Raw genomic sequence first — 72,089 nt, forward strand, 5'->3', positions numbered from 1 at the left:
TGAGACAGGCGAAGAGCAAATAGCAAACACTTTGGAGTCAAACTTGTATAAAGGTTGGACTGTCTGAACTGTAACATCAGTGGACATGTTGTTTGTTTTGCTAGGGAAATGATAGTACCAACCTATAATTAGTATAGAAATAAATACCTTTTATAATGTCACTTGTCAAAAGTTAAATTTGGAATGTGGCCGAAAGTACTTGGGGTTAAGTATACATGTAAGGGGTTATTATAATTTCCCTTTCATAGGGTCTCCTGTCCCCCCAATATGAGACAGAACAAAAGAAAGCCAAAATTAATCTTTTCATAAGTGATGAAAATACATACGAATTCATTCTATATCCATTCATTAAAGCTTATTATGTGTAAAGCATTGTTGTGGACTAGAAAATTACTGTGCTATTATGTGGCTTTAACTTTCTTAAGCATTTTTATGTCTTTCACCTTTTTATGAAGACAAGGACGTATTAGTCACATTATATAAAAGATCTTTTTTATTTCTAGTAAAAATCCTACCCAGCTACCTGGTAAAATAAAGCAAACACCCTATCCTTCCATGTGCATGTGGCACGCATACTACTCATGCTTTTAAGCTTTTGGGGCCAGTGAATGGTAGCAGGTAGAGCTAGTTTTCTACCAAAGGCCATATTCCTCTTCCTTCTTGAAAGAACCCTAATTAACCAGGAAAGCAATGTTCCCAATGAGAAACATTTAAATATATTTTTATTGATTTCAGCGAGGAAGGGAGAGGGAGAGAGAGATAGAAACATCAATGATGGAAGAGAATCATTGATCAGCTGCCTCCTGCACACCCCACACTGGGGATCAAGCCTGCAGCCCAGGCATCTGCCCTAACTGGGAATTGACCGTGACTTCCTGGTTCATAGGTTGAGGAGCAGCCACTGTGCCATGCCAGTTGGGCGGCAGATATATTTGGAAAGAAGATATTTGCAAAGTGAAAACCAACCAGTGATAATTATATTAGATGCACACACAAGTGTATATATTAATTTCCTATAAATAAGCAAGAAAATCTGTAAAACCCAATAACGTATGGATAAAAATATATGAATAAATTCAGAAAAACATGGTGATCAAATAGTTAATAAGCAGCAGATATTTATCAATTTAAATAATCATGAGGTATCATTATCAGGCTGACAAAAATTAGAAAGCCTCATAATATCAAGTGCTCATATATCAACTGTTGGTAGAGGCAAGAAGATGTAGTCACTTGAGACAGTAATTTGCCAGTATTTAGTGAAATTAAATATTCATGTAACTATGATCCAACAATTGCATCCTGGTGTGCACTCCAGAGAAACTCCCCCCCCCCCCCCCCGCCCCCGCCCCTCCCCCCAACGTTCAGAGGAAGATCTGTTTATTACAGTGTTAGTTATGTTAGCACAAGAGTAGGGGGCAACTATGTGTATTTATCACCAGAGGATTATACAAGTATCATGTGTAAATGCAAACCATCAGACCTGGAGTTACCAAAGTTATTGGGGTCCCGCAGGCAGCCCCCGATAAAGAACGACCTTCTCCCTTACTTGGGTTCTGCAAAAATTGAGGAAAAAAACCAGGAACAGGTGAAGGTCTAACTATTGCTTTTTATTACTGATAGTACAGCACTGGAAGATATGGTTTAAGATGGGAGGAAAGGGGGCCCACTAGTTGAAAACCAGAGGAAGCAGTCTCCACATCTGAGCAGAAGTAAAGTGGACTCCTTATAGGTAGCCAGGACCCAGAAGGAAGCAGACAGAACAGAGCAAACATGCCAACTGAGCAAGAAGTTGCTTTACTCCCAAAGGCAGAGTGAAAAACAGAATAGAATGAATGACTGGGAAAGTGATAGCCTGTGTGAGGAAAATTAGCAATAGGAGTAGATCTAAAAGCAAATATTGGTGAAAAAGTTAGAATGATACATTTATAGTTTAATATAATATATATAGGTGTTTTTTTGTGTTTTTTTTTTTTTTTTTTAAAAAGAAAAAACTACACAAGGCTCAGCCAGTGTGGCTCAGTGGTTGAGCATTGACTTATGAATCTGGAGGTCATGCTTCAATTCCCAGTCAGGGCACATGCCTGGGTTATAGACTATCCCCAGTAGCAGAGAGAGGTACAGGAGAGAGCAGATTAGTGATTCTCTCTCATCATTGTTGTTTCCATTTCTCTCTCCCTCTCCCTTCCTTTCTGAAATCAATTTAAAACACACACACACAAATACCAAAATAAACAGCATATTTTTTAGGGATGCTCATCTAAGGAAATATATGGGAGGTAAAATAGAAAGGCAACGATTATGTTTTTGTGAATGTCAATGAGGGTTTAATACTAAAACTTGAAAACAATAATAAAGGATAAGAGTTGCACAGATAGAAGATAGTGCGACCTGAATTTAGGCATATGAACAACTTACTTCTGTATCTCTGGGATCAAAAAGAAAACATTACAGGTGCAGGAATGATATGGCATACTATTAGTATGCTTTCTTTTGTGCTCATATATATGGTAAAAAAAAAATCTAACAACAAAAATAAAAATAGTTACTGAATGACTGCAGTGGTTCCTGGACTCCATGATGAACAAGGTCTTGAGCCTTCTGTAGAGCTCAGAGTGACAGCTTTCATTTGAACAGAACTTTTGGGTCTAACGCGAGTTCATTATAACTCTGCTGACATGATGTTTACGAGAGAGAAGGGAAAGCAAACATGGAATCATTTCAACGTTGGAGGTATCCTTTTCACTTCTGGGCCGTGCTCTGCTATGATATCACTCACTAGTGATGGAGACATGTTAATTCAGTTCATCTCGTTCCCTTTTCAGAATCTGAAAAGATAAACAGAGCCAGTTTTGCTATTTCTGTTACATAAATATCTTATGCGAAATCTGCTAACAAACTGGCCCTGCCTGGAGCCAGTTTGGGGGCCAGGCCGGGCAGGGGAGGAGGAAAAAGGTTGCCAGTTGGGGTGGACTTGCTCGGCTCAGGGCTTCCAGAGCCTGGATGCCATCTTGAGGCAGCTCATGTTTGGGCTGCTTGTGCAAAGCAGGGCTGCTAAGCGGCGCGACTACAGGGACTTGGAAAGTACCACTCAGCTCCACAGTCGACAGATGGTATTTCTTCTGCGTCTGTGTGGAGGGGTGGGGGAGTGGTGGGAACAATAAGCAGCAGTAGCCACTTGACAGGCTCCCTGCTGCCAAGAATTTGCATGACGTGTGCTTGCTGCCATCTGGAGAACTTCAGCTCATTGAGGAAGAGGCAGCGCTCAGCTTCACCACCCTGGGCCCCCAGTCAGGGCTGAGAAGCTCCCTTCCCAGGGGAAGCAGAGAGCAAAAGGCAAATGAATCAGATGAGCCTGGCCTGGGGGAGGCAGACGGCAGCGCCCCTCAGAGCGAGGCGGGGTGAGGCGGACCCGCTGGTCTAACCCAGAGGAGGTGTGGACAGGTCTGGCACTTCAGAGTGGATTAGGTCAGCGGTGTCCGTCACCTTTTGAACACGAGTTTGTTTATATGCCGGTCGTTAGTGGGGGAAATGTGGAACTGGGAAGGAGAAAACTCAAACAAGTACCCCCTTTCCCATGACCTCCAGAGTAGGGTTCAGTGAGGCCAGAGGTTGACCATACACCCTGGGGATCCATTCACGGGCCACAGCCCTGTGCACTATAAACACGTGTGGTCCGTGTAATTAAACACACAACAGGTTTTCAGCTGCGGAGATTTTGGTGTTTAAAGCAAAATGTCTTTTCCAAGTGTGAAAATGTTTCATTTCAATCTTAGTGTTACACGTTGGATGCTTTTCTTCCTTTCTTGTTAAACTATGCGGGAAACGTATGGTATGGTATTTTATTTCAAAATTTTGCTCTAACAGTTTTTTCCCTAAAAATATTTTTTTCTTCTAAATGTTGCTAATTGATATTTAAATTTTACTAGGATCAAATACTATCTTAAGTGAAACTACATATAGTTAAGACCTATATTTAATACGCAGAATCACAGAGCTTTATATACACCTGTCTTCCCAGTATGTTTAGCATCAAGCAACATCAAGGAAAGCCCCCATAGGAAAAACAAAAACAAAACATGGAGCCATTAATATAGACAAATCAAATAAGTGCTCGTTACACCACATTTGCCACTGATGCTCTGTGGGATTTGCATCTGTGAAAATTATACATGTCCTCATTCTCCTAGCATTTAGCACAATTCCTGCCATGAAGGAGAGAGTCCAATCTGCTTCAGCTTTGGAAGGTACACTGAACGGAAGTCAATGGCAAACTTCAACCCAAAAGGGGATTTATTGAAAAGGTGCTGAGTCATCATATAGACTCTAAATGAAGAACAAACAAGACTAGAAACAAAGGGTCAGCAACTCAACTTCAGGGGTGTGTGGCAGACTTCCAATCTCTGACTTTAGTCTCTGAATCTAGATTTCAAATTCTCTAAAGCAGGAGTGAAGAATCTTTTAAGGTATTTATAGCATCATTCAGGGGCCATACAAAATTATCAACTTAAAAATTAGCCTGCTATTTTTGATCAAGCATTTAATTAGCCCACCCCTGATGCCTTGGCAGGGCCAGACCAAATGATTTTGTGGGCCTTATACAGCCCATAGGTCAGACGTTCCCCACCCCTGCTCTAAAGGTAGGTGACCACACTGGACAAATCAGAGATCTGAAGATGGTACGGTGTAAGTAGTACAGCAGCAATGGTGAAGCCTAACCCCAGGTATCACAGGCAGTTTCCAGAAGAGAGGAAAGCCATGTCTATATGTAATATGTTAACATTGATGGGCAGAAATGAGGCATTCTGGTAGACTGAATATTTTAAAAGAATTTGAGCTTAATGTTCTGTTTACCAAAACTTAAATTTTAAATTATTTAAACTTTAAAAAATATATATTTTATTGATATTTTATAGAGAGGAAAGGAGAGAGATATAGAGTTAGAAATGGTGAGAGAGAAACATTGATCAGCTGCCTCCCGAACAACCCCCACTGGGGATGTGCCTGCAACCAAGGTACATTGCCTTGCCTGGAATCAAACCTAGGACCTTTCAGACCAAAGGTCGATGCTCTGTCCCCCGCGCCAAACCAGTTAGGGCTAAATTATTTAAAACTTTAAAGTGTATTGTTAGATAGAATGATTTAAGTAGCTTAGTATTTCAATTATTCAGAATAATAATTATGCACATTAATTATTATACAGTATTGTAACATAAGCCAGTCAAGAACCACTGAGGGATGTGAGAGGTAGGCCTGGGAGCAGGGTGAGGAGAAGGAGGCCCTAGGATATAACATTTAAGGAGACAGTCTGTTGTGAGAGTAAGCTAAGAATATTTCTTTACATGTCACATCCTAGGGACCTCACTTGCCTTACCTACAGTGGGGCCTGATGAGAGGGCTATTTATTCTTATACAAAAAAGGCTCCCTATTATCCTTCTGGGTAGTTTGTCAGCTGTCCCTTCCCAAGAAACCCATGTTTTTTGCCCTCATTACAATCATTCTCACTTACCTACCCATTAAACTGTTGTTAATCCTCACCAGAGGATATTTTTTCCATTGCTTTTCTTTCTTTCTTTCTTTCTTTCTTTCTTTCTTTCTTTCTTTCTTTCTTTCTTTTCTTCTTCTTTTTTTTTAATATATGTATTTTATTGATTTTTTTTTTAAAGAGAGGAAGGGAGAGGAATAGAGAGTTAGAAACATTGATGAGAGAGTATCATCGATCAGCTGCCTCCTGTACACCCCCTACTGGGGATGTGCCCGCAACCAAGGTACACACCCTTGACCAGAATTGAACCTGGGACCCTGCAGGCCGACGCTCTTATCCACTGAGCCAAACCAGTTTCAGCTCCCATTGCTTTTCAGTGAGAATGGAAGGAAGGGAGGGAAGGTCAGAGAGAGAGATAGAAACATCCATGTGAGAGGCAGATCGACTGGTTGCCTCACCCATGCCCCCCAATCAGGGAATGGGGAGCAAACCTGCAACCCAAGCATGTGCCCTTGACGTGGAACCAAACTCAAGACCCTTTGGTGTGTGGGCCAGCACTCTAATCACTGAGCATCCCGGCCAGGGTACTCATACAAACTTTTCTAGTTTTTTGTTTGCCATATAACTATGGTGTCCTAATAGCCCTTTTCTTTGACCCCACTACCAAACTAGAGCAATCTGATGTTAAATATTCCACCCTATGGATTCACTGCTATATGACCACAAATGTCAATGTGATATTCATATGTACATGAGGATCCTAAACAAGTTGAGACTTTGAGAAAAGGATCATTTTGAAACAAATACAAAATGAGTAACCATTATCTGCAAACACATTGAGATAGACTCATTTCCTGTTAGAGCATATGTCCCAAGTCTTAGATTTGAAATGTTGGCAGTTAAGACCATAATTTAGGAAGAACTAAAGTTTAAAGGAGAAATCAGACAACTACACTTGGAAAATTATATACTACATCCTAATGTATATAAAGAGCTAGGTGGCATCACGACTGAATGGGTGACTGGTCACCATGAAGTGCATGAAGCACCTCTGGGCCCCCCTCTTCCCCAGCCCCCAAGCCGCTAACCATGATGGGGGCTGGTGGCAGGGCAGGACTGGGGTCTGTTGAGCAGTGGTGGCAGCTGCTTCGCGGGGGTGGCTGTGAGCTTAGCTGAGCAATCACCCAGGCTGCAGTGAGTTTTGTGAAGTAGTCGCAGGGTGAAGAAGTTTTGAGGAACAGTTGTGGGGTTGAGGGAGCCTCAAGGAGCAGTTGAGGGACTGCAAGCATCCTGGAGCATCCCAGGGTGGGGAGCTTCATGTATCATCTCAGGGCGGCAAAAGCCATGTGACAGAGACCAGGCTAGGCCTAGGGACTCTAACCACAATTTCGTGCACACTGGGCCTCTGGTTTTTAATAAAGCTCTAAAATAACACAGATTTTGTGCGAATCTCTGAAGGTGATTATAGTTCTGGCCTGTGAAAAACAGTGCATGGCCTTTGTAACAGATTCTAAACTAATTTCTAGGCTCCCTGTGGCCATTGGGGGCCTAATTCTGAGCATCAGGGCTGATTCCCTGACAAGGGTGATATGATGGTGATATGATCACAAGAGTGATATGATAGTGATATGATGGTGATACAGTAGCAGAACATTCTTAACCTGGAGGGGAAGCCAAGTCTCAGGTTATCTTCCTTGCTCTTCTCCAACTTGCTAGACCACTGTGGATAAGTCACTTATTCTCTCAGATATATAATTTTCAGGTCCATAATTGGACTACACAATTTTGAAGTCTCCTTTCAGTTGTAATTTTTTTGTATTTGCATATCAAAATAAGTTGACTACTTTAATACACAACCTGAAAATAATTTCCGCTGTTTCAAGAAGTGTCCGAGGTGATCTATACATGTCAGATAAAGAAATCATCAATTTTAAGGGTTTTCTTTTTGGTGCCCACTTGCTGTTCATGGTAAGGACAAACTATTGTGGCTCTGTGATATGTGATTATAGCTCTGAGCCATCCCAGTGACATAGCAGTGTTAGTTTTTGCTGTGTCTACAAAATGTCTGTTCAACTTCTTATGAAAATTGAATTAAAAAAAAATTAACCAATGGCTTATTTGCCTCCCAAACACTAGGCAATGAGCTAGCTCAGGCTGAGGACTGAATTAAATTGTCCATGTGTCCTGGTATTATGGAGAACAAGTCTTGGCATAGTAAATAAAGTGATATAGGCTTATAGTCTGGTTAAATATACTTGCTTTTGTATCTTCTGCTCTACATTGTTATTATTCTTTTAGGGGATATACTATTGGTTCGATCGTGCCCCCTCTCCACTCCCCACCCAGAAAGATATGTAACCTTATTTACATATCTTTCTGGATGGGAAGAGGAGAGGGGTCTTTACTAAGGTAATCAAAATAAAATGAGGTTTTTAGGGTGGACCCTCATCCAGTATGACTGACACCCTTATAAAGAGGGGACATTTGAACAGAGACATGCACTCAGGGAGAACACCATGTGAAGATGAAGACAGATCTAGATGGAGGTGATGCTTCTCCAAACCAAGGAATGCCAGCAATTAATTGCCAACCAACTACTAGAAGCTAGGCGCGAGGCACGGAACAGATTCCTTCTCTCAGCCCCAGAAGGAACCACCCTGTCGATGCCTTGATTGCGGATTTCTAACCTCCAGAACTGTGAGACAAGAAATTACTGTTGTTTAAGCCACCTGGTTTCTGGTACTTTATTACTACTGCCCTAGCAAACTAATCCAAGTACTTATTGGAACAGTGTCTAGATGAAAATTCCTTATTACTTTCAACACTGGTTTTGAACACACACATTCCAAAATTACACATCCTTTTAGATATCATAATGAAACAGAAAATTGGCTTTTAAGAGGGCCGCATTAGATTTGTACTTTATACACATGCTTACCATCGTCTTGGAAACATAACTTCATTTTATTAGTTGAGTGGTTACTATTGAAATGATTTTCAGAATCATCTTGCTATGCAAAAAACACAGATAATTAGGAATGTAGTCTAGAGTATTTGTGAACCATTACTAGATAAATATCTTCTGTAACAAAGAATGGTCTGCCCACCCCATAAAAAAAAAATGGTCACATGTCATTAGCAAATTTATGGGATATAAGAGTTTTCATATCCTTCTTTAGGAAATATAACTGACAGACTGTTCTTAAAAAGTGTTAGTTTCTTCTTTATAATTTAACTTTAAAATTCTATAACCTTCCTGGTTTCCTATTTTAGCATTTCAGAGTCCTCTAAAAGAAGATAATTTACTCCTAATATCTACATAAAATCCCCCCTTTTCAGGATTTATGTTTTTTTTTTTTTTTACATTCATTAATAAATAAGAAGGTCTTTATTGCAACTACCATATATTACATGCCTTTACATGAAGGTAGTGAGTATGGAAATCAAGGATATAATATTTTTAGGCACTTCTATATGCTTTGCCAGTTTTAGAGTAAGATTATGTACTTATAGAAATGTTGTATTCCTTTTTAGATCACTAAGCTGCATTTCCCTTCCTTCTTCAGATATAGGGAGCAGAAGTAGGGCAATTTAATATATCTTTTGAGCCAAGGAATCTAGCAAAAAAATAATAATTTGAAGGAAAAATGAGGAACGATGACAGTGTTTAAGATTACATTGTGTTGAGATTCTGTTAATTATTGCTACCAGTTCACAAGCTTTAGCAAAGATCCCCTGGAGATTGTCTCCAATCTATTTATGGAACTTTTAGAGGCGAATCTATGAGAATGTCTTTTTATGATATTCTCTTTAGCCTTTCATTTTCAGTAGCTCCCAATTAGTTGCTTGGAATGAGGATGTGTATTAGGCTAAATATGCAGGGGTCATAATTCTCTGACCCACTTCCTTCTTCATGTCTAAATACATTTGGAAGGAATTCTTCCCCAGATTCTGTTTGTCTGTTTTATTAACTTACAGTGACATCTTTTTAACTGCCTTGACTTTAAAAGTGTCCTGTAGCTTTAAAGTAGCAATTTCCTATTTGAAGGGATCCATTATCATGCCTCCAAGAATGTGACTGGATTGGAAAAGCTACTCCACAATAGACAGTAATTTGTGGAAAAATCATAGAACTGAGATGAACAGATTAGAGACGGTAGAAAATGAGTGCTGAAAAAGGAGGTGGATGGGAAAGAGCAGCCGGGTGTAGCCATCTTGTAGGATGGGCTCATTAAGGCAGGTTTTTTTTTTCTCCTTATTAAAATGGAATTTTTTTCTGCTTTACTAGATAATCAGAGTTGATAATCCCACTTATTTACAATTCCTCTAGAAGTAAGAAAGAAATATTTGATTTTGTTCATCAGCTTCCATAGAGTAGAATTTTATACCTTCCTTTTTGGCACCATATGTCCATTTGAACATGCAGGGCTTCCTTAATTCCCTGAAATGGGCTTTGTGTATGCCAAGGGGCAGCATGTGACACTCTCCCATCTGGCATGCAAGTTGCCACTTGGCTGCCACGTGTGCTGCCACCCCAGGACCCTTGCCACTCCTTCCCCATTTAGAGCCATAGATGCTAAGTCTCCCCAGCCCCTTCCTGGCTGCTATCTCTTCTCCTGTGGCAGATGTTGGGATGGAAAACACTTTAAGGGCCAAACATTTGCTCTAACCAGCCTGGCATAGACTCAAATCCTACTCTACTGGCAAAATATAACGTAAGATTTTTGACTATGTTTACCTCTAAAGTATGTGATCACTTCCCTCCTTTCCATCCTAACCCCAACTCCTTCTTTGTGAATGAACCCAGTTTAATTTGACACCTGCTCTAACTGGGAGTGTACTGGATTGGACTGACATTGCCTGCTGTGTATGCAACCGCCAGTCCTCAGGAAGAGATCTGTGAGTCCTTCATTGCATGATGAGGAGAATTGATTTATGTTGTCTTTGATTAGCTGAGCTTAGTCCCTTTTTAAAGCGCTCCTGATCCTTGGACATGCAAATCCCAGACTAGCAAGTGTCTGCACTCTGAATATGATTACTGAACTACTGGAAGTGCCACAGAGGCCAAGAGGTGTGAACGGACTTGATGCCTTTATGATAAAAAAAAAAGCCCTAGGATCATAACTCGTTATTTTTAGAGCTGAAAGTAATCTTAGAATCATTCATTTAACTTATTTTTATAAGTTACAGAAATAAAAGTGTTCTGTAACTTGGTCATGTGTTGTTTATTCATTGCTGCTATTCCCATTAATTGATATTCTATAAAACCATATGTCATGAAATTCATTTGTTATAAGAATTTGAAATTTATACTTATTTCTTATGCATATACCCTTTGAACCTGGGAAACCTTAGGAACAAAGAATTTCACTTGAATGAGACCTTCTGAGTATTAAGATTCCCTCCTGGGCATGGGTTTAGGACATTTTATACACCAAGAAAATGTTTTCCTTTCATTACTTGAAAGTCAATGGGACTATCTTTAGAAAAACACACACATTATTCAAATCCATAACTACTCATTCATTCAACATGCACTTATTGAATATTTATTGGAAAATGTCAGGCACTGTTTATTGAAAACTTAAGTGCTGGGGATATAATGAGGAACAAAATAAGATTCCAGATGCTAAAAATGAATGACTTATATATTTATTTAATGGGCTAGTGAATATGGTCTTGAGAATATAAGCCTAGTTTTTATTTGGTTGTGTGTTTTTTCCTCCCTTTTCTTTAATGTCACCATCATTGCAAAGTGTTTGTTAGGTACCCAAGTGCATTGGGCTGTGAGTGAAGGAAAAGTCAATTAAATTCAAACTGGCTTAAATAATAAAGAGAATTTATTGGCTCAGTAGCTTAAAAGTCCAGCTGGAAGGTAGGCTTCCAGCATGGTTTAATCAGGACTCCAGGTCAATTGCTCTGGGACTATTCTAGCCCTGTCCAACTCCATGCATGAATCATGTTAGTCCCTGCCAGGTGTCTCTTGTGATTGCAAGATGAATACCAGGAGAAAAAATGGTTTGGTGCTTTCTCATTGAGATATAAAGGGAAAGATAGTATTCATATGTTAGGGTCCAAAGAAAGATCTTGAGATTATTCTTACTGAGTTTGATTAGATCATGTGTGTACTGATTATTGTGGCCAGGGGAATGAAATGTATCCTATGATTTAAACCAATCCAGGGCCTAAAACTGGGATTAGAGGTGGGATCTGTTTCCATTAAAGCAATTGAGTTGGAGGGAAAATAGCAAATACTTGAATCAAATCTGAATGTTTTAAGAAGTAGGAAGTGGATAATGGAAACGAGGTATAAAATCATCAAGTATTTACAAGATAAGTTTTGGAGTATTACATCAGATTCTATGATCTTGTTAATCACCACTAATGGACACTTATTTAACAATTTCAAAATGAATTTACATTAAAGGTGGTGTCTAAATCAATGAAGAAAGTAAACATTAAATATTGAATTTTGTGAGAAAAACTTAATAAAGATAAAAGCCAAAGTTAACTAGTGATAAAAGAGAATGAAAAATTTCCTTTTGTGGGCATGGCAGACTACTTACTGTTAAACCCACACTGCATACTGAGAAAATCTAAGTAAGCTGAGCAACAACAATAAAATCTGAATCCACTGAAGAGCTACCAAAGTGACAAGGACTTGAGGGCTAAGATTCTGGAGAGAGGAACACAGATAAATGACCTTTATTTATTATTATGATTATGTATTTACCATTATTTTTATAATTTGTTTCAATAGCCACTATCTTGGACAGTACTGATATAGAATATGTCTGTCATCATTGAGAGTTCTATTAGAAAGCTTTGCTCTAGAAAGAACAGGAAGGCCAGTATTATTGGGGTAGGTTGAGCAAGGGTGAGAGTAATAGATGAGGTCACAGAGTTTAAAGAAGCACAGTTGTGTAGAAGCTGGATGGTCATTGTAGAAACTTTGGCTCTTATTCTGACTGAAACAGGAAATTAGGAGGATTTTGCCAGAGGAGTAACTTGATCTGACTTGACATTTACAAGAATCACGTTAGGTTAGTATTTGTGTAATAATCCAAATGAAAAAATGACCGGAGGTGGACAAGGTTGGCAGCTGTGGAGGTGGTGAAAAGTGCTCGGATTCTGTGTGAGTTTAGAAGCTGCTGATCTCTATTTCTGGCACCACTTGCATCTTAAGGCATTGCTAATTAGAAGCATGGGTAAAGGCGAGAGGCTTGAAGTTTTGCAGGATGTGGTATGTGAGAGGCCATGAAGCTGAGCAGAGAGGTCTTATGGGGCTAAGGTGACCCAAACTAGAGTCGAGGGACCACTAATGAAGTGTGGCCCACTAAAGCCAAGTACCTACAGGTTTTAACTGGAACTTCCAAAGGGTTACACCCTAGGGATATGGGTTAGCTGGCCAGCTCTCATAAGGAAAGAAAATCCAGATACTGGAATTATCAGGCATAAATAGTAAAATATCTCTGATTCACTTACATGTACATGTTTAGTATAAAAATAACATGGCATTTCAATTAAAAAATGGAGTAATCAAATGGTACTGAAAATGGTTCTAATGTGGAATATCATTAAATTAGATTCCTATCTTAAATAAAGCCATAAAATCAATTACAGTTGGATCTTTTAAATATAAACAAAGAATCAATTGCTCTTCTCCCCCACAAAAAAGAACTTGAAGAAATGGAAGAAAAATAGATGTAAATGTAAGAGAATCATTTTTTAAAAAATAATAAAGCATGAGAAATCTTAAAAATAGCAATGAAATATTTAATTACCTACAAATTTAAAATATCTACAGATCAATAACAAATAAATAAACATTATAAACTAAACCTAAAGACATATGATCAGTTGGGTATCCTTATTCAAAACAACTATGACAGTTTTTATAATCTGAATTTGTCTATGGCATTTATAATACTATAAACAAACTATGATTATTCAAATAAAATATAGACAAAGGACATAAACTGGAAACTCACAAAAAAAAACCAACAAATAACCAGACATGTTCAACAAATAACAGAAACATGTTCAACATTGCTAGCAATCAAATGAATAGGAAATAACTAAATCGTCGCATCAGTGAAGTTATGTGGCTGCCATATATTTGATTAGGCATGACTCTCATCATTGTGCCTAAGACATTGGCATCATTAAGCCACCTTCATTATACTTAATGTGACATTCACCTGCTAAAAGAGTATTTTAAAGTATGACAGGTTGGTGCTGTTTGTCTGCCAACATTCCAGGTTCAGCAATCTTTATTTTTGTCAATATGGCATTGTTTATGAAACGATTTAAATATTTTATCACATTTTTATTTTTAAAAATGAGTGGAAATAAAAATATCAGAGTTATGTTATTGGTAAGAAATATATAGCTCAAAATTAAGACAATGGAAACAAAGATGGAGATCGTCTGGCGTTTTGAAAGCATTTAGTATTCAGTCTCCATTAGTTGCTTATTCAGCTTCAGTCAAACTATCCAATTCAGTGTACACTTGTGAAGGACATTATAAAGAAAAGATATAGCATGGAGAGGAGTTTCTGAAAAAGTAAAGGATAATTAGAAAAACTAAGGAAAATTTGTCTTCTCTAGAACCTGCAATGATGTGTGCATTATTATTCAATTTTTGCACATTTGAATTCCACACTTGTTGGAAGAAATGCATCATGTGTGCAAATAATGCAGAGAATACATTATAACTCATCAAATGAGTAGACATGAAATATTTACTCTATTCTATTATAATAAAGTTTTTGGCCACAAGCCCTTTAACAGTTGCTATTCATGGTATAAAATTGGTAAATTCTTGGAGGGCAACATGGCTGGATGTTTCAAAAGTTTTAAAAATATTAATTCCCTCTGCCCTACCAATTCCATTTAAGGTATTAATGTCCAAGAAATAACTATGGTGTACAAAATGATTTATGGGTCAGGATATTCTTTTCATTGTAGCGAAAAATTGGAAACCACCTAAATGTCAACAATAAAAGACTGATTTAAGTAGATTATGATGTAGCCATGATTGTATACAGTATCTTTAATATTTTAATGACATAAAAATATTAGTTATGTATTGATAAAAAAATCAGCTCACAACTTTTAAGCAGCAAAAATGTATATTATACATATAAAGGCAGAAAGGATATAAACCAAAATTATAACAGGGCTTATTTCTCTTTGTAGTGTAGTTGCAGGTGATTTTCATTTCTTCCTTTGGGGTTTTCTGTAATTCCACATTCCCAAAATTTCCCACAATAAATATGTCCTGTTTTTGGAATCAGAGAAATATTATTTTAAAAATTGTGCTTAAAGTATATAAGGCAAAAAGCTGAGGTTATATTTTGGGGGAAGAGCTGGAAACTTTTTAATAGTTTCCAATATTACCTCTATGATTGGGAAAAGCATATTATTACCTTTTCCTTCTCAAATTAAGCACTGTTTACATACTATTTTTTCTTCTTACTATCTAACATTTAAAAGTTGAGAAGAGCCCTGGCTGGTTTGGCTCAGTGGATAGAATGTCACCTATGGACCTAGGGGTCTCAGGTTTGGTTCTGGTCAAGGGCATGCACATGCTCAGGTTACGGGCTCAATCAGTAGGGGGCATGCAGGAGGCAACTGATCAGTTATTCTCTCTCATCATTGATGTTTCTATCTATCTATCTATCTATCTATCTATCTATCTATCTATCTATCATCTATCTAACATCTATCTATCTATCTCCCTCCCTTCCTGTCTGAAATAAATTAAAAAAAATATATATTTTTAAAAAATGTTGAGAAGAGATCAAACAAAGCACTTACAAATATATACTTATTAGAGACCTGGTGCATGGATTTATGCACCCGTGGGGTCCCATAGCCTGGCCCGTACCTTCTTGCAATCTGGGATCCCAAAGGAATGTCGGATAGCTGGTTTGGGCCCCATCCCTACAGGCCTTATCCAGATAGGAGGGAGCCTGATCCTGTGCATTGAGCATTTATTCCCTGGTGGTCAGTGTGCATCATGGTGACCAGCTGACTGATCATTTGGTCATTCAAAAAAAAATATATATATATATCTCCCATGGACACAGGCAGTAGGGTAGTGAAGACATGGCAGGGGAGAGGGGGGTACAGGAGAGGAAAATGGGAGATATTTGTAATACAACAATAAAAAATATATTTAAAAAAATAAAATTTATTCTTATTCTTATTCAGAGTGGTACCTCCTGATAAATATTTATAGCAGAATGACTCTTTGAAAAGATGTCTGTCATAAATGAAAACCTTTTTTGGAGATCTCTTTTTAAAGGCTAGGTCAGGTAGCCATATTTTTTTCTTTCTTTTTTTAAATTTTTATCTGAGGATTTGTTTTTATTGATGAGAGAGAAAGAGAGAGAGAGAGAGAGAGAGAGAGAGAGAGAGAGAGAGAGAGAGAGAGAGAGAAAGGAGAGAGAGAGAGGGAGGGAGAAAGGGAAAGGGGACAGGGGGAAACGTTGATGTGAGAGAGAAACATCAGTTGATTGCCACTTATATGTGCCCCGACTGGGATTGAACCCACAACCTTTTGGTGCATGGGATGATGCTCCAACCAACTGAGCCACGCAGCCAGGGCAGAGAGCCCCATTTCTTAAAAATCACAAGTGAGAATCTAGTATGACTGGATCCTGTATCTTTTAATTACACGAGAATCAATTAAAAAATCTCAGTCACTCATACTGTGGTCCTGTGATCCTAAGTGCATCAGATGATATTGTGAGATAAGCAGAGAAGATAAACTGAAAAGCAGGATAAAGTGACATGCAAAATGATTTAATGAGAAGAGGTTTGCTTGGGTAATGGTTGCAAATTTAGGAGTTCTGTGGGAACATATTTAATAAGAAAACTTCTAAAGAAACTATAAAAGTTTTAATTTAATTTTATAAAAAATATTATAATGTTTGGTGAGATGAGCAAACATATTATATGCCTAAAAGAAGAATAGGATGGAATAAAAAGAAGCAATTAGAGGCTAGCAAAGAACTTCTAGATATCGAAAATATGATAGTAAAAAAAATTAACAGGAGATTTAGACTATGCTTGTGGCAATTAACCAGAAGGCAGAATTAAAGACAAAAAGGTATATAACAGAATGAAATGAATTTATGTGATTAGTCAAGGATATTTCACATTCAGAGGCCCAGAATATAAAAAGAAAGTAATTGAAGTACTTTCAAAGAAATGATGTGATATTCCTATAATGAAAGAATCTGAGTCTATAGTTGAAAGGGCTTGCAACCTAGCCCAAAGCAGAGACACACCAAAGCCCACACTAAACTGTTGCAAATTGTCTCCCAAGGGTAATGAGGCAAAATGAAAAAGCAGAGATAAACAGACACACACACACACACACACACACACACACACACACCCCAGTTCTGTTCACTTTTCTGTTGTGGAGAACTATTCACATGCTCTTACCTGGATGTAAGGGGCCCTGAGACTTGAAGTCCCTGGCTAGGCAGTATGGGCAGTGACAGCCCCAAATTATGGAAAGGGGTGAACCAATTTTGGTGGACAAGTAGTTGTTATCAAAGCTTTACTTCCTATTTATTTATTTATTTATTTATTTATTTATTTATTTTTAGTGGGGGAGCTACTGAGAGATGTGTACCATCAAAATCAAGGGGAAAAAAATATGAAAATGTAGGATTGTGAAAACAGGGAAATCACCAGAGAGTTCCAGCATGACAGTGATGCAGCTATGCAGCCAGCCTGGTAGAGCAGACAGTACAGACTGGAGAGAGAGTGAGAGAGGGCTTGGAGGGAGAGGCCCAGAACATAAGAGATTTCAGGAAAAAATATGGAACTATTAGACTATCTGATGCATTTGACCATGTGGAAAATAATACTGTGAAATATTTTATTTTATTTTTGTTAAGCCTCACCTGAAGATATTTTTCCATTCATTTCAGAGAGAGTGGAAGGAAGAGGAAGAGACAGAGAAACATTGATGTGAGACAGAGACATTGATTGGTTGCCTCCCGCTCACGCTTCGATAGAGCCTGAAACTGAGATCTGTGCCCTTAATGGGAATCAAACTCAGGACCCTTCAGTCATATGCTCTATCCAGTGAGCCAAACTGGCTAGGGCATGTGAAATATGTTATATGTGTAGTTTGAGGGAGGAAGAAAGTTTCCTTTGCTCTCTGAGGGTTTTTGGCTGGTCTAATAATTAAATGTATATGAAACAAATTAACAAGAGAAAATACATAATTACATGCATATATATGGGAATCCCACATATATGTGAGACCCAGAGACCCTGCATATATGGGAGTCTCAGAGACAGAAAGGCAAAATGAAGTATTTATAATAGGGCATTCTGAGGTAAGGCCCCGGGGGCTTCAGAGGGGAGAAAGGTCATTTGCAGGGTGATAAAAGCAAATGTTCAGAAGTTTGCCCTGCCCTAAAGATAGGGCACAAAAAGTAGGTGATAATACTTATTATGGGCAAGGTCCCTACTTTAAATTCTGTAAGGGAGAGGTGAAAGTTTCTCATAAACCAGCAGAGTCTTGGTTGCCTGAAGCTCAAAACAATTCTCACCTCAAAGCGGCGCATTCCCAGAGGGTGGAGCTGGGGGGAGAGTACCTGGAACCCCTTCAGTGCTATGATGAAACATCTGAGAAAAATGAGACATAGGTATATAGAAACTGAAAGAAAAAAAAGACAATTATTAACCTCAAGAAAAATGAAAACTAATGCAGAAATGGAAACATGATCCTATTATACTGCTTGGCTCAGAAACAAAAAATTATAATGAAGTATCTCTAAATAGGAATTTAACCAAAAGTTGCTGTGTATACACATATCAGGAGGACGGTGAGATAGGAAGTGATTGTTAGTATATGGGAGGAATAGGACTTGATGTGGAGGTGTGCAGCAGGGGATGCTGGTTTTCATTGTAAGTTTTATGAGACTATTTGACTTTTTGAAACCATGTACTCAAAGTTCTTTGATAAAATTGAAAATCAATGACTTTCAAGAGACCATATAGCTAGAGAGGGGCAAGGGTCTGGGACTGCAAAAAACAAAACAAAACAAAACAAAACAAAAACAACAAACAAATGACTAAGACCATCCACTTGTATTTTTAAGCTTATCTTTAGAAGTAGAAAATTCAGTGTACCCCAAGTTCTTTTTACATCAAAACTTTTGTGGTCTCTGCCTTGGACTTAGACTGTGGTCTTCAAATTCTATGAACTGGTCATCCGAAAACTCACTTGGCACCTTGGTCGATGTGAAAACAACCTGACTCCAGTTATTCTACAAAATAGAATTTTTCTTCTCTGATCTTGGAAATGAAGACTGGACTCCGGATTTCTCCCAGAGCTGACTTGGTGTTACACAGTCTCCCCAATCAATAACCTTACAAATAAAGTATTTTTATGTCCTTTGTGCTCAAAGACCTCGTCTTTGCTCTGGCAGGGTGTTTATGCTGCACCAGTGGACTGTTAACTCTTGGTGTAAGGCTTTGATTCTGGCAAAATCTAGGAGGAATAACTCCATGTGATTATCAGCCATTGACACAGAACATTTTAATAAAGATTCGAAAAGCACATTTGGAGTACGTTTGATTGGCATGGAGGATAGAGTGGGAGGAAAATAATTTGAGGGAATATGTGGACTAGAGGATTTAGGACACAAATGTGTGAGCTTTGTGGCATTCAGTGTTTTGCCTGACAGGCAGAGACTAATTCTTTTGACTCGTGATAATGAGAAAGTTGAAAGAAAAGCATATCTTTGTTTTTGACGTTGATTCTTATCCACAGTGGAGAATGTGATAGCTCCTTTGCAAATCATTTGTTCTCAGCGAAATGGGCTCCCATTGTTAATGGCTTCCGGAGCTGAAACTGAACACTCGGGGACTGTCCCTAAAACCACATGCCCTGCTGCTGTGAGAGAAGCCCAGGCCTCCCATTGGAGCCCAAGCAGATATTCTAGGGAGACTGTTTAGTTGCATTTTAAAAACCTCTTACTTAGCCGGGATCAGTTTGGCTCAGTGGATAGAGCGTCGGCCTGCGGACTGAAAGGTCCCGGGTTTGATTCCGGGCAAGGGCATGTACCGTGGTTGCGGGCACATCCCCAGTAGGGGGTGTGCAAGAGGCAGCTGATTGATGACTCTCTCTCATTGATGTTTCTAACTCTCTATCCCTCTCTCTTTCTCTCTGTAAAAAAAAGTCAATAAATATATATATAACAAAAACAAAAACAAAAACCCCTCTTACTTAGCACTTCTCTTTTTCCTCAACCCTTCCTGGTGGAATTCAGAACAGGTCAGATTTGCTGCATGTCGTTGAAGTGCAGCTACAGGTAAAATGACTAGGAAAGTACTCGCCACAGCCAAATTCCCCCAACTCCATCAACAACAAGAAAGAAATGGCAAGGCATTTAACGGCTGAGTAGTCCAGCTTTGCTCCGGTCAGCTTCGGGCAGGAACTGAGTCATCTCACATAGGACTTCTCCTGGCCAGTGAGAACTTAAGGAAACTCAATAATCAAGTGACATGATTTAATTTGTGACCTTCGTGAATTTTTTTTTTTTTTATAATCTGTGTTGCATCCAGTCACCCACGAATTTGATTTTTAAGAGTTAACATTCCACTGAATTAAGTTTTCTTTTGGCTCTTATTTGTATACCCATGACAAGCCATGAAGTGGATAGGCTTAGTTGGGGAATATTAAAAAAAACTTGTATGATTATGTGTTTTGTTTTTCTCTTGTGTTGGTGGCACAATATTTCTAGCCTTCTAAGCTTACATCAACTAAGAATAGCCAATAACATGTTCCAGTCTCCACTTATTTTCTTAATAGCCACAGACTACTCTACATCACCACTCAGAGTTCTCCTCCTAGTACACATGGCATTTGCTACCTAATGATCTGTGACACTAGAGCTGAGTTAATAACTATGAGGTGCAAGGCATTGGTCATAGGTACTACAAAAGCAAGTGTTCTTTGTTTTAAGCTCATTTTCCCTTAACTGTTAGAGTTTTCATGTCTATTTCAAGTTTAAAAATGACATTGAATATTGTTACACCAGTATATAAGCCTCAAGGATACAAATAACTTTTTCCCAATTCCTTTTAATATCTGATTGATACTGTAGTCAAACTTGGTAGCATACTCCTTTGCTTTCTATAAGCATTCAAAAATGGTGGGGGTGGAAGGGTGAATGGGTTTCAGCCCTGAAAGGATTAATGGAAAGGCATTTTAAATTGGGGCTGTGCAAAACTTATTTTACTCTTTCCTTTTCTGTTGCTTTCTTTCTCTTTCTTCTTACATGTACATGTGCATGTGCACAATAGAGCGAATGGACGTGTGTGCATATGCAACACACAAGTCCATTCCCTCCATTATGTCTTAAACCAGGTAAGTCTGATAGAATGCAGAGAGAAAGAATGCCAGGAATCTATAGGGTCAAAGACTAGAATGACCAACAATACCTTCTTTTTTTATCAGAACATTGTCAACCATTTTTCTGCTAAGGCAAATTCATTTTGGTTTTCCTTAAAGTAAAAATAAATGGTTATATATAACTTTTAAAAATATATATATATTGGACTTCCCTCCTTGGCCTTATCTGGTTCCAACTGTTCTTTAGAATTATTTTCTTTTTTTTTTTTTAAATATATTTTATTGATTTTGTACAGAGAGGAAGGGAGAGAGACAGAGAGTCAGAAACATCGATGAGAGAGAGTCATCGATCAGCTGCCTCCTGCACACCCCCCACCGGGGATATGCTGGCAACCAAGGTACATGTCCCCGACCGGAATCAAACCCGGGACCTTTCAGTCCCCAAGCCGACTCTCTATCCACTGAGCCAAACCGGTCTCGGCTAGAATTATTTTCTTAGTCCCCAAATACAGACAAAGCTCCTACTCTTCTGATTTGCCCAAGGGCAATTCAGTCTGAGTCTCAGAGCCATGCTGTAATGTATTTGTATGAATAAGAGCATCCTTGGGTGAGTCACCCCACCTCCCACAGACCCCTGTGCAAGCACATCTAGTTTCAGAGCTCTGGTCAAAGAGGAGAGGCCAAATCTAGCCCTGTCTGAGCTCACTGTGAACCCTGCACACAACATCAGTGCCTGGGGTTACTGCAGTGTAAACTAAAGCATTTTAGCATCTGACTATTCTTTTTCGCTGCTATGAGTAATTTAATGAGGGTAAGTTTTAACAAACTAAAATATTAAAGAGTCTTTTGTCTTTATGAAATGAGTTATTTAAAATACACTTGATCTTTAAAGCAAGCAATTTTATTCTTTTTCTAAAGATAATTTCCAAAGTCAGAGATTTTAATGTACATTTTAACCTTTGAACTCTATTATTATGAGTACCATTTAGGAAACAAATAATTATTTCCAAAAGAAAAAAAGAAGCAAATAAAAAATTGTCATTTCTATTATAGTTATTTTTTATTTATTCCTTTGTTAAAAGTTCCTTCCATAGAGTATTTACACTCTTAATGAATGAAGTATTAAATCCAGCTTTCAGTTTTAGGGTATCTCTAAAATATATATTTGGTTTAAAAAGCTATTACCACTTATTTCTAACAATAATTACATTATTTTATTAAAAATTATGCATCATTGCGATTTGTCATTAATACAAATTGAACAAATTTGTTAATCCTCCCCAAGGATATTTTTCCATTGAATTTTAGAGAGAGTGGAAGAGAGGGAAAGAGACAGAGAGAGAAACATCAAAAAGCAAATACTGCCCTAACTGGTTTAACTCAGTGGATAGAGCATCGGCCTGTGGACTGAAGGGTTCCAGGTTTGATTCCAGTACAGGGCACAGGCCCGAGTTGTGAGCTCGATCCCCAGTAGGGGATGTGCAAGAGGCAGCCAATCAATGATTCTCTCTTTCATAGATGCTTCTATCTCTCTCTTCCTCTCTGAAATCAATGCAAATATATATTTAAAAAAAGGAAATACCATTATCCCAGTATATTGGCATTATAAAATAATAAACAAGGTCCTAGCTCTTAAGGACCAGTAGTCTAGTTTGCTACCATAAGAATCCAGATAAATACTATTAGGAGCCAATTGTATTTGGCCTTGAAAAATGGAAAGAATCCAGGTTAAACAAGGAAACGTATTTCAGGAAGTAGTAATGAAGTGAGAAAAAATATGGAAGCAAGAAGTAGGAAGAGAGCTGTAATGAAGGGACCACAGGTATTAAGTGTCAGCCCCGAAGCATGAAATGAGTCCTCCGGCATAAGCCAGCACCAAACGTTAAGACAGAACAAAACTCAAAGCACTGCTTTAAAACTTTCTTGGATTATAATTGTTATTTTATAAAAAGTGGCCCTCAGGACAGCACTGATTACTTCTTCCAGTTTCTAAGTATCCGAATAGTTGAACAGAACTGAGTGTCTGAAGAACAGTGCTCTTTTGCTTAGGGGTTAGGATAGAAATAATTTTGTCCAAGTAATATTTTAATAACAGCAGCACCATGTCTCTGGAACAAAGAGGTATATTTGTGAAGCATATCAGACTTTTTCTTCTTCATTGCTCCATCTCTTCAGTACAAATCCAATGAGAGGCTTTGGGAATCTATATGGCATAAAGATCCGGGGAGAAACGTAAAAAAACCTAGTCGAGCAATTTTGTCTGCGAGCTTCAAAGGGAAGCCAAGCATGAGGGACATTTGTGAAGACTCAGCAGGTAGGAGGCTTTAAGATGTCTTATGACAGTTTGCTTGTGCCTGTGGGATTTTTAAGTATCAGGAGCATCTAATAAAGCCAGAAGGTGCCTTGGGGGGGAAAATAAGTACTACCTGAATGTAATTACTCAAGAGGGTCAGGTATGTTAGTAATCACATCAGGTTGACAGATTATCTGAGAACGCTACGTGAAGTGTGTGATATTCAAAACAATGATCTGATTATGTCTTCATTTGCGAGAACCAATCAATCACTGTCTCATTACTGTAGATCAATAGGTTGAGGGATTTGGTGGCAAAGACCAGAGACAGAAGATGAAAGGCTTGTGGGAACACTATGCATTTGAATTGCAGTGCAGGTGTCTCATACTTAATCTTGCTTTTAGTCAGAATCAGTTCATATCTAACTCACAATAGATGCTCCAACCATTATTGTCAGTGGCTTCAGGTTTTTTACATGTGCACAATCTAAAGCCCTGGAAGGTAAAGTGCTTGCCTTGGCCACCGGCCTGGACCTTGGACCCAGATCTTTAATAGTTTGTTCACCATTTCAAGGTTCTTAGTTTACAACCCAGTTCATGGAAGTTGACTTTAAAAAGAAAAAAAAAAGAAGAAGTTATTAAAACGATCACATATACCTTTCAATATTTCACTAGCATGTAGTCATTGATCTTTAGCCATAAAATTCTGCAACTTCTCTAAAATTTGATGCTGCAAGACTTAATTATTGACTAAAGTATATGTAGAAATCCTTAGATGAAAGGTGCTGCATGAAATTATAATATCTTATTAGAGAGTACCTGTATGAAGCTGATATGCATTTGGATTGGATGCACAGTCACCTGGTTAGCCAGCAGCCAGGCTATTTTGGGAGGTTATGTATTCTTGCTGCAATCATAGGAACAGAGAGAAGGCAATGCTGACACTCAGTTTTCTTAGAAGCCTCAGAGTAAGCCCAATCCAAACCCTCCTTCTTATTAATTATAAGTAATATTACTTTTTTGGCCTTGTATTAAATATCTTTATATTTCAAGGTTTGTAGCATCTTATCTGGTCACGACCCTTTGAGTTGACAAAATATCCATATAGATTATCTCTTGCAATTCTCAAGGTGTGAGGGAGGCAGGTGGGTATCACCGCCCTCTTTTTGTGCATAAGTACAGCCCATTGTTGGGAATATGATGTCAGAGAGTGAAATTCCTTACCGGAACAAGGCTGCTGCCCGAACTAAGGTGCCACCCTCGGCAGAGGTAACATTGATGTCATCCTCCCGAGGGCATGCTGGGGCGTCACCGCTGAGTGGGGTTGGCAGCTCTGGAGGATTCCTGAGAGGGATTCCGGTTATCCTGGTTATAGATGCCAGGAAGTTAGGTCACCCTCTTTGGTGTTACCACCACATGTTACAAAGTTTTGTGGGAGAATTGACTCAATCTTTTGGGTCTCAGGTCCATATCTTACTTAACTTGGATGGCTCCGTATTTTGGAGCAGAGGGGAAAGGCACCAGGGACAACTCCCTGGGCAGGTGTCTATGGCTTTACACTACACAACTTTAGGGGATCCATCACATCAAAGGTGTTATAGATATTGACATTTATTATGATACTAGAGACCAGATGAATGAAATTTGTGCAAGGGTAGGCCTTCCTTCCCCTGGCTGCTGGCTTTTCAGCCCCGCCTTTGTGGCCTTGCCCACACCTGCCTTGGCCTGGCACTTCATGTAACTGCCACCACATATCCCTGGTTCCCCGGTTCTGCAGAGCCGCCTGATTGACTGCCCCACAGAGGGTGGCCTGGACATCCCTCTTTGGGTGATCACGGAGCCCCCAATCGATTGCCCTGCTGCCGTGGCCTGAGCATCCCTCTGCCCCCCAACCAATCGCATCGCACCTGCCTTAGCTGGCCTGGCACCAGTGCACGTCATAACATGATCATCCAGATGGTCATTCTGCTGTGGGCCATTTGGTCCATTTACATATTATGCTTTTATTATTATAGATTATTATAGATTGTTCCAACAGGTTGAAAGTTAAGTATTGAGGTGATTTTCCCCCCCTAATTTATACAAAAGTTCAGGGCAAGTAGTGACCCTGAATCAGAACAAATTTATTATTATTATTATTATTGTTACTTTTTAATCCTCACCTGAATATATTTTTCCAATGATTTTTTTTAAAGTGAAAAGGAGAGAGAAGGGCTGGGAAGAGAGAAACATCCATGTGAGACACATCAATTGATTGCCTCCTGCATGTGCCCTGACCCCTGAGCCAGTGATCAAACCTGTGACCCTTAGGTCTGCTGGCCAATGCTCTACCCATTGAGCAAACCCAGCTAGAGCAAGACAAATTTATTTTTTTATTGTTTGAATAATCTATGAGTGTTTATTCCAAGAGTGCTGGCAGTAGGAAGAGCAGCAGGTCATCCACAAAAAAACCTGCTCTGCAGCCCATCATAAGCCAGCTGCTTATATAGGGTAAAACAAAGATTACACAGGAAATATGGATTATAGGTATGGGGCAGTAGGGATTACATGCATGGGGAAGTAGGAGGCTCAGGTGGGACTCTATTGTTTGGACAACAAGGTTGTTAATCTTTCCATGAGAATGGATTGCATTCCAAGATTGACTTCCTGGTCCAAAGTTGACTTCCAGGTCTCAGGGATACACAACTCCCAGCCAGGACAGAAAGGACAAATTTATTTTTTAAAAAGTGAGAACTAAGCCAAAAGAAGGGTTATTAGTCTTTATATCTTTTTTAATTGGAATTTATTGGGGTGACATTAGTTAATAAAACCATACTAGTTTCAAGTGTACAACTCTGTAACACATCATCTGCATACTGCCTTGTGTATTTATAATCCAGGGTTAAGTTTCTTCCTGCCACCATTTACCCACACCCCCCTTTGCCCTCTTCTACCTGCCTCCTTCCCCCTTTCTTTAGTCAATCACCATACTATTGTATTTTTATTTGTTTGTTTTATTTCATAGGATTATTTAGTTCATGGTCAATTCCTTTAGAAGGCAATTAATGAGAACATAATCCCATTTATATTTAAGGACAAAAAGACAGTCAGTAAATCCTGTCATATTATACATGGTTCATCAGAGAACACGGAAGACAAAAATTTCAGTCAGGCCCAAGTTTAAAAAGTGTTAGAATTAATTAGAAAATAAGTTTACACAGCTTCAGTTCTCAAGCAACTTAGGAAAAGAGTTCTTTCCCATGAAAATTTCACAGGTGACTGAAGGACCAATTTCTAAATTTCCTAGGTCATTGTAAGAACTTGTCCAAAGGATATTTTCATTTTTTTCATCATTGCAATCTCCTTAAGAGAAACTTTTTCCAATTCTTCCCAATACTTCCTCAAACTATGTCACAGTGAAAAATGGATCTATTCATAAAGGAGTAATGGTTTAAAATATTTTAGTTAGCTTGAATGCAATTTAATTGAACTGAAGCTTGACTAATAGGAGTTTGGAGCCAAAATTGAGTGTAAAGTTATAAATCACTAAAGCAAAGAGAACTCAAAGTTACCAAGAACGAGTGTCAAAATAGGTGAAATGTAAAAAGGTTTTACATGTTGAATGCAACACTGAATAAATGCAACAAAAGAGTAGCCATCAAGCAATTTTCTTCAAAATTTTATAAAATTCCTACTTCAAATTCTATTTTCAATCAATTCCTTACATCATGTGCAAAGGATGGTAGGTATTTCTCAAAGCACTGAAAGATCTCTCATTTTTCTTAACCACATCTACAAAAAATTGATTGATCCCTTGCCTTGATTTCTCAATGAAACCTCTTTTCAATGTCTCTCAAACCGAATCTACTATCTTTTCTCCTTCTCAGCCTTGACACTGTTCTATCACCACTGACCACCTTCTCTTTTTGGATGCTCTTGATTTCAAAGTTACTGTGCTCTTTTAGCTATCCTCAGACCTCTCATCTCGCTTTCAATTACATTCTCCTGGTTGCCTCTACCTCCCTATCTTGTAGTCTCTCCTACTTCCCATATTTTTCTTTTTCTTTTTTTTTTTATTATTAAATTATCTGTGTACATATTTTAACATTGCCCCCCCCCCCCATACATACCCTACCTCTCCAGAGTTTTGTGTCCATTGGTTGTACTTATATGCATGTATACAAGTACCTGCCTATATTTTTCATATGTACTTCCTGAGCATCTTTATCTGCGTTGATATTTCTCTAGATTTCTTTTTTAAAGCTCTTTTCCCACCCCTACATTGTATTGTCTTACCTGATTGGCCTGCATTCAGTACACCATTTATCCTGTATTTCTTTTCCTCAGATGTTTCCTAAGTCTCTTCTTGGCATCTTTTTATTCTATAGTAACAGCCTTGAGTGTGCCAATTTTCCTGCCTTTAGTCTATCTTCGTCTGATAAACTGCATTTACACAACAAATATTTTCTTCAACTTATGGGATGTCTTTTGCAGTAGTTTTCAGTAACCTCTCATATCAAATTGAAGCAATTTCTCAAGAACTTCTGTTCTTCCCATTGCCCTTTTCCTTTTCACCTCATTACCCTCTGCTCTCAATAAGGAATATATATATCCTGGTTGCTCCAGGATAGTCCTGGCTTCTGCCCATTGCTCTACGGTGGTTATTAACTATGCCCTTTTACTCTCAATAGTGTCCTGTGTGGATAATAAATTATAGGGGCATTCTCTCTATGTGAAACCATGGTCATGACTGTGCCTGCTACACAAATCTCCTTTGCAATTCTTTGTATTTGAGTTGTACTCATGCTTGTCAGTAATGATACATACCATTTGTGTGTGTGTGTGTGTGTGTGTGTGTGTGTGTAAATTTTTTTTTTCATTTTCATTTTGAGATCATAATTTTTATTCTTTTTTATTCTTTCCTCTAGTCACCAGATTCTCTTCAGAAACTTCAGTATATTTCTAATTCATCCATGTTGCTCCACACACAACAGTGAGGGCCTGGAAATTATACTCTCTATTTTTACTAATGTCACAATATACTGTAGAACCAGCATTCATTGGGGTTATAATCATTACCTGTTTATGGCTCACTATTAAATTACTACTTATAAAACACTTAAATAAAAATTCTGAATAGAAATAACATAAACAAAATAAAAAATAAGGTTTTCATCTTATTCAGCACACTTACGATCTAACTGTACTACTACTAGTATTCAGGATCCCTTTTTGACCTCTGTGCTAATCAATTTGTAATGTGACCTCATATATTTCTGTGTAAAATAATGTAGACCCGAGCTCTATTATTTTATTTTCTCTGAAAAAAAAAAAAAAAAGAGTCCTTTATCTTCTATAGTTAAAGAGCATCCAGGATAAGGATTTAAAAAATGAAGCTGCATTTTTATCTTTTCTAATAAATACATAAATAAAGTTAGAGATTTTTCTTATACAAAACTTTGTTATTTTAGCACCTTTAGTTTTTTGCACGTTGGCTGAACGTTAAACATGATCTGGAAGTGCTCTTGCTTCTCTCTTGGGCTCTTGCCTTTGTAAAATAACAAGATCGCCAAGTGTTTGGTAGGATCCTACAGACTTATCATTATCTACAAAGTACTTCAGTTAGTTAGCTAGGGAGGAGCAGATGACTGAAATCAACAATTTCTGTCTCCTTTCTTATTCCCAAAAGAATTCTGCTGGGCTTTCTCAGAGTTGCTGGAAGAAAACAGCTGAAGACTGAATAGAGTGAACCAATTTCCTCACATCCTTCAATAAACAGTAGTTGGTGGAAAGGAATGTAAGCATTCTTATGGAAAAAAGAGTTTTAAAGGCCCTAAATCCTTAAAATTAATAAACCAATAAACCAAAACATAAAACTGTACAACTGTTTGCATGGCTGATAAGAAAAAGGAAAAGATTTTCTGATATCTTTTTGAAGGAAAAAAATAAATAAAACAAGCATATTAAAAAATCAAACATTAAATGCTATTCAATGGAAAAAATGTAAAGGCACCAAGTCAGAGGAAGTTAAGAAGCTTTTGTTAACAGAGAATGACTTTAAGAGTTATGATTCAATTTGTTAACTTCTTTTTAAAAGGAAGTTCCATTGCACAGAATTCTAAATTTTCCTTTTTAAAAAACTTCTCCTGTACCCTTTACCTTTCCATGATCATCAGGACATTTCAGAAAGCTTCATTTTTGAGTTACCTGTTAGTACTTGCACTGAACTCTTAGCAGTGCACCATATAAATGCACTGCTAAGAGTATATGTATATTTACTAAGGGCTCAGTACACAAATTCATGAACCTTGAAAAGAACTGTGGGCCACAAGGCTGCTGTGGGCTCAGGGGCAGGTCTTGGCCCATCCTCTGGCCCCAACCTGGTCCCTCCTGCTTCGGCCCCTGACCCCACTCTGCCAACAACCCTGCTCCCGCCACTGCCTCTCCATGCACTGATGGCACTGGTCCCACTTGCACCCGCTGATGGTGCAGAGCGATTGGGACTGGTGCCAGCAGCGGGTGTGAGCGGCGATTCTGGCGCCAGTGGCAGGTGCAAGTGGGGCTGGGGCTGGGGCTGGCGCTGGCAGTGGATACGAGCAGGGCCATTGCCAGCAGCAGGTGTGAGAAGCGGCTGCCGATCCTGATCGCCTCTCAGGAGCAGGGGGAGGTGGAGGTCTAAGAGGTTTTTGTTTGATTCTATAGAATTTTCTGTGTAGAAATCATGTTATCTTTGAATAAAGACAGTTTTATTTATTTCATCCCAATATTGACTTCTTTTGCCTAATTTTTCTTATCTTATTATACTTGCAAGAATCTCCAGTACAATGTTGAACAGCAGTTAGGAGAGTGCACATCCTTGTATTGTTTCTAATCTTACGGGAAAGCTTTTGTCTTTTACCATTTAAGTATTATATTAACTGTATATTTTGTTTGTTTGTTTGTTTGTTTGTTTGTTTTATAAATGCTCTTATCAGGTTGAGGAAGTTCCTTTCTATTCCTAGCTTGTTGAGACTTTTTATTAGGGATAGATGCTGATTTTTGTCAAATGACTTTTCTGCACATGTTGAAATGATTATTGGTTTTCCTGTAATATGATGAATTACACTGATTGATTTTCAAATCTTAAGTCAACCTTGTATTCTTGAGATAAAGCCTATTTGGCTATGTTGCATCATTCTTTTGACATATTATTGGCTTCAGTTTGCTAAAATTTTGCTAAAATTCAATTTGCTAAAATTTACACATTGTTGAATTTAATTTGCTAACATTTGTAAACTTTTTGCATTTGTAGTTACAACTAATATTGGTCCATATTTTTATTTTTTATTGAATTTATTGGGGTGACATTGGTTAATAAACTTATATAGTTCTAAGGTTATTTTTTATAACATTTTTGTCTTATTTTGGTATCAGGGTAATGCTAGACAAATAGAATAAGTTGTAAAATAGTCTTTCCTTTTCAGTCTTTCTGTTAGAGTTTGTATAGAATGTATAGTATTTCCTCCTTGAATGTATGGTAGAAGACATCATAGTCCGGAGTTTTCTTAGTGAGAGAAGAGAATTTTTAACTTCAAATTAAAGTTCTTTCATAGTTTAGGATTAGACCCACAAAATTTAGAAATATAATAATTCTGCATTATGATGTTTTAAAGTGTGGCCAAGTTTATCTATGGTAGAGAAGAGATACCCTTGAATTGAGAAGTTTATAGAAGTATGAAAACAGTTTATATCAACAACATGTATATTGAAAGGACAAAGACCATTATGTCTTCAGATAGACTGAGGAAGCGCATTATGGGTCAGGTTCAAGATTACCTAGCAGGAGATTTCAATAATGAGTACAAATTAGAATCACCTGAGAGCTTTAAAAAAATGATTCATATGTTTATACTAGCATGAGTAAATAAATTAATAGTTAAACAAATGGGAGAAGGAGGGACAGTATTCCCTTACAGATGCACTTAATTAATATAATAAGTGCGGATCCTTCTTAATTGCTACTAGAACACCACAGTAAGAATTGTTACAGACAAAAATTCATAGTTTCAGTGTTTAAAGAAAATTTTGGTTTCCCCAAGAAATGTTTTGTTACAAAAGTGAACCTAGTAGCAATTCACCAGTTAGGATTAATACAGTCTGCAAAAATTGGTTTACTGTACTGGCCAATTTTTGTCTAATTTAATTGTATATTCTTGATTTTATATGCATTTATCTAAAAGCAGTCACTGATTAATTGTATTGTTAAATGGGAGAAAGTCACAGTTTAAATGCTCACAGAAGGGCAGCCACTTCCAGAGAGGAAACTTGTTTCAATGGGCTGGAGACGTAGGCCCACGTTTTTCTGGCTCCAGCCACCTGTTTCAACTGAGCTAAACAAATAGCCGGTATGCACACATTTTCAATGTAGACGTTAGGAAAGAAAAGAAACTACACTCATTTTGAAAACACAATTTTATGGAGAGAAAAAATTTGAAGGCTCAATTTAGTGTACAGTTATGAATGTAATTTGCAACTGATTTAGGAATTCTTACTGGGGAGCTCTATATTCAAATGGTAAAACATTTGGCACTGCTGATTGCAGCTAGAATCTGAGGCCATGGCAAGAAAGGAGTTCGAAGAGGGCTGACTTCATGAATCTGCATTGTTGAAAAATGATGTAATCTGAGTAAAGTCACTGTGCAAATATGGCACATAAACCTTCTGTTCTCCGGGAGTGTGTCCTGCATGCTGGGCTCAGGATGTGGTGCCACATATAAAACGGAATGAGTTCACTGTTACATGAGAATGTCTCCACGACCCAGCTATTAGAATGACTTGACCTGATGAATTTGGAAATTGTACTGATTTCCTGAAACTTACAAACTTCCTTGTCTTTATTGTTTGTCTCCTTTTTCTTTTATTCTAATTAAATTAATTTTAAAAAGTAAAAATGGGAGAATCTGGGAAAGGAGGAGGAAGAGGTAGGGTCAATCATTTACCTGAGAGAAAAAAATGAAGGTGTGAGATAACATCAATTAACATTTTTTTTCTATCTATACTTTATTCCTTTTAAAAAATATTTTTCCATCACCGTTTATTCCCCGTATACCCTCTTCCACCTCCCCCAAACCCACCCCCATCAACTTAATTCTTAATTAACATATCTTGTAACTGTTGTGAAGAGAATGTAGGTACTTTATAGTATTAGGTACCCCAGGGTTGTTGTTTGTATGTGTGACATTTCTACTTTTTGTCTTTCACTTTGAATAAGAATACTTAGTTATTCAAATGATTTATTCAATGAGCTGGTCCTGAGAGGGTATAAAATCAGGAAGAACTCCCCCCCCCCCCCATGATCTTTTAGATTTCCCTTCCCAGGAACTAGAGATCTGCAAAAATTGGTTTACTGTACTGGCCAATTTTTGGTTTACTTTTATAGGTATTAGTACTTTTAGGTATTAGATAAATCTTTTCACCGAAGCTGGTTTGGCTCAGTGGTAGAGCGTCAGTCTGCGGACTGAAAGGTCCCGGGTTTGATTCCGGTCAAGGGCATGTACATTGGTTGCGGGCACATACCCAGTAGGGGGTGTGAAGGAGGCAGCTGGTCGATGTTTCTCTCTCATCGATATTTCTAACTCTCTCTCTCCCTTCCTCTCTGTGAGAAATCAATAAAATATATTTAAAAAAAGATAAATCTTTTCTTTTCCCAGCTATAAAAATGTTGAATTAAAATAAAAAAGTAGATTAAGCTGGCACTCAAGTCAAAGGTACTCCTTCTCTCTAAGGCTGGATCCAGACATGGCTCTGCTCTCCAAGGCATTAGAATCAGAGGAGCAAAGCCTCTCTGCCCCCCCACCCCCAACACACACACATCTGGCTCTTAGCCTCTTTGTGGCAGGTGCCCAATGCTTGCCAGGTGCATTAGTGGGTTCACTGGGGAGGCCCCTCTGAGGATGTCCATGCTGCAGTTCCCTTACACAGGTGAGGCTTCCTCTGGGTTTACCTCTCTTAACCCCACTCCTCTCCTGATACAAAGGCACACCCCTGGGATTTCCTCCACCCGGTGGCTGGTCTTCTCCATTGGGACCCTTTGAAGATGGCTAGAGCCTGGCTGCTTACTGGCACTTCCACTTGTTCCTAAAAAAACCTGCTCTGGAAATGCAGGTCACCCAACTGCCGCCTCCTCTCCTCACACTCTGTTACAGGTTCCTCCCCAGCCTCTCATCCTCAGGGTTTCTAAGGAGAGGCAGCCTCCATGTCTGTCTTCATGGAGAGCCCCGTATCTTGTTACATTGAAATGTGAACACAATTAAGTAGCAATAGACAGTCAACAATGCAGTTGGTGAGCAAACCTCAAATGTTTGCTTCTATGTAATTCACATCTATGGTAATGTAAATGCTACTTCCCTTTCTATGACCTTTTACTATTTGAATTTGGCTCACCAAATTCAGGAGAAATTTCAGTTTATAAACAATATGGCCCCTTCTCTTTCTTGCCTTATATATATTTTTTTATTTTTCATTTCCTCCCTCCTTTCCTTTCCTCCTTTCCTTCCTTCCTTCCTTCCTTCCTTCCTTCCTTCCTTCCTTCCTTCCTTCCTTCTTCCTTCCTTCCTTCCCTCCTTCCTTCCTTCCCTCCCTCCCTCCCTCCTCCTTCCTTCCTTCCTTCCTTCCTTCCTTCCTTCCTTCCTTCCTTCCTTCCTTCCTTCCTTCCTCCTTCCTTCCTCTTTCTTTCTTTTTTTTTCTCTTCTCCCCTGATCTGTGTCCCATCTCTTCTTTCCTCATTTTCTCTTTACCTTACATTTTCTTCGAGTAACAACTGAGGTATTTTACAACAAGGTATAATAAAGTATAAATAGTTGAGAAAAGAGAAAGCAAGGGCTATAGCATGGAGCTAAGAACAAACCAAACATAAAAACACAGTTCACAGAAGCCAGCTCAGTTGGTACAAAAGGACCGTGAGTCTGGTACTAATTGGCATCCTAGCAGCCAAGAAGAAAGAAAAAGCTGTTTGATCACTTATACAACTTACAGCGTCCATGACATAAAAAGAGACTAATTGGACAGGAAAATGCTTAACTATTGCTTGTAATAAGGACAGACAGGAATTTCTCCTGAGGGTGTAGCATTATGAACAACAAGCCCAATAAACTACCTCTTAGCAGACACAAGAATGAGTTCTGTGGGTCTGTGTCAGAGGGAAGCCCTTGGTGTAAGCAGATGGCATCCTGCCAAAACTCAGTCCAGTCACAACAATTCGATGAGCCTTAGCCGCTACTCTGCCTCTTCTTATCTATTAGGCAGACAAGAATGTGACTCAGAAAGCTCAGGAGTGGAAGTAAAGGCAACCGGGCTAAGCACTGGAATTTGACATCTAGATCTCCCTCTACATGAAATGTAGGCTAAGAGGCATCTTCCACTCAGAGAGGAAGCAAGTACAGTCTATAAAATTATGGAGTTTCAGAGAAAATAAATTGTGGTAGCCTGTTCTCATGTGCCATCTTTAATTAGGATTGGCACACTGGGCAGTACATAATGCCAGAGTGTGGTTGGGCCCTCCTGAGGTGTGAAAGGCCAGGTCCAGCCTAGAGCCAACCACTTGCTAACCATTCATTCTGGACTTGGAAATGGTAGGAACTATAAAACTTTTGTTGCCCTGCATTTGAGTCCAAAGAATATGCTTTTCATTCAATAACATTGAAAAGACTTTCCAAAAAATAAAATGTTTTCTATGAAGCTATTAGGCAAGAGAGAGTTTCTGAAGTGTTGTAGGCATTTTGTTTATTTTGTTAGTCTCTTTAAGATACCTCATGTCCCAGAGCCCCAAGCTCTAAAGGGCAGCATCTCACTCTGACATTTCATTTGTGATCAATGTTTTCTTGCTATTCTTGACCTATTTCTTAGTCTTGGTTAAAAAATAAATTCTGGCTTTTGGGCAGTGCTTTTCAAAAACAGAATCGTATTATTTCTTCCTCTTCCCATATGTCATGGACTTACATTTTTATAAATTTCAATGAAAATGAATGACTAGAAAAATGCTCATGCATATGGATATTGTGGCAATGTCAAATTGTTAAAAGAACAAACCACAATTAGAAAGCTCCTTGTTTTTCTATTTGTCTCTTTTAGGATTGGTGACTGTTTTCAGATGGGCTAGCAGTAGCTGCAGGAGCATGGTTCCAAGACCCCTAATGTCATTCAAAGTCAAATTCCAATTGGCATGTGATCAATCTGAGGTGCTGCTTGGCTTAACATCTTCCAACAGTTTTAGCTCACTTTCCTGTTCATGTGGGGGGGGGGGGGGGGGGGGGCAGCATTGGCTCTATCACATGCAGATCTCAATGCAAAATGAAAATACAAGGCTCCTTATTTGGAAATCATTAAAATTTCAAGAGAGAAATGGCAGAACATGAAAACAAGTCTGGGCTCTTCTGAGGGTAGGGCTCTGTGTAATTGCAAGGTCACATGCCTATGATATGACTGGGGTCCTCGAGTTGCTCCCACTGAACTTAATACCTTAGCTCAGTGGTGGGCAAACTCATTAGTTAGTCAACAGAGCCAAATATCAACAGTACAACGATTGAAATTTCTTTTGAGAGCCAAAAACCCACTTCTGCACATGGGCCGTGAAGTCTCAATCGCGCTGTACATGCGCGCCTGCACGTAGTATTTTATGAAAGAGCCACACTCAAGGGGCCAAAGAGACACATGCGGCTCGCGAGCCGCAGTTTGCCGACCACTGCCTTAGCCAGAGGCCATGTGCTGTTTAAGTTCAAGGCTGCTGCCACTGCTGCCGCTGCCAGTATGTTCCTTGACATGTTTGCATGACCTAAAAAGGATGTGAACCACAGTCCTTTTCACATGGAAGCCAGGTATGTGTTAGAGACTATTGTTAATGAATTCTAGTTCTGTAGCCCTTTGGAGGATGTTTACTTAAATTGGCTTTTGACTGTCTCTGGTTCCTGAATGCTAGGGCAACAGGGGTAAGTGAAAATGATTATCTTGGTAGCAAGGGCCAGAATTATTTTTAGGGGACAAAATTGTTGTTGTTTTCCTTTCTTTATGAACTAAGTTAAATAGAGCAATAGGGTGAAAAAAGATGCCCCAGGTTCCTTTGAGAGGCTTGGTCTGGAAGGAGAGGACAGGAAAAAGGAAGGCCTTTTAGGTTCATTGGTGTTTATAATTCAATTTTAAGTTGTTTTAATTGCTGTAAGGCAGAAGTGCTCCATCCATTTCTCAAACCTTAATAAAGTGTGCTACACAAATAAATGCTTTGTGTAATATTTCTTCTTCCTCCTCCTCTTTTTCCTCCTTTTCCTTGTAAATCAAGTAGAGTATTTTATTTAAGGTAGGGTCTATGAGGTACGGAATAGAGACAGCACATGTCAGACAGGGCAACATTAGGGCTGCAAAACTCAATGGATAAGAACTTGGGCTCCGGAGCCAAACTGCCTGGCTTTGAAAATCAGTGTCAACACTTATCAGCTGCGTTATCTTGGGACGTTATTATTCCTTTGTGCTTTGGTTTCGAGTAATATAGCTGAGTTGACCTTTGAACAACTCGGGGGTTAGGGGTGTCAACCCCATGCACTTGAAAATCCATGTGTAATTTTTGACTCTCTCAAAGCCTAATTTCAGTCAGCCCTTTGCATCTGTCCATTTGAGAAGGTTGGGAATGAGAAAACACAGTTTTCAATCAGCAGTTTGTTGAATCTGCGAGTACAAAACCTGTGACTAGAAAGCACTGACTGTATTTATTGGAAGGGAAAAAAAGCTGCTATAGAAATGGACCTGCGCAGTTCAAACCTGTGTTGTTGAAAGGCTGACCACTAATAGTCCCCTCTAAGATGGTTAGAATAACAAACAAGTTGCTGTCTGCGAAGCTTAGAGAACAGTGCCTGGTTCGGTGAGTATGTTTGCTCTCATTACTAAAACAAAAATTACATTAATTTGACAAGAACCCTAACAACTCAAGTCCACTGGAAAGTCACAGCATCTCAGGAGGTGAGTGAGCCATGGGGGTTTATATCAACAGGCTCTGAATCTTCGGAGTGCAGGTGACAGAAGTGGCCATTGTGAATTCTTCCTTACACTTTCCTTCTGGGGCCCATGTCTTAGGGTGACCACTTTCGTAGGCTATTTTGAAGAGGTTGTTTTGCCAAAGGGTAAAACAAATAATTGAATTTCCCCATTTTTGAAAAAGTACTGAAGTGATGGGACCATGTTTTATCCCTGTCGTTCAGCCTGACATCCATGATCCTCTCTATTTCTTCCTTACTCCTTCAGCTGTAGAAAATATTCTGTTTGGGTCTCCACATCAGGCTACATGGCTTAACTTGATTTCCCTACACCAGTGGTCAGCAGACTGCAGCTCGCGAGCCACATGCAGCTCTTTGACCCCTTGAATGTGGCTCATTGAAACTTCATGGCCCATGTGCAGAAGTTGGTTTTCGGCCTGGGCGAGTCTATTTTGAAGAAGTGGTGTTAGAAGAAGTTTAAGTTTAAAAAATGTGGCTCTTAAAAGAAATTTCAGTTGTTGTACTGTTGATATTTGGCTCTGTTGACTAATGAGTTTGCCGAACACTGCGCTAGGTGATGCTGATTCTGGGCTGAGCCCAGTAATGGGAGGTTGTGATGTCTCTCAGGACAGAGGGGGACCTAATGCAGAAATCTCTGGCTATGGGATCACTTCTCATATAAATATGTAGGCTACAAGGCCAATGAGATATATGTATATAAAATAGCCATTCAGACACCTCAAAAAGAAAAAGCCACATAAAACCTATAGCTCTTTCCACCATAACTGTCTATCTGAGTGCTGTCTATTACACTGGAATGAATATAATGTGTGTTTGTGTATACTTAGTATATTAAGTATATTAAGTATATTTATATATGCATTTATATTTATGTTTATTCCACTGGAATGAGAAAAACATCTTTAACTTTTTTTGTGAAACCTAGAGAGTACATTTTTGTGTGTGTGTGTGTCATGCCAATCTGCCTTTTTTCAATAGACTATTTTTTGAGCAATTTTAGGTTCATAGCAAAATTAAGCAGAAAGTACAGAGTTCACATACTCTTGCTGCTCCCAAACATGCACAGCCTCCCTCTCCATCAACATCCCAACCAGAGTGGTAAGTTGTTATAATCCATAAACCTATATGAAGATACCATCAGCTACGGTCCAAAATTTAAATTAGGGTTCACTCTTGGTGTTGTGCATTCTATAGATTTTGACAAATGTATAATGGTGTGTATCCAAAATCCAGCTTAAAAATTATTTTTAGCTAATATTAAGTAATCAAAGTTTCACATTTTTCTTTGCTTTTATGGAACATGTTGTCATTTCTCTCAGAGGTAAAATAATCCTCATTTTGCTGAAAGAATCTTTCTGCTCCCCACCTTCCTCCCTGCCCTTCCAACCACACACATACTTACACACTCTTCTTTTTGAAAGTTAAGGAAGGGGCAATAAAAAGATCTTACTGGCTAATTTAAATTTTTTTTCAAAGTTAGGGCATTTCTGGTAAAAGACGTTGTGCTTCAGATTTCAATGGCAATTCAGCCATGGGATTAACTGGATTAACGTAAAAGGCTTTCTCTAAGAGAAAAAGCAATCCCACTCTTCTTTTCCTCAGAGGGAATGTCTGGGATTTCAGCCCTGACAGTACCAACTCAAAAAAGCCGCGATGCGAATGGCTGGGAACAGCTGCACCGCCTCACCAGGGGGGTCAGGGCTTGGGCGCGGAGTGCCAGCTCTGAAAGGCCGCTTGTCTTCCTATGAGTCCCTTTATTGTGGGTGGTGGGGAAGTCCTTTCAACAAAGCTTTGCTTCAGTATATTAACAATATTCGAAAAGCAGTGCGTTATGGTGGAAAGAGCTATAGGTTTTATGTGGCTTTTTCTTTTTGAGGTGTCGGGATGGCTATTTTATATATAAGTGCAGAAAATGTATACCAAGGCATGTCTAACGTATACATACTCATTTCACTGGGAGAAGATGGCGTCTAGGATGTTCACAGCTGGAGCAGAGGAGTCATGCTGGCTTCAAAGCTTCCATGAACAGGCTGGCTAACAAAGGGACTGCTATCAGTTTTTGTTTTTGTTTTTAAATATAGTTTTTAATTGATTTTTAGAGAGTAAGGGAGAGCAAGATAGAAACAATGATGAGAGAGAATCATTGATCAACTGCCTCCTGCACATCCCCTACTGAGGATTGAGCCTGCAATCCTGGCATGTACCCTGACTGGGAATTTAACTTGTGACTTCCTGGTTTATAAGTCAATACTCAGCCACTGAGCTATGTGAGCCAGACTGCTATAGGTTTTTTTGATTCAGTCAGATCTGGGTTTGAATTTTGGCTTCATAGCTTGGGCAAGTTTTTCATTCCGTCAGGGACTGCTGAAATCAACATAGTTGACAAAACTTATCTCTTCAGGTTACTGTGAAGCTCAGCAATGAGTTATAAAAACACACACACACAAAAATACACACACACACACACACACATACACAAAGACCCCAGTGATTACTGTTATCATTTTTTTTGCCAAAAGCAATTTCTTAATCCATTCAACTTTCCACAAACATAATTATTTATAAATTTATTTGTTCATTCATTCATTTTTATTGAGTACTTACATAAGTACTAGAAAGTATCAATAGCTCTTCTTTATACTTTGTCATAATGATTTCACTAGGGAACATAGCAAGAAGCATTGTAAATGGTTATAAAATATAAGTATAGTATGATACTTCATTTTTAATGTTTAAAAGTTAGAGATAAGGACCATCTCTAAACGTTAATAGTGATTTTTTAGGGAAGTGACTTATATGTTTTATATTTTCTTTGTATTTACTTACATATTAAAATATTTCTACAATGAGTTTAGATGATTTTGGAATAAAAAAATTTTACTAAAATTTTAAAAAGTATTAGGCTAATTCTGATCATCGTCATTAATAATAATTATTGGTTACTGCTATGTATAGGACTTTGTGTTATACATTATGAGACAGAGGGAAGCATAAAGAATAAAACCTGTGCTTAAGAGCCCTAGCTGGTTTGCCTCAGTGATAGTGTTAATCTGGCTGAAGGGTCCCAGGTTCGATACTGGTCAAGGGCACATGATCAGGTTGTAGGCTCAATCCTTAGTAGGGAGCATGCAGGAGGCAGGTGATCAATGATTGTCTCTCATCACTGATGTTTCTCTCCCTTTCTTTCTGAAATCAATAAAAAAATTTTTTTTTTACTTTTTTTTTTTTAAACAAAGTTGTAAAGGGAGATGCTTCACATAAGTTTTCAATATGGTTACAGAACCTGGATGTTATGTTGTAAATCAGTTATGTTGTTGGTTGTCACATATAATTTGATAAATGATATCCCATCTTTTTAATTTTTAAAAGACAAAGGAGAAAGCACAACGTTTAGAAGTATCAAAACAATGAGAGGTAATAAACAAATACCTTGCCTAGGAAAAAAGAAATCCACATTTATAAAAAAAATTTGAAAAACCTTCCTCATGCTCCAAAGTTAAATATTATACATGTTAGCTCTCTTAGGATAAGGAATGTAAACAATTTAGTTTCACTTCAGTTCTTTCCAATTATGACCCAGCTGTCCCTCCCACTGCCTCTAATTGCCAGCTTAATGTGAGCATTGATATAGGCTTGCCCACTCTTAAGAATATTTACCATGTCACTGATAAGGTCATTTACTATGTCCTAGTGATCATGGGAAGAAAGACAGAGCAGACAGACATGAAGTCTTGTCCCAGCTCTTTACGGAGGCTGAAAATGCGAGTGTGTCCTCTATGTAAAATGCCTTTGCTGTTTTCTACAAGATGTCAAATGTTAATTGCTCTGAAATTATAAACATAAAAACAACCTCAATTTAACAAAAATATTTTTTTAAAGGTCTAAACTAATTCAATAGCCAAACTCATGGAATATAAGCCCTGGCAGAGTTGTGGATTCTGGAGATAAAATATATAGTTGTGGTTTTTACCTATAGCTGGGATACTCCTACCTATTCATGATATTAGAGACCTGAATCACCTGCTTTGTGAGTACTGCACAGGCCTCAGAATTTATATTTGTAGTTTGAGACTTGATGAGGCCTGATAGCTCATACTCTCCCTTCTCCTCCCCCAACATGAAACCAAAGTGTACTTCAAGGACCTATAATAGAAAAAAAAAAAATCTCTTCTTTTTCAAACTTGATTCAAATCATTGTCAGGTGTGAAATGTAAAAATAAGGTATTATTATGATTTTAAAAGGAAAACAAAATGTAATGATTACTATTTACTCCCCAATTCCCTATCTTGAAGTGAAGAGAAATTTTATATGATTCTTATCAACTTAAAGTGGTTTTATCATGGTTTGATTAATGAATTTTAAAAAAGAAAAAGAGGAAAATGTATCCTATTTAATGCATATATGCTTGTGGTTGGTAAAAGGAGTTTTATGTAAAACAGCCAGCAGCTGATCAGTTAAGTCTTTCAAGGTGGTCAAATGTTGGCTATGGGGTGGCCATCCATGCCCTGGGCTCAGGGATGCAGCTGACAAGGGAGCAGTGATGGTTCTAATATTGGGGACAGGAAAAGCTGGAGGCCCACCTATCACGACACAATTCATTCCACAAACATCTTTTGGGCCCTCTGGGCCAGGCACCGCATTTTATTGGTAAATAGAGCCAGGAGGCACATCTCTATCCTTAGGGAGCTCCCAGCACAGTGGGACAGTCAGGTATCAATATCCTTATAGAGGGTGCCATGGGAGCCTTGAGTAGGGGGTCCTAAGATTTCTAGGGTGATAGGGAAAAGTTATTGTTTTCTTCTTAATTGATTTATTTATTTTTGCGGATGGGTAATTTATTTATTTTTAAAAATTTTAATAATTATTTACTCTTGAAAGTATTACATATTCCCCTCTTTTCCTCCATTGACCTGCTCTAGCTGTCCCCCATCCCTGGCCCACATCGCCCCATTGTCTGGGTCCATGGACCTTGCATATATGCATACAAGGTTCTTGGTTGATTAGCTCTCACCCACCCTTCCCTCAGGGGTTCTGCACTGTGTTTCTTGCTTCCATGTCTCTGCATCCACTCCATTCATCAGTCGTTGCTGTCTGTAGGAGCCTGGCCAGCCCCTTTGCGCCTCTACCTCTCCTACCAGTCTCCACTTACAGTCCTTGGTTATCCAGGTTCTCTCCAGCGAGTCTTTCGTTGATTATTCAGGAAGTTTTTTCCTGTATTTTAGTTGTAATTTCAGGTTGGTCTTGGGAGCTTGTCCATTCAGCATCCACTTTCTCCACTGCATTTTTATTTAGAGAGAATGGATACTGAGGCTTAGAAAAGTCATATAACCAAAAAATGAGAGAGCTGGGATTTGAAGCCCATGTCCTTTCCCATACTAGATAAACTTCCTATGGGTGGGAAGGTAGAGGTATTAGATGGAAGCAGTGGGGCAGAGATAAATGGAAAGATTTTAAGAGGTAAGATGAGATGACTGGTTGAATGTTGAGTGAGACGTAGGATAGCAAGTCTGAGTGACTGTTCGATAGAACTCTGACTTGAGAAACTAGGGATATAGTGACAATATTTATCAAGAATGGGAAATAGTGGGTAGGAAACAGAGCAGGCATGGTATGATCCCAGTTTTAGAGCTGCTGAGTTCTCACTGCTTATAAGTCTAACTTATTTGGAGCCATTAGGAGAGGAATGTTATTAGGCAAATGGATTTTAGAAGTCTTCAGCATACATGTGGTGGTTGAAGCTGTGTGTAAGGATGACATTTCTCAGGGAGACTGTGTAGGATAATAAAAGTGATTGGGGGCTAGGATCCTGAGAAGCACAGGTAGGGCATAAGGAAAAGCAGCCAAAAATGAGTTAATGAAGAAATGATCTGCAAAGGAGATAGAGAACCAAGAGTGTATAGTGGTAAATAAATAAGGGACATTGGTTTTATTAAGAATGGTGGTGGTAACTAAGGTTAATGGTTCACATTGTATGACAAGCATTATTCTAGACACTTCACAATGAGCTTATTTGACCTTCATAACAACTTCATAAGGTGTGTGTTAGTGTTGTCTCCATTTTATAGCTGTAAGTTGACTAAGGTCTTGGCAGTTAGAAGATAGTAAAGCTGAGATATGAACCCAGGCAGTCTGGATCCAGATTCCATGCATCATATTGCATTATACCGAGAGTTTGCCCTATAAAATTTCCAAAGAAGCTACAAAATGTGATGGTGTCTTTACCTTTGCTTTTTATACTTACTTTCCCTTTTAAGGTTAACCTTGAAATTCTATTAAGGCCAATTTATCCTATATAAACTCACAGGGGAGTTCGTTAGAGTGCTCATTGCCTTGGGGACTACGATAGTCTGTTCCAATTATTCTCCTGGTGAAAACTCAAACAGGAGTGGTTAACATGGTATCTGGTCCATAGTAAATGCTGATTGAAATAAATAAATAAATAAATAAATAAATAAATAAATAAAGGCACCTCAACTAGACACCTACCAGTACTTGTAGCATTTTCAACACATTTCTTTATATTGTACTGTACCACACCATAATATACTGTACCATGCTGCAGGAGTCAATTTCCAGGATGACCGAAATGATATTTTGCTTCTGACATGCATGACTTTCTATAGTTCCCTACATTCTAATGTGAGCTTGGCTCGGTGTATTGAGAAAACTATTCAATAGTAGGATAGAAGTGAGGCTGTATGACTTGGAAATTAGGCCCTCTCTGAGGGAAGGCATGTTATGAGCTTGTCTGTGGAGAAATATACACAACCAAGAACTGAAGCTTTCTGCCAAAAGCCATGTAAGTAACTTGGAAATGGATACTCTAGCCCTAACCAAGTGTTCAGAAATTGCAGCCCCAAGTGAAACTTGACTTATGGGGATCAACTCTAGGTTTTCTAGAGACTTTCCCAGTGTTAGCACTGAAATTCTGTATCTTGGTAAATTCCTCTGTCATGGGCAAACTGGAACAATTGGTCAACCTGCCTTGATTATGACTCATGAGGCTCCCTAAGCCAGCACCATTCCACTAAGCTGCTCTCCGATCCCTGAATTTCCAGAAACTGGCTGAGATATTAATGTGTGTGTGTGTGTGTGTGTGTGTGTGTGTGTGTGTGTGTGTGTGTGGTGTAATTTGGGGGTAATTTGCAACCAGCAATGGGTAAGTAATTCATATACCATATCCTACTGCATTGAGAAGCCAGATTCTGTCTCTACCAAAAGCATGATGAGAAAGAAAAACACAGTGGATTAGGGTATAATTTTCTACAGCTCTGCTTGGGAGATTTTTCCAGGCCCCACTTTCCTACTGAGCAGAGAACGTTTTGTTTTTTCTGGCACCTTAGTTTATATTTTAACTGCTATTGAGAAATATTAGCAGGATGCCTTTTCACTGGTCTCATAGAAGTGCCCCATGTGAAAATGAATGGAATTATTGCCTGGGAGCATTCCAAAACAACAAAAATACGTAAACCAAATAAAGCACAAAGTACTGATGTTTTTTTCCTTCACCTTTTACTACTGTTTTACTGTAGCCCGTGAAAAATACCCTGAAGTAATGGTTTCAAGTTAGCATTAGCTTTAAGCATCAATACAATGTTATAGTTCTAATATATACAGGTGTGTCTATAGTTTAGAAATAAAAAATCCACTGTTTTGTATAATAGATAAATTTAGGATTTCACAGTGTAGTAATAAATTTGACTTTTCTTTTTTTAAAATTTCTTTATTGATTAAGGTATTACATGTGTGTCCTTATTCCCCCATTATTTGACTTTTCAACCTCATGCCTATTTTTCCTTCTTCAAGCCCTCAAACATTTGTAAATTATACATTGTGCTATATGGCTTTGGCTGCCAGTACATAAAAGAACTTGGCAATACTGAACTTTAAAGATATTGTCTAGCCCTGGCTAATGTAGCTCAGTTGGTTGGATCTTCATCCTTTATACTGGAAGGAGAGGGTTCCACTGCCGGTCAGGGCTCATACTCAAGTTGCAGGTTCAAAACCTAGTTGTAGGTCAGGGCACGAGCCAGAGGTAGCACACTCTTTCTCTCCCTTCTCTCTCTCTCTCTCTCTCTCTCTCATCAATAAAAAAAAAGATATTGTCCAAATGTTCAGAAGATATAGCTTTTGTATTAATAGTACATATGCATTGTGTTATGAAAAATATTAATCAAACCCATGTACTGACTTTTCAAGCTCAAGCAAAAACACATTTGCATTTAATCTCAAATAATGTTATGCATTTTTCTGTTATTTCATTTTACCAGAGGGACAAAACTAAACTCTCTATGTATTATTGTCTAATTTATATGAACTTTATTCCGTTATGAAACCTGAGTCTTTAGAAACAGTTATTTAAGAAACTGTTATGATGTTCTTGATGGCAGAGCTGGGAGTCAAATGTCTTTGGAGAAAGAGCAAGTGAACTAAAGAGCAAGGCTGAGTCCTGGCAGTTGAAGGGAAACATGAGCCTGGAAAGTATGGGGTTTGGGTTTTATGATGGTACTTTCAGTGAAGGATAGCCACTGGATAAGAGTGGAATGTAAATCTCCAAATGCTAATATCTCAAGTTAAAAAATAAACCAGTATAGTTAGAACCATCTAATGAGCTGTATCTTATCTAGAATCAAATATTTAAGACAAGAATTACCAACTTATCAAATCAAATGTTTAATTCTTTATTTTTGAAGCTTAAATAAAAGTTATTGATGTTTAACATAAGATTTGACAAAAGAAGCATTTTGCATGTAAGGAACTAAATACTTTCTCATCCATGAATCTAAAAATTTTCTGATGAAAAGAACTAGTCTTCCTCTTCCTGTATTTCCTTGTTCCCTGTCATGTCTCAAGCAAAGGATGTGAGATCTGGTTATCCACAGATCCTGCTGCATTTTGTCTGTCACTTTTTTGAGTTAAAAATGTATTCTCTCATTTTTCCCCTTTCAATCATTTTTACACAGTGGGTACTAATTATTTGACGTGTTTTGTTTTTATCTCTTGAAGCCTCTTGTTGTTTCAAATCTCTTCAAATAGATTTTCCATTGTCTATGCTTCTTTGCTCCTGTCTTAGAAAGTATTCACATCCTATTCCCTGAAACTTCCAGTCTCCACATACTTAATCACTCCCTATGAAACCTGCCCATTGTAACCTTCCTGCCTCTGACCTGTAGCACCCAGATGCTTCCTGTGAGACAAAGCCCAGGCACTGACTTGTGAGTTACAGGAAGCACTGTTCCTTTTTCCTAGGGTTGAAAATGCTAAACTAGGGTAAAAATGCACTCTGTTATCTGTTGATTATTGAAAGGGTGGTTCCCATGCTTTTAGATTGTCCTCCTCTTCTCTTTGGCGATCAACTTGCTAACCAAGCTTCAGATCAATTATTACTCCTGGACAAGGAGCTGGATAGACACCGGACACACAGGTAAAACTATTTGTTGGCATCTCCAATGAAAAAATTTGAAATGAAAGGGCATGGATACTATAGGCAACCTTTGATTGTGTCCTCTCTTGGAGGAAGTGCCATACACTTTCACAAGGGGAGCTGTTTTAAAATGATTACTTCTGAAATGCAATTTGATGACCATATTTAGATCTGGGTGTTTGATATTCTGCAAGTATATAGCATTTCAAACAAAATCATGAGACTGGCCCTTTAAAAGGAAATGGTGATTAAATCATTTGTCATACTCTCTTGCTCATTTTCCTCTACAGTGAAAAGAAATGACATCACATCTTAGACTGATGCAATGTTAAAAGCACAGTCAGCAGGAAGCCAACCTGTTATTCCACTCACATTCACTCAACAATATTCATGAGAACCAACTCTCCTCAAACATTATGCTAAAGACTGAGGATGAATATGTAAGAGAGATATATATACAAAACATTATGAGGTCTGGGGTGGGGTGTGGGTGTTTCTGTGAGAAAAGCTTTAGGAGCTTTAAATATTTAGCTCATTCTCAAAGGATGAGTAGAAGCTAGATGTGTAGGGGCTGTTGGCAGAGGTGAGAGGAAGATAAGAGATAGGAATGAAGACAGCTTAAGCAAAATATCAGGCAAGAAACTGAATGCTGTATGGAAACCACAGGCATTTCAAGGTTTCTGAAATATGAACTGTGAGACTGAGTGGTGAAAAATTAAAGGTGTGAGATTGAATGGCAAGAGATGAGGGTATAGGGGTGGTCAAGGCACCCTGTCCCATGTAAAGGAGTTTGGGTTTATTTCTGAGGAGATAGGGAGCCATTAAAGAGATAGACATTAGAGATATAACTCGAATGTCTAGTAGAAGATGAAAAGAATGTAAATAAGATTATTGTGGAAGTTGCCACACTGTTTATGGAGGAGATAGAGCCTTAGTTCTACTTGTAGTAATTGGGGTAAAAAAAAAGGATAGATTTTAGAAGTGTTTAGAGGTTAAATCATCAGGATTTTATGATTTTATTGATTACATGGAGGGTTGAAGGAGATGGAAGAGTCAAAAATGACACCCAGATGTCTAGTTTAAATATTTTTTGAATGGCATTACCATAAACTAAGTAGAAAATGTGGGAATAGGGACAAATTTAAAGGAGGAATAAATAATTTCTGCTTTGGACATGTTGAATTTGAACTTTTGATGTTTATTCGATGGAGTTACACATCTTGTAGTTCAACATATGAATCTTAATCTCCAGTACAGCATCTAAATCAATGATTGGAACTTGGAAGTTATTAGCAAACACGAGTCTGAACACTTGTGCAGAACATAGATGGACAATAGTGAGATAAAACTCTAAGCCTGGGCAATATTGAATGGTCATCCAGAGAAAACAGGCCAAAAGAGGACTATGACATAGAAGGGAAGACAGGCAGATGTGGTGGCATGAAGACCAAAGGAATCAAGTTTTAAGGAGGAGATAATCAATAGCACTAAAATCAAATTGCCTACCATAGGTAAAGACTGAAAAATATACTTTGAATATAGAAAACTTAGAAGTTGTTTGTGGCTTGTGACCTTAGGAGACATAATCAGAGCAATTTAGTCAAGTAATATAGCAGATTTCAGTGAGCACTCAAGCAGATGGGAGTGCAGGCTGTGATTCTGAGTAATTTGGAGAAAGGGATAAAGAACATTTGAATGGTAGGCCAGAGGATAGAATGGGATCAAAGGAGAAGATTATTTTTTCATGATCTTGGGAGAGTCTACTGCATGTTTGAAGACTACTGGAAGAGAAGAAAGAAGCTGAGCCTTCAGTGTCTCTTATGTACTGTCCTAACCTACAGAGCTTCACCAAGGACAGAATACAGAAACCTGACCTTGACAGAGCAGAATCTAGTTGATCCAGTTTTACCAACCACAGATACTCACTAATGAAATATGTTGTCTTTCTGGTTAGCACGTTGCATGGAGATAAGTTGGGTAATTAGATGGATTAGTGGAAGAGGAGTGATCTAACTCCTTCATATCTATAAACTGCTGGGGTTTAGGAAGCAAAAAATTGGATGGAGATTTAGGAAGGTGAATAGGCAAAGGTGTCAGTAAGAAATGAAAAGCAATGTTTATCATGAGTTAATGAATTAACACATTGAATATGTTCTAAATAAAAGCTTTTGGATTAAATAAACTAATCTTTTTACTTACTAATATGGATAATTTGGGTATCTTCTACTCTATTTTTACTGTTATTTTCAGAATAATGTTCAACCTTATGGCTCTTTCTAGACACTATTTTCTCTTTTTTACCTTTAAGAAAGAGGGCTTATCTTTGTAAAAATGTTTCTGGACACATTTAGGTGTCAAGCCCAAGCAACTAGAATGCAAAGAACATTAGTTATGGGTTATCCAGGTTTGGTAGAGCCTTAACAAGATTTGGAAAACATGATGCCATTATCTTAGTTGTAAGCAAGAGTCATATTCATGTTGTCTATGCAGGCACTTTAGGCTTTTAAGGATATTTTTCCTGTGCTATTCTTATGCAGGAAAACCACACTTTACCTTTGATAGATATGTTCATGAAAATTGATAAACAAAAGTGTATTCAAATGCTGTAAAAGAGCTATTTAAAGAAGTCTTCTAGCACATCTTTTCAGAAACCCAAGGGGCATTTTTAAATGGACCCATTTAGAAGGCAGGCATTTTTCGGAACCAGCCTTTGTCAGATGCAGTGGGATGAATTTTATAGTAAATAAAGCCCTTCCATAGATAGAAATCAGAACTTTAATCAGAGTCACCTCCAAATTTACTTCAGTGAACCAACCTCTGATTAGCAGTGATAGGTCCTGAAGATTAGGGCTTAGGTCTTCTTCATCCAAGTGTAATTCCACTGAACTGTTGGAGGATAAGAAAGCAAGAGGCCCCCAAAAGATTTAAGATGAACTGAACTGGGACAGATAGAGTCTGGAGCACAGATAAGCCTCAGCCTAGACATGGACAATAAACAACTATAGCACACAAACAGCTTGAAGCAAATCACTGGAACAGCTCTTGGGCCAAAGGTTCAAGGTCATCCCATGACATAGGAGGCTGAGTGGTAAGTAGGAACAGATTCTGCAAACATCAGGTATACCTGCAAAGAGAAGTGACATAGTAGTTCTTTGGTTTATGCAATCTCTAAATGTCACTTTTAATATGTACCACAGTGAAGCTTGTTATAATTTCCAACAGCTTTATTGCTAAATTTTATGAGCACAATTATATTTCATTTGTCTGTGTTGTTACCTCTGTACCAACTCTTTTATTTTCTCAGTTTCTCCAGTTTCCCTTCCCTTTCTCTACTTTTCCTTAGCATACCTTCTGTCAGCACACTCGCTTTTAGAAATTATCTTCTTTTTCTTCTTTGACATAAAACAAAAAATACTTTGAGAGAAGTACCCACATCTTATTCTTATACATACTTGCAGACTTTTAGTGATACCCTGCTCTAGGCACTCATTTTGGTTTTTCTATTTTTTTTAAACGTATTTTATTGATTTTTTTACAGAGAGGAAGGGAGAGAGATAGAGAGCTAGAAACGTCGATGAGAGAGAAACATCGACGAGCTGACTCTTGCACACTCCCTACTGAGGATGTACCCGCAACCAACGTACATGCCCTTGACTGGAATCGAACCTGGGACCTTTCAGTCCGCAGACCGACACTCTACCACTGAGCCAAACCGGCTTCAGCGGTTTTTCTATCTTTAAAAAATAACAAAGACAGTTTGCCAGATCTTAAAATTAATAAAGGACTTTCATATTCACTAATCTATTTACTTTTCACAACTATCCCAAGAGAAAATGCTATAAATTTTGCTTCTCAGCAGAGAAAACTAATGCTCTAGAAGTTTATGCAACTCTAAGTGGTAGATTATGAACCCATATGTCAAATGAATCTTTGCTTAGGGAATCATAGAGGCTATTCTCTCAAGTAGATTTAACAAATTCCATAGTTAACTTGAGACAGTTAGAAGGAGAGGTGGAAAACAGGTGACTTAAGGAAGAAGAACAAGAATCAGCAGCCCAAAAGTGTTAACTGCATCTAGGCTACCCACCAGCTCTCTGGGCAAATGCTTGTTGATGTCAAGTTTTATAGAACCAGCTCCCAATCATTTCCCAGTTCTTATCAGAATCTCTTTGGAAGGAGTCCTAGATTTCAAAGAGGAGAGTGGATATCTTGTGTCCATTTAGACCTGTGCAGGACAAAGATGGTTGGGCCTGGCTTATGGCATTTGGCTACATTAGGGTCCCTGCTTTAATTAATTATGAGGCTTATGTCTGCCTGTACAAATGTACATATACAAACACATGCACATAGATTTATCAATCAATTTAGTAAAAATAAAAGTTAGAGATGATGGTTGATTTTAGTTAAAATTATGTAATAATTACTTCACATGTATGTACCTAATCCTCTTCTTACAAATAATTTATTTTAAAATGTATTATAGTTACAATGGATTAATCCAGGGAAAATGTTGGTCAAATCATGAATTAATTAATCTTCAATACAAAATAGCAGAGAATGGTTGGTGTCTGTTTAATTATGAAATAAATTCTCAAGAAATTATCTCCTTAAACTCCATCACCGTGTAACTATTGATTTGGGCCTTAGTTGAGTTGGTTATTAAGTACTAGGCCAAAAGTAAATAGCACATGCATGCCCATTAGTGAACACTTGCAACTTTGACTTGTGTTAAGGGTCTGTTGAGGGATGGTGGGGTGTTTAACTGACTACATTTGCCAAGTGTGAAATCTCTTTAGCTCTAATTCTAGTGCTGCTCTGGGACATGGTTTCAGTTCAGGCAAAACAGCGAACTTCATGAGTAGGCACCTCCTCTGGGAAACAGAATTATTGTGGCTGTTATTTTGCTCAGCATCCATTACCAACCATGGAGTTCCAGGCAGAAGGGTAACACTTTCATTTCTCTTAACAAAGGCTGCAGTGAGAATGCCAGTGATTGTGTGAAATCACAAAGTACCCTTCAAGGGTGAAGGAGTCTGAAAATGAGCAAGAAGGTAATAAAAACATCAAGACAAAATTAATAACTTCTCCTTGAAGCATGCACAACTGTAGCAGCCTACATAGAGAAATTCTATTTAGATGAAAGATTCCAGGCTTTTAATGTAATTTTCTCCCTGACTTCTAAAAAAGAAAATCTATCTTGATCTTCTAGTGTTTAGAAGTTGGTAGCATGTAAGACTTATCATTGTTTAACTTGAACAAAATAACTGTGTTTGTTTATATTATTTTTTATTGTTTTTTCTTTCTTTATCCTTTTTGGTATACAGGGTATTGCTTCAACCAACTAAGCCACCCAGCCAGGGTAGGAACTATATAGTGTTTACCATAGGACTAGATTAGATAGGCTCACAGATTTTCAGGAACTCATAAGAAAGACAATGAAATACCTTTATTGACCCTTCTGTATGTGAAGCAACTGGAACTCTCATCTATTATTATTATGGGGGAAATAAAATGGTATACCCTTCGTAAAGCTGGTTTGTAATCAAAAGATATCCTACAATTAATCCATTCTACTTTTATTTTTTTTTAAATATATTTTATTGATTTTTCACAGAGAGGAAGGGAGAGAGATAGAGAGCTAGAAATGTCAATGAGAGAGAAACATCGACCAGCTGCCTCTTGCACACCCCCTACTGGGAATGTGCCTGCAACCAACATACATGCCCTTGACCGGAATCGAACCTGGGACCTTTCAGTCCATAGATCGACCCTGTACCGCTGAGCCAAACCGGTTTTGGCCCATTCTACTTTTAAATATTCATCCATAAGAAGACTTTTATTAGCATATCTACAGTGGTTTTGTTCATAATAGTCCCCAGATGGAAACAACCAAAATGTCCATCAGCAGAATAACGGGCAAACCATCTGTGGTATATAATACTCAGCAATAAAAATTAATGAACTACAAATAAATTCAAAGATTATTTAAGCATAAGAATTTGACACAAAAAGTAGATGTATGATCTATGTACATAAAATTTACAAATACCTCAAACTCATCCATGGTGATGGAAGTCAGAATAGTGGTTACTTACAGAAGAGGGATGTTGTTGACTATGGTGATGGACTCTTTGAGGTGATGCCTTTGTTAAGACCAGAATGGCAAGAAGGAACCAACCTTATGAAGATTGGGGTGGAGTGTTCTGTACAGAACGAATACCCATTGCAGAAGGCTTCACGCCAGGAACAATGTTGGCATAGTTAAGAAATAGCAAAAAGGCCCTTGTGGCTATACAGTAATGAATGAGGGGGAGAAAAGGAAAAGATGGCCTTAGAAACATAGACAGGGGCCAGATCAAGTAGGTTATGGTACCAATTTTGTATTAGTTTCAATAGGAAGATATTAGAGTGCTAAAGAGACCACAGTGAATATGCTTGCTTAAAAACTAATAACAATTATAGTGATAATGAAAATGATAACAAAATTAAGTAGCAAAGAGAGTAGTTAAAAGTTCTCATCACAAGAAAAAAAATTTGTAACTATATATGGTGATGGCTGTAAAAATAGATTTATTGGTATGGTCATTTTACAATATATTCTAATATTAAATCATTGTGTTGTACAGCTGAAACTAATATCATTTTATATGTTGATTATACCTCAATAAAATAATTGAGAGATGGAGCTGGCTTCCCTCCCTTATGCTCTAATACTCTGCACTTGCAATTATCTTAGCTTCTTTCACACATTTAGGTCTTCTTACCTACCCATCTTCTTCACTAGTGTGGGAACTCCTGGAGGTAAGGTCTGCATTTGATTTGCCTCTGTTCTCAGAATTATAATAGAATTAGGTCAGCACTGTGAATGGAGGAGCTGCTCTCTGAATATGGGAAAGGGGTGCGTATCCATTGTGGGTACTGAGAGGTGATGCATTTGGGCAGAAGAAGCCTTGGGGGGCTTTTGAGACCTCCACTGATTTGGAGGGCTGAAGCAACTTTGTGGTCTCATAAGAACTAAACCTTGTTGGTCAGTCTTGATTTATATAGAAGATACTAAAAATCTTCCTAGTATCAAGTACTTCCTCTAGACATAGTAGAGGCTAACTAAATATTTGTTAACTTAATGAATGAACAGTTTGATGACTTGAAATATTTCTGTTTCAAAATAGTCTTGTCAAGGAGAATATCCCATTAAAGAATGAAACGTCACCTTATTCTTAGTGCATAGGAAGAATCTACTTCTTCGAGTTTTTTTTCTTACAACAAAATCAGAATTTATTCCACATTTGCAGGTTATTCTCATTGTGCCTGACAAGGTCAGTTACTTAAACTCTTTTCAGGGCACTTCACATATTGATCCTAAATGTATTGCGTGTGTGTGTGTTGTTTATTTCCCTGTGTTTGTGGAAAGGAAATATTGTATTTACATCTCATTTTGTCTTTCAACTTCCTCCTACAATCCCAGAAACATGCACCATGCTGAAGTTAACTGTTTTCTGACAGACTCAGACCACATGTCCACATACACAAGAAGGAAGTCAGAATGACAAAACTACTTAATGTAAACATGTCTGCATTGAGCCACCATTTCCTCTGGACCCGAGCCTATAGTGTGGCTAATTTGATCACATTTGAAAGGATAGGCTTTCAAAAATGAAAATAATGGCTACACACATCAAAGAAAGGTATTTTGAGAAAGATGAAGACTAAAACTAATTACTTATTCATAAACGTAAGAACTTGATCAAATATAATGTAATGATCTTTTAAACATTTATCACAGCAGGGAGCAGATGTATTAGATATGGCTGATACTGCATTATTTACCATCATCACATTTTCAAAACTTCTGGAGATATATTAAAAAAAATCAATGACTGAAGATATGTGAAGGATGCTTTTATTCTTATTGTGACTTTGAATGTTATGTGAAGATTGCAGAGTTATGACTAGTTCTCTGAAACTGGCAGAATAAAGAGGATGCGTCATGTATATATTATGAAAACTTGTCATATGAAATATATCTTCTCTGCACAAAACACTTCAATATGTTAGTAAATGCAGTGTTTCTTTTTTCCTCTTATATTTTAATGTCAAGAAATATAGACCATGGTTGTTGTTTGTGTTTTGATACACATTTCCAAGCCAAGATTTCTCTTGGCATGTAGATATGAAAGATTTTTATTAGCATTAAGTAACATTGGCCAGAAAAAAACTACCACATTCATGACTGGAGAGTAGGAAGAAGTAACAACAAAGGAAATTCTAAAACTACACATTCAAGAGCCCAATTCAATTCATAGGGTGGGCCCAGGAATCTATAGTTTTATGCACTCTCCAGATAATGCCGAAGCATAGCCAAGTTTGGGAGTCACTGGCAAGAACCCAGTTCTCTCTGCTTGGAATTAATTTTAACATTTGTCAAAATGCCCTACTGTACTAGGTATGGGTACTAAACAGTGTGCCTAGCCTGTGGCAAGAAAGAAGGGAGCAGGTATTTCTCTCTTCTTTCCCTCATTTAATAAGTACACACATTTATAATAGGTGAACATTACGTAGCCGCAACACATATTTTGCCCCATTGGATTTGTCAGCTGGCAGAGTTGTTAGAAAACATGGAGACTATTTCAGTGTAATTCATCATTTTACAGGTGAGGACACATTTATATAGCTACTAGAGGCCCAATGCACAAAATTCGTGCATAGGTAGGGTCCCTAGGCCTGACTAGCAATCAGAGCTAATTTGTGGGGAAACTGGCGGGTGCAGAGTGGGTGGGGCTGCAGGCACCTGCCTTGGCCGGCCTGGGGCTGCCTGCTAGCCAGCCCTACCCGCCACTGCTGCATCTGCTAGTCACCTCCCTCTGCAGGGCAACTGGCAGGGCAATTGGGGGTGGGGAGGCTGCTGGCACCTGCTTTGGCTGGCCTGGGGCCTGCTGGCTGGGGACAGCTCCTGTATTAAGCGTCTGCCCCCTATGGTCAGTGTGCATCATAGTGGCCTGTTGTTCTTCCAGTTATTCTGGCATTCAGTCAATTTGCATATTAGGCTTTTATTATATAGGATTATGTTATTTGTGTAAGGTCACACAGTTAGTTCTGGAATGATTTGGGAACCAAGCTCAGGTCTCCAGAGAGCTCATCCAGTACTTTCTAAAAAAAAAAAAAAAAAAAAAAAAAAAAAATCTTTTCACAATCAGAGATCAGCCCAATTATCCAGCCTCATTTCCTATCACTTCACTTTAGACATGCTCTTAACTGTTCCTCAGAACATTGGGCATTTCATAAGACAGTAGATATCGATTGCAATGCCCCATAATGTGACATTCTTCCTTCTTTTGGTAAAAAGCCCTTGACTTGTGATTGCAAAACCACTTACCTTTTATTTTCACCTGGTTTGAGTGGGTTCATTCCAGTCCTTGGCCTGAAGAATAGGCTATGAGCAAACCAGATGACTGAAGACTCATTCTGGCCAGTGAGAGTGAGTCAGGGCACTTTGGTGAAATCACTGGAAAAGAGCCACTCTCTCTGCTATGGTCCTCATGGGCAGGAGGTGAGCTATTGCTGCTGGTGGCCAGTTCTGGCAACAGTTGGGGAGACCCTGCCTAAGAATGGGCCAACACAGACTAAAAAAAATCACATGGAAAAGTGAGACTGCTTTCTGGTATGACAACTAGAGTATCTGGGTTCTATAATACCATTTCAACTTCTGTTTCTGGATTTTTAAGTTAGACAGTCAATAATTTGACTTTTGGCTTAAGTCATTTTGATTGTTTTTGTTGTTGTTGTTGTTGACTTGTAGATGGCAGAAATACTATTGGTTTTGTCACTTTTCAGCTATGCTACTATTTCACTATATTACCCCTTCTCTATTTTCCTCCTAAAAAGCAGGAAATATTTACCTGCAATTATAATGTTTATCATTCATGCAAACCAACTGCCTAGTTATCAGTACCCCTGCCCTGATGACCTTCAGGTTAAACATGTGGAAAAATGTATTTCATTACTTAACTACTGGTCCAGGCCCCTGAAATGTCATTGAACAAACAAAGATTCTTGATTTTGTGGAGTTTAACTTTTTGTGCAGGAAGAGATAATTAAAAAACAACAACCTGCAACATGAAAAACTAAACATAGAAATTATTCTGTGGATTAGAAGGTGATAAGAGTTATGTTACAAAAACTATCACCAGAAGAGAAATCAGAGTAGGGGTACCAGGAATGCTGGGAGTGGGATGGTTAAATTTAAAATAAAACTCATTAGAAAATAACAACTGAGCAAAGATTCAGTGGTGTGGGAGCTAGGCAGGTGGCCATCTAGGGAAAGAGTTTTAGACTTTCAGAAAAACCAGTGCCAAGGGCAAGGGGGATTGTGTATTCCAGGAATAGTAAGGAGGCCATTATAGCTGCCACAGAGCTAACAGAGAAAGTCAGAAAGATCACAGAAGATAGATCACATTTCATTTGTAGCCATCTGTGAGCATGTCTTTTACTTAGTGAAATGAAGAGTAAATGAAGTCTATTCTATTCTATTCTATTCTATTCTATTCTATTCTATTCTACTCTATTCTATTCTAAATTCTGTTCTCTCCTATTCTAATTGAGGAGTGACATGATCTGATTTGCATTTTTTTAAAAAATGTCTGTGGGTACAGTGTTGAAAATAGGCTAGTTGTAAGGTTGGAAGCAGGGAGATCAATTAGGAGTCAGTGACAGATAATGTCCACTGATATTCAGCTCCACACTCAGTCTTCTAAACTCTCCTATGTATCATGAATCTGGAAGCTTGCAAACTACTATTTCTAGACTCCCATGACATCTGATTTCCACATAGGATTTTCCGATGGAAAGTATAGTGGGAGAATAAAAGTAGAAAGGGAGAAACTTTTTTGTTTGTTTGTTTGTTTTTCTGATTCTGGTGGCACCTCCAGTCATGGTAACGGTAGGAACATAGATAATTTAGCATCTGGAGATTAGAAAACTCATTAACTAATATGGAGATGAATGCAAATGGAGGATATTTGGGGCAGAAGCCCATGGGTGAATAGGGGAGAGAGCAGGAGTTCACTTTTAGATATGTCAAGTTTGAAATGCCAATTAGCTATCCCAGTGAAGATGTCAATAAGTGATTGGATAGTTTGAAATTCAGGGATGAGGTCTAGACTGCAGATGTGAATTTGGAAGTTAGTGATATCATTTAAAACCATGAAACTGGGTAAGCTCTATCCTAGCTTGTTTTGTTCAGTAGAGAGTTGGCCTGTGGACTGCAGGGTCCTGGGTTTGATTCTGATCAGGGACACATGCCTGCATTGCAGACTCAATCCCCAGTAGGGGATGTGCAGGAGGTAGCCAGTCAATGATTCTTTCTCATCATTGATGCTTCTATCTTTCTCTCCCTCTCTGAAATCAATAAAAATATATATTTTTAAAAATTGGGTGAGCTTATTAAAGAACAGAGAAAAAGAATACCACTACTTGAATCCTCAGGCTTTCTGACATTCCATGATCGGGCAGAGAAGAGGCACTCACAAAAAAGATTGAAAGAGTGACTAACAATGAAAGATGAAAACCTTAGCAAAGATCAGTGTGATCAACTTTGTCAAATTAACTGATAAAGATGGAGTTGAAACTATGAGGATCAAGAATGGACAGCTGGATTTTGCAATGTAGAGGGGATTGGTGACTAACAAAAGTAGTTTTTTACAGTGTGGGACTGAAAATCTTGGCATTGGCTTATTTATTCACCAATTCATTAAAAAATATTTATTGAGCATCCACTTTGTGTTAATCACTGGTGATTTGAGGTGAATAGGAGTCATTGCTGCTGACCTCTTGATGTTAGAGTATTCTACTGTAATGACAGGCTATAATTTCATGTAGGGATGAACTTCAAGGAAACCTTTATTATATGTGTACATGTGCATATGCATACAAACATATGAAGAACTGAAGAAAAAAAGGAAGGAAGGAAGGAAGGAAGGAAAGAAGGAAGGAAGGAAAGAAGTAAGGAAGGAAGGAAGAAAGAAAAAGAAAGAAATGAAAGGAAGAAAAGGAAGAAAGAAAGAAAGGAAGGAAGAAAGGAAGGAAGGAAGGAAGGGAAATAGAGTAAAGGAAGTTTACTATGCAGGCCATTGGACACACTAGAATATGACTGTCTTATGAGCTAGGACTTGTTAAATGCATAGGAGTAAAAAAAAAATATTAACAGAAAAAATGGGGAAAAAATAAATAAATAAAAATAAATGCATAGGAGTAGAAGTATCTGGCATCTTTAAAAAGAGATTATTAATTTTCTGTTTTTATTTGGGGAAGTACTTAACTAGGTGCCATAATTTGATTTTAATCTGATTTTACCTCTGTGGTGCTTAGATAGTTTAATTGCTGGTTTGATCAGGCACCTAGAATATAAATTGTTAAAATAACACGTTTTATTTTTGTAGGCAGGGTTGTTTTCATGGGTTCTCTCTTTTGAATACAAGAGGTTATTCATGACTCTTTATCCATGACGTGCAAAACAGTATTTTTTTTATCTAAAAATTGTTTGGTAGAAATCAAGTAATGCAATATCTAAAACCCTAATATTTTCTTGGATTAGTTTTGGCATGTGTACTTTATTATAATACTAGGGGGGCATGAAGATTCATGCACAGAGGGTGGGTCCCTCAGCTTGATCTGTACCCTCTCCAATCTGGGAGCCCTCAGGGGAGCCCTCTGCAATCTGGGAGTTTCTGTCAGGCAGGGGGGTGGGGGGACAGTTAGAGGTGACCAGGCAGGTAGGCAATTGAGCAATTAGGAGCAAGTGGTCCTGGATTGTGAGAGAGATGTCTGACTGTTAGTTTAGGCCTGATTCTGGATTGGGCCTAAACCGGCAGCTGAACATCTCCCGAGGGGTCCCAGATTGGAGAGAGTGCAGGCTGGGCTGAGGGGACCCCCCCTCCCCAACCTATGCACGAATTTTGTGCACAGAGTCTCTAGTTTCTTTATAAATAAGAAATCTTTGCCCCTATGGTTGGCTCAGTGGTTGATCATCAACTTATGAATCAGGAGTTCATGGTTCAATTCCTAGTTAGGGCACATGCCCTGGTTTTTGGTCTCAATCCCCAATAAGGGGTGTGCAGGAGGCAGATAATTAGTGGTTCTTTCTCATCATTGATATTTCTATCTCCCTCTCCCTTTGTCTCTGAAATAAAAGTATACATTTTTTTAAAAAAAGAGAAAAAAATAAGAGACTTCTTGTGAAATACAGCTAAGCTTTTGAAAATATAAAGTACATCAATATTTTGAATTTTCTATTCAATTCTATAAAGATATTATAAATAATCTATAAATGAATTATCTTAGACCATAATAATGTCACATTGTGATAAAGCATGTATGTTTTGTTAATTTGAACAATGAGGTTTTCCTTGAAAGAACTTCCCTTCACAAGCACTGGTAAGCTCCATTTTGAATTTGACCTAAAAGTATTATTAATGAGTAGCTGACTATGACGTACTACTGCATTCAGAAATCTGAACTGTAAGTGATTTATCTCATACATGGGCATTTCAAGAAAGAATTAGTGACTAGAAAGGCCCCTTCGTGCAGCTGGGAAGCAGGACGCTGGGCTTGTGTTGCTGGAACAATGCCACCAGCATCCAGCCCCAGCCGCTATGGGTGCCGCCATCTTTGTGATGGAGTGATGGTTAATTTGAATATTACCCTTTTATTAGATAGGATGCTTATCAGGGTCTTCTGCAAGGTCAAAAGTGCTGCTCTTGGGACAGACTGGGAAATAGCTCTGTGCTCAGTTCCATAGGTGTTCATTTAACTGATTTGAAGAAGACTTTTCATTGTTTAAATGGGAGTGATTTTCACTGTTCACATTTGACTGCTTAGGAAGCATAAATATTCTTTTTTGATAATAAACACAGTGATAGAATTTTTCAAAGTTTATTTCTCAGAATCCAGGGCCTCCCCTGAAGTGAAGTGGGGAAGGAGAAATGACTCAGATGTTTGTTCTGGCCCCTTACTTGCTATTTTCAACCCAAGTATCTCTCTGATTTCTTTTAAGTAGTAATATGTTACCTTGGAAAACAATACTGCAAAATGGATTTGCTGCTTTATAAATTAGTTTGACATCTGAAGATGAAGGTCTTATTAAATGAAGAGAACATCGTGGTAAGGATTTATTTTATTTATTTATCCTTTAATTAAAAATTTTTTTTAATCATTTTTAAATAGCCTTACCCAAGGATAGTAACAAGGATGAGGTAGAGTCAGCTAATTTTTCTCACAAATGCATATACTCTTTTTTTTTTTCCTCTTCAGCTATTGGAACCTTAACCTTCTTGCTGTCCTCTTATTTTAGCTGGTACAAGGTCACCTAATTAAAAGCCATATTTCTCAGCTTCCTTTGAGCTAGCCCTGAATTATATGACTGAATCCAGTCATATAACTGAAAAGTGTGAGCAAAAGTGGTGTGCACATTCCATGTCAATTCTTTTTCAAAAGGAAGCTGATTGCCTCCATTCCATCTTTTCACCTCTTCAATAACTGGCTCAGCTGCCACCTTAGTCTCTAAGCTGGAAGCCATGGGTGGAGCATGTCAGAGCCACCCTGTCAGACATTAATTGCTCCTTATGAGCTATGATATGAATGAAAAATAAAATTCCATGTCGGCAATCTTTTGTGTTTTGAGTTTTTAAAACTAGTAGTTCAACCTTTCCCCAAAGTAAAGTAATAAAGATTATGCCAAGAGAGTTGTAAGGGCAGTTTCATTAGAAAGGCTGACTTTATGGAATTTAATCTTTAATGTAATTGAGTTTAATTTCATGTTTACCATGAAATAACATGGTATAGAGGGCTATCATACCAATCAGTGCTGAAGAGCCAAAACAGACAGATTCCAGTCATTACTGTTCTTATTGTTGAGCCAGAACAAAAGGAGGGCAGGATTAAAGACATCGACACATCTAAACAAACAAACATGGGTGGAAACTAAGAAGTGGAGGTAGAATTATGCTTGAATGAACTGACTGCTAGCTATGCAGACTAGCAGTGAGTGCCTACTGAGAGGAAAGCACACATAAAAAGAAATTTTGCCAAAGTGGCACCTGGGAAAATTTTTTCATTATCATATTCTACTTATGCCGTGTCTTTCCTATAAGCTTTGGTCTTTAAAAAATAACAAGTTATCTTACATATACCCTGGTATATCACAAGTTCTGCTTCACAGATATCTCATAGTGGTCTTTTACCCAAGGGTTCCTCAGTGCTTGATAAACTCACCTTTGGATTTCCTGTCATTGCCCCAAACTGAACACATGAAAACCTGAGCATTCTTTCTTCTCATAAATTTTGTTTCCTTTGTTGTCTCTGAGATTTCTTTGGTCTTTCTTTCTCCTTCATCTGTCTAGCTAATATCAACATGTTATTCTTTTTTTTTTTTTTTTTTTTAACTGTTTTTTGGATTCACCCATTGTTCTCCATCATTGCAATCACTTAGTCCAAGATCAGAGCACATCAAACCCTGACACAGCCCACAGTCTTCTATTTAGTTCAACCAATTTGGTCATAACCAAATTCTACTTGTTCTCCCATGTCAAGTTAAAAAAATTGTTCTAAAAACTGCTTTTAGCATTTTATTTCCTTCCTTAAGAACCCATACAGTTGGCCCTCATTTGCCTATTGCCTATGAGCCCTACTTGCCTTCCCACCAGTCCTTCATAAAATGACCCTAATGAAATGCTCTCTGGTGTAGCTGCTAAGTGCACAGGTTTTGATGTCCTACTGACCTGGCTTCACACTTTAGCTTCTCCACTTACTCATAGGCTCTGTGGAATGGCCATCTTAAGCCTGTAAAATGATGATAATGCTCCCCTTGATAAGGCTTTTCAGGGCATATACAACGGGGGAACATCTGTAAGATGAGTAGACTAGTACACAACAAAAAGTGGGCACTCAGTTCATATTCTTCCTGTTATCTTCCAGCCAGCTCTCCTACCACTCCCACCCTGGATTAGATTTGTCACTGAGCAGCAGCATCCGGTATCATGGTAGTAACAAACTTTTAATGAAAGGATGCATTTACTGTATATATAAAAAAAGCCTAATATTCAAATTGTCCCTATGGGAGTTTGACCAGGAAACCGATTGCTGGCTATGACATGTGCTGACCACTAGGGGGTAGCGCAGAATGAAGGAAGGCCCTGGTAGACAGCCAGCAGCTGGGGAAGGAAGGCCCCAGCCAGCAGCTGGTAGGTCCTGAATGGCCCTGATTATCAGCCAAGCCTAGGAACCCTCTCCATGCACAAATTTTGTGCACTGAGCCTCTAATCCTATACAATAAAGATGTAATTGCAAATGGTCATTATGCTGTGAGTGAAACATAACGACTGACCACGTAACAGCCAGATCACAGAACTACAAGTGGGTGGTGGAGAGCTACAGGAGGGAGCAAGTTAGCAAGCTCTGAGGGGGTTTAGGGGGGGAGACTGAGGGAGCTACAGGAGGGTGGGGCAGTGGGCAGAGAGCTACCAGAGGGCAGCAGCGAGCTACTGGCTACAAGTGGGTGATGGAGAGCTACAGAAGGGGCAGAGCAAGCTACGAGGGGGGGCAGAGATGAGGGGGGTGGGGGAACTACAGGAGGGCAGAGCAGTGGGCAGAGAGCTACTGGAGGGCAGCAGCGAACTACTGGCGAGCTACTGGAGCACAGATTTGTGCTCAGGGCTACTAGATAAATATAAAAGCTTACGTTATGAATGAACATTTCTTGAGCTACCATTGACCCAGACACTCAGTACTCCCAGGAGCCTTAGAGAATCTCTTTATCCTAGTTCAAAGCCTGAGTTCCTCTGGGATATCCAAAGCATTGCAGCTATGTGGGAGGGATGGTCACTTCTGGGCACCCTCATCTTGAGGGCTAAGGTTTCAGGTTAGACTTGGGATAGTGTATCTGAGTTCCCAGCCTTGGGAGACTCTGGGCTTTCCCTTTACCCTCTCTAGTCTATAACTGCAAAAAAACAGCTCAGTTTTGCTACTATTTTATGTTTTCTAGATCAGTAGGTGACTTCAGAGTAAAAGTTGTCTTTAGTTTTGACCTTACATCTCTGGAATCTCATCTTCCAGATTTTGGTCCAGTAATTCCTCAGTATCTTGTTATCTCTTTGATGTTTTTATGAAAAAGCAATTATTGTTATTATAATAAATATTTTGTTCAGCTGTTTTGCTTGTCCTCAATAGGGTGTGGGTCTGAAGTATTTAGATTGTAATTAGAAGAAAGCTTATCATTGCATTTTATAGATGCAGAGGTTGAAGTTTAACAGGAGATATGTATCGATCCAATAGAACCAGAATTTGAATCTGAGTTAGTCTTACCTAAAGTCCTTGCTCATTCTGCTCTATCATATAGACTAGGGGTGTTGAACTCAATCAGAGAAGGGGCCAAAATCTAAAATCCAGCCTAAATCGCGGGCCGAATGGTTTACTGAACAGTCATAAACTGTCATTGTGATGGAAACACAGCGGAGTGCAGTGATGACAGCGCGGTGCGGGCCACATTGCAAGGCCTGGCGGGACGGATTTGGCCCGCGGGCCTTGTGTTTGACACATGTGATATAGACTAATGAGTGAATTTAGTGAAATTCGGTTATAAGGTTAATGTATTGAGTAAAAATGATCGGAATCAATTTCTGATTTGTCTCCTCACTTACCTGCCTTTACTTCACTTTTAGCCCTGTTTCACAACATTCTCTCCTCTAACAACATTAGTTACTAAAGAGATTTAAAAAAAAGATTAATAAAGCTGCTGGCTGTTGCTGACTTTATATATTGTACATCACAGAAAACTGGATTTTTTTCTTTATCATGTACCCAGGTTGGTAAAATGATGGAACCTATCTCCAAAGAATTCAGAGCACTTCGTCAATGTGATTTTATTAATCTTCGCAACATAATCTTGATGTCTCTGTTTCATAATGCATTCAATTAATCAGTAGGAAGTAAATAACTTGACTCAAATCTTGATTTTTAAAAAATATATTTTTTGAGTCATCTGACTGTAATGTACATATCTGGGCTGCCTCTTCATATTGACAACTTTGTGGTTTATCTAGTGTGGCATTCAAAAATAAGACTGTTATGCCCAGACTTCGTGATCCCCAAGGACCACCAGGGAGCCGAGTCCAATGCAATAAACAAAAGAGCCTTCTCTATGCTAGCATGGGCCCCTCCCACCCACGCCGGCAGCATGGCGGAAGAGAGAGCGAACTTCTCCCAGTCCAGGGGTTTTACTCCGGTCGGTGGTGATGTCACTGCCTCGGCTAACCCTGATTGGTTGGGTGAGAGCTAGGGATAACTCCGCCCTGCAGGGCGGAGTCGGGAGCTCATCCTCGCCCCACCCTGCCCTCTCAAGACTTTATGTGAACACTTTATAAAACCCAAGGTAAATGAGGTATGGAGTTAAAAGAGATGTGTTAAAGGGAAGATGTTAGGGTGTTGGTTATAGGGTTGGGTTAGAAATTTCTTCTGATTTGATATAAAGTGAAATAGAGAACTAGAAGGAACTTATCCATGAAATTCACTAACATCACATTATCTTTTGATAAATGTAGAAAATTGTGATTAAGAGTCTTCTGCTTCAATTATGTCGACAATTTCCCCAATTCTACAGTACCACTTTTTAATAAATGAATTACCAGCTCTGTTATATACTTGTTTGTACTATGTTTGAAACTGAAGATTTGACACATTTATATTGTTTCTCATGACTATATCAAGGAAAATACACATTTAAAGATTGACAGAGTTCGCTGGAGGCCAGTGAGTTTTTCACACTCCTAAAAAGTGTCAATAGAAATATTTTTCTCCAAGTTTAAAAATCACACATCCTCTTTTTTAAAGGGGGCTACGTGCCTGATACCTACACACCAGAAACCCTGCATGCCAGAGTCAAAGCTTTATCACTGACCCTCCCTGAACTTTTGACAGGAAAGGTCATATATCCAAACCATGAAGAAGCAGGAAGCTCAAATTGCCATTTAGTCATATTCTAAGAGTTGCAGAGTGACTTTTTTGTTAGGAAAGTTAGAGGAGCACAATGGGACAATGTGTTGACTTTGTTATGCTTATGCAGCAAGAAAAGACAATGACTACTGGGCTAGTTGAGGGTATCTCTTAAGACAGCCAATCTGAGTTAAATATAAGAAAAACAAAGATTGATTGAAACATATTAGCCAATCATTTTCTACAGCCAGAGTCCAAGAGAATCATATGCTGTTCAGTATTTGTGGACATGATGGACTAGGACAGAGCAAGGCTTCATGGTGAGATCGGGTGTAAATTGCAGATTGTGCCCTAGCCGTTTTGATTCAGTGGATAGAGCATCGGCCCTCAGACTGAAGGGTCCCGGGTTTGATTCTGGTCAAGAGCACATACCTCGGTTGCAGGTTCCACAGGCCCTGGTCAGGTACAGGTAGGAGACAACCAATTGATGTCTCTCTCACATTCAAGTTTCTCTCTGTCTCTCCCTCTCCCTTCCACTCTCTCTAAAAATCAATGGCAAAATATCCTTGAGTGAGGATTAACAAACAAAATATATTTAAAAAATAATAATAATAAAATGAAAGAAACCCTTTACTTTATAAATAAATAAATAAATAAATAAATTGCAGGGATTTGTGGTTGCACTGGCATTTTGCCAAGCAGTTATTCCTTTTGTTTCTGTTGTCAGGGCTAGACACATTTCTACTTCTCATAGATGTTCGTGTTGCTGGAGGACATTTCAGAGTTCAGATAATAGCCACTCAAAGAAGCACCCCGAGAGAAAAGATGACTTCATATGGAGACATAGCTTTGGGAATAAGCTGAGGTCACTGCCTGTTTGCTTATTAGTGAGGGGGAGCAGGTGAACATTAACAAGTGGAAGCACCGAGGGCAGCTGGGGAGATTACTAGGGGCTGTGCAGGCCCCAAACAATTTGCCATTAAGTACGGGCTAATGGAGTGACGCTTTAGATTCTACCAGGCACAAATGATCCCTGGGAAGCTGAAAGCTAGTACTCATTTTCTATCCTATTTATAAGCTAATAGTTCAGCGGGTATTAGAATAGTAGTTAGTGGTGGGGTCATTAAATGGAAGTATTGTTAATTTCAGCACAAAACAATACATCAGTAAGAAGTTACTAAAATACTAAGTATTCTGGTTTTAATGAAGTTCTCTGTCAGCATATTATCAGGAGCACAGGTTAAAGTCTGTGTCACACTAGTCCTGGGACTATGGCTAAATTACTCCCTTGAACTTGATATTTCCAAGGTTCAGTTTTCTTAGCTGTTAAATGGAGATGATATAGTATTACCCTCATTATTATAGTATAATCTTAAGTAGGTAATTTAGTATTTTAAGCAAAATCGTTGAAAATCTGGGTTAAAAAATAATTTTTTGCCCAGTGATTTCTAGTTTAAGTTGCAATTATCCATTATATTTAAAATATCCTCAGATTTATACAAATCTTGACGTAGGCCCACTCCAGAAAGCTACGTGTAATCGTAGAAAGTATTTCTATGGCCTGGATATTTTCCTCCCTTTCATCCTCTCAAGAAGCCTTCCTTGGGTCAGAGACTACAGCAGGGAGATAGGGGAGGGCGGTGTGTGTGTGTGGGGGGGTGGAGGGGGGAGTGGGGGGGGGGGAAAGGGTTGGTAAGAGATCAGCCGAAGGATTTGAAGGACTTGAATGCATGTGTATAAGCATAACCAATGAGTTAAGTGAGACTCCATCACTATGAGTGGCAGAGGTGGATTTGATGGGCACAGGAAATTCTTTAACCCCTTTCTGCTGGCTCCCTGTAAGCCAAACCAGGAAAGGGGTGATTCCAAGGGTATGTGTGGTGTCAGGAGGAGCAGATGGAACTGTAAGGTAGACACAGGTAAACATAGAGAATTTTGGTGGCATTTGTAGAAATTTAACCAATCTCCCAGTCACCAATGAAAAAATGGTGTGGATAAATTATATGATAGAATTTACAACTCACATAAGGACTTTAAAATAATTTGGTGTTTGAGGTGGGTGTAAAAATGAAAACATTAAGGTAATGTGAGGAAATTATAAAGTTGTGCATTTCTAGAATCAGCTGCCATCCCACCCCACCATGCAGGACTACACTTAGCTTCATTGGGCTTTTAGGAGACTCATCTTAAGGAAGTAAATAGTCTGTTTGATTAGAGAAAAAGAGATCAGCATTTTGCTTTCAATTATGCTTTTTAAAAGCTAAACTCTTCAGCTTAATTGTGATCAATTAGTGGTCTTTGTGCTTGTTAAGTTTGTGGTTATTTTTTTCCCCTTCTTCCTCCTCCTCCTTGTTTTTTATAACCATACCAAGAATTGACATTTATGGTAAATATATAATTAACCATCTAAGGCTATATTAGGCTGCTATTGCTTTTTATTATATTTCCTTTAATTTTAGAAAATAGATAAATTAACAAAAATGTTTTTGTGTTTTTGATGCTACACGATATTAATTTGACATTATTGTTATTATTCTTTTTGTTAATCCTCACCTGAGGATATTCTTCCATTAATTTTTGGAGAGTGGAAGGGAGGAGAGTGGAAGGGAGAGACAGAGACACACATCTCCTGGTTGCCTCCTGCAGGCAACCTGACCAAAGTTGGGGATCGAACCCGCAACCAAGGTATGGGCTCTTCACCTGTTTCGAACCTGAGACCCTGAGAACCTGAGAAACGGGCCAACACTCTATCCACTGAGCCAAATTGAGTAGGGCTAACTTGACATTATAATTATTTTCTTAAGTTTAACAATACATATATACATTTTTTTAGATGGGGAAGAAAGTAAAAAAAAAAAAAAAAAGTCAGCCCCTTTGACTTGACATCTTGGATTATATCTTGGATTATAACAATATAAAACCATTTGAACCATTACTTTATTGAGTTATTTTTAAACAACTAGGAGTCTTGATTTTTGAATTTGTATTTTTTTTTTCAAAGGAAAGATTGATTTAAATGGCTGTGAATAAATTGTCTAAAGCATGGCTTGGCAACTAAAGCCTACGGGCCAAATCTGGGATGTGGCTTGTTTATGTAGAGTCAAGAGTTAAAAGTGGCTTTTGCTTTTTAAGGTATTGTAAGAAAAACAAACAAGCAAAGGACAAATGTTACAGAAAAAGCCAAAAGTATTTATTATCTGGCTTTTAAAAGGAAAAGTTTGTTGACCCCTGGGCTAAAGGATTACGCTATACATTTTCTTTTCATTTCCATTAATGTTCTCTATTCCTATTAATTCTGTCCTTGTCCTTTCCAGAACCTGTTTGCTTGTCCAGCCTCCTTATGGGGGATGGCTCCAGTTAACAAACACGGTATATCATCACGCATAGAAAAACCTGGGCTTTTCCTGGTTGTTTCATGGCCCATTACAGTAACATGTCAAACCCAGTCCCAACATTTACGCGACCTGGAATTAACCTCCCCTGATCTTGAATAGAATCTTGTTCCCTGGCTGTTATTAATCCATAATGTTATTTGAGAATGAGTCTTATTATTGGGTGGTAAAGGAAAGCAGGGAGCCTGATATTTGGAATACTGACTGGGCCTTAAAATACACAAACCCATGTTGCAAAGAAATTTTTTTTTATTGTGAGAAAGAGGACATGACAGAGGCTTAGGAATGAACCAGTTACAGAAAAGTGTTTTTGCTTTTAAAATAGAGATAAATAAGGGCAATCTGGTGGTGTGCTGGGAAATTGTAAACTGCTACTTTCCTTGCATTGCTTTTTTTTTCTTAAGTGGAAATAGACATGGTAAAAGCACAATCCTTTTCCTGCAGGAAAACAGAAAACCACTTATGAGTCAGTCTCTCTCTCTCTCTCTCTCTCTCTCTCTCTCTCTCTGTAATTTACCCTGCTGACACTCTGCCCCAGATATCTGATCTTTGTTTGTGCCATTTCATGCAGGAGAAAGGCTCACAGGCCACTACAGAGCAAAAGCAGCAACTAAAGAAAATAGGATCTAGAGCAAGGCGATTTTGAAACAAATAATAACAACCAAAAGGTCAGAGTAATATTGTAAAAGGTTATCAGACCCCCCCTCAGGTCTCAGAAGGGTTTTCTCTTGAGGCTTTCTGATAATTTCCTTGTTTGTTTTCCAAAATGGGAAGTAATTTTACGTATGTATATTGTTACATAATAAGTTTATTCAGTAATTATTCAGTTCATTCCATTTACAGTTCTCCTAACTGCTCAATTATGTTTGCATTTTGACCTTGGTCCCAGTGGATATGAAGAAATGGGATTAGATGAACAGTTTTTACATAGACAAGCAGAGTTTGGGTAGGCTCCTTAAAAATTCCCTTCGGGCTTTGTGGGAAAGGACCAACCAACCACAAAGCCATTCCTGGAATATTTACTCCTGTCTCGTTCCGGAGGATTCTTGGTTGTCACATGGCCTTGGAGTAATGCATGGTCTTGTGTTCTTGCTGAGAGGCCCCTTCCCATGGTGCTGGCTGCAGCTCTCTGCTGACCTTTGGTGGAGAGTGACACCCACTTCCTGGCTGCCTCCTAATAACATCCTTGATCCTTCTTTTAAGAAAGCAAATCTCAGGGACTGGATTTGCTCCCATTCCAGCTACAGGAAGTTGGGAAGAAAGAGAGTGTAGCAAAATGGAAAAAAAAAAAAAGCAATTTGGTAAGAAGACTAACATAAAGCTGCAGATCTAATGTATCTCATTTACTGTCAGAGAATCTTTCAGATATAAATATTGTTACAGAATGTATAACTAGAAAATCAACCATTTGTTTTCTTTAGCACACAGTGCCTCATAACAATAGGCAAAGCCCTAGTCCTGGAATCAAGAGATCTGGATTTGAGCAAGTTAGTAGTCTTTTAAATGATCATACAAACACCATTGCTTTTCCTCTCTTAAAACTGTATATCTTCTGGACTCCTTTGCTGCAGGCATGGATGGGAAATTGGAAGTTGGGAAAGAAGCTGCATCATTCATAGTTTGCCCCCTGAATCACACATGTAAGCACACACATGCATGTGTGCATACAGATACATATTGACAACAACAGCCTCTGGATCATGACTGTTTAGAATAATGCCTGCAGCATAGAATGTGCCCAATAGCTGTTAGCTGCTGCTGCTGTTGTTGTTATTGTTTTATGCCTTACATGTTCCAAAACCTCTATCTTGCCTATGAAATTGGTAATGAAAGTGCTAAAGTTCTTTATTTTGAAGAGCTATTTAATTTTAGTTATTCCAGCATTCTCTGATTCAATTTGAATACCTAACTCCCCTCTCCCTAGTATATCACATGAAATCTTATAGAAATGGAGATTCTATAGGGGATATTTCAGAAAATATTGAAATTTAGTGGGATATCTGTGGAGTCCTTAGGCAGAACTGTGTTTAATCCTAGAAATGCCTCCTTTCTTGTCATATGATCTAAGTAGGCTTCTATGCATCACCAAATCCTCTTTTGATTGGCCACAACATGGTCAATTGCTATGGCAGATACATCTTTGGCTGATATTAATGATCCATGCCCTTGTATGAGGCCCCACCCCTTGCCATCTTCTAACCAACAGAATATGGCAAAGATGATGGGTTGTCTCTTACATGATTATCTTTCATTATATGAGACTCTGTATTAGTAGACGAGAGAGAGAGGGAGAGAGAAGTGAGAGAGGAGAGAGAAAGAAAGAGAGAGAGAAACAGCCTTTGCTCTTGTAGGCATTCAGCTCACATACTGGGTTTGCAAATGGTGTGCTGTTAGTATGCCAGTAAGAAGATGCCCCAAGCCCACTGCCCTTCCTACGTAGTACCTAAGGGCAGAGGACCCAGATCCTTTTGTGGAAGGGGCTGTGTCATCTGTCTTTTCAGATGGCTGTAGGGTCCAGCAGGCATATGGGGAGCAGACTTCCGATCCCCTATTATGTCTGGGACAAAGAGGGACATTCTTGTTTAGGTCATGAGCCCCCTCGGTCCAGGGACACTTTGAAGCTCTTTTGGAAGGGGAACTCCTTCCACTCAGACAAGTTTCTGAATTAATGATTCTTAATTAACATTTAAATAATTGCATTTATTCTCAAAGAAATTTCCAGCACCAGCAAAGAGATGATAAAGATTTTTCATGTAGGGGTTGGGGGGAGGGGTTCATGTGAAATCATGTGTCTGATCATGGATAAGAAAGCTATGTTCTTTGTTATAACAATTTCTAGAACCTGCCACATGGTTTTAGCAGCAACTTCCTACACTCCACCTACCTGGCCACAAGTCACTCTTTCTCCTCTCAGTTGAGTGTACTTCAACTTTGCTCCTTTCTTCCCCTCTTTTGGCTTTAAAATTCTTAGATATGTAGCAAATTTCTATGATTTTATTTTCTTTCTTTTCTTTATTGTATAATACCTCTGTTGGACTTTGAACCTCTTATCTAAAAACACCACTATTATGATATCTATCTTATTTTTACTTTTGGTTATAATACTTCAAACCAGTAATTGTAGC

The sequence above is a fragment of the Pipistrellus kuhlii genome, unplaced genomic scaffold (assembly GCF_014108245.1).
Source record: "Pipistrellus kuhlii isolate mPipKuh1 unplaced genomic scaffold, mPipKuh1.p scaffold_m20_p_5, whole genome shotgun sequence".
In the NCBI taxonomy this organism is placed as follows: domain Eukaryota; kingdom Metazoa; phylum Chordata; class Mammalia; order Chiroptera; family Vespertilionidae; genus Pipistrellus; species Pipistrellus kuhlii.